The sequence below is a fragment of the Bidens hawaiensis genome, unplaced genomic scaffold (genome assembly GCF_021521415.1).
Source record: "Bidens hawaiensis isolate Kalapana, Puna unplaced genomic scaffold, B.hawaiensis_p1.1 tig00003752_1, whole genome shotgun sequence".
Taxonomy (NCBI): Eukaryota; Viridiplantae; Streptophyta; class Magnoliopsida; order Asterales; family Asteraceae; genus Bidens; species Bidens hawaiensis.
This window is the reverse complement of record NW_027491215.1, coordinates 1,026,577-1,098,665: the sequence shown is the minus strand read 5'-3', so window position 1 is coordinate 1,098,665 and position 72,089 is coordinate 1,026,577. Positions and strand designations below refer to the sequence as shown.

Below are 72,089 nucleotides of genomic sequence, written 5' to 3'. Positions count from 1 at the left end.
CCCGGGTGATGACAACTCATCGATCACCACTTTATTAATATACAAAATGGTTACAAAGTGTTGGAGATAACGATCAGTAGTACAAATGAATGCTAGTGTGTAGTGTTAGAGAGAATTGTAGCTATGCTGTAGTGTGTGATAATACAAGTGATTCCTAAATGATCCGATATCTCGATTATAAAGAAAATAACAAACAATAATATTTCCTAATAATCCGTCACTCGTCCACAACTCCTTCAACATTCTTTGACCACGTGCTGGGAGCTTCCAGTAGCGAACTTTGAGGTAGACTCAGTCATATAGTCGTTATAACTAGCTAACACATCACCATTCAAATACAATCATTAGTAAACAAATAATACCGAGGATCCTCGATCCTTCATAATTTGAGACATATCTCCAGGATAACTTATCCATAAGACAGTCAAGGATAATGGATCCTCAGCATAAAATTCATGCCCTAACAATTGCCTCAAAATGGAGGGTGTTTATGCTTTACAGCTGGCATTTTGAAATTTGAAATCCCTGCAAAAAGATTAAACGATTAGACATATGCCAGGGTTCATTATTATCAAACCCTCAAAATTAATTATAACCGCCTATATACGTGATCCCGATAATCCATATATAATCACATATCCGTCCGTTCAACAGGTATCCTTCTTTTCTGTCTTTACTCTTTTATTATTCTCAACATGTTTGCCGCTTCTTCTTCTTATCCCTCCAAACACTCCAATCAGTCCTTCGATGGTTCTGAACTAACGGAGATGCAAACCCAGTACCTTATTACCAATCCTTCCACTAAGATCTGTAAACTTACTGACCCCGAGGTTGAAGAATTTCGGTCATTATTTCCACCGACGACTATCTTCCGACCGTATGATTCCACTGTCAGATGCGACGTTTATTCCCATATCTGGGCGTGCTTTCCGGCCTGCCCCTTTCTCATAGGTTACACATATCCGTTTCCCCCTTTCACACAGAGCTTCTTTGAATCTACCGGTATGTCGTACATTCAAGCTATGCCTATGATTTTGAGAGTTCTAGGTACCATCGAAAGGATCACCGAGGAAGAAAAGATCGATTTTGGCCTCAAGGAGCTGTCTTATCTCTATACCTTGACAACCCATGGTTCAAATCGCTTTTTGCTGAACTGCAAACCTCGTCAACCCAACCCAATCTCGAAAGTAACCTTAAATGACTCCTTCTTGAGAATTCAATTTTTCTTTGTGGATCGAAATTCCATACCCGGGGGACTGATTTTCCTCTAGTTTGGGTTAAAAATGGTGGGATCTTGGATCCTTAAATAGAGGAACAAACTGTGATAATCAATCTAACTTCCCGTATTTTTTCTTGTTTGCAGTTGGGAATTTTGCTTCTTTAGCCAAGCTACCTGGAACAGAAGAGAGAGCTAAAAGATTCATTGCACTGGATAGCAAAATTCAGACTTTTCAAGCGAGATTCGTTGAAACCTTTTGCGACAGCTCCTCAGACTCAAACATGTCAAGTAAGATTAGCATAATATATAGAAATAATTAAGAATACTTAGAATACTTATATGTTGTTTGACTTGTGCAGGTGCCCAAAAATCTCAGAAGTCTGCTAGCAAATTCTCCTTGGAGGATATTGACATCGTGATTACTCCCCAGAGCACCAAAAAGGAGACTTTGAAAGCAGCAGCCACCTATGAGCCAAAGACCACGACTACTAGAGCTAAGTCAGCCGCTTGCAAAAGAAAGAGGTCCTCCGAGCCCGAAACCCACTTTGACATGATACTTACTGTAAGTATCTTGTATCCTGGTATCTTGTATTTGAGGATCCAATATCCTTCTAACAGTCACTCAATTCTTGGTCACAGGCTGTGAACTCTTGCAAGGACCACTATGACAAGATTGTGAACCAAATGTGTGAGAAGCGGTCCGTGATGGGAAATGTTGCGGTTACCAAGAACAAAGTCATAACCCAGTTCTCAAAAGACAAGAAGCAGTTGGAGGATCAACTATCCTCAGCAGAAGCCCAACACAAGGAAGAGGTGAAACAGGCTACCGAAGAAGCAAAAATGTGGGCTGCCCGGTTGGTACTGCAGGCGAGGATCAAGATGGCAACGGAGGCCAATGATCCTGTTTTTGACAAGGCAGCCTGGGATGTGAAGAAGTGGAAGGCTGCTCTAGCTGCTCTTGGCGGTGAAGAGGATGTGGAAATGGCTGAGGAGAATGAAGCTGAGACTAGTGGGGTCAAGGATGTGGTGGAAGCTGGTGAAGGAGCAGGTGCTGCGGAAGGCAAGGAAGCCGCGTGAATGGGCGATGAAGGATATTGAAGACAAGGCCCGAGCCCATTTTTATATGTTGTATGAACAATGGTTATGGTTTGTAATAGACAATAGTGATTAGGGTTTAAGGATCAATGATCCTCAAGACAATCTTCAAGGGTACCGAAGGTGGATGGATCCTCTGTTTGTGGGGATGAAGCCTTTGGTGCCTTTGACTTTTATTTTCCTGCGCTTTAAGAACAATTAGTAACACCTGCTTAACCCGGGTGGATGATCCATCTTTCGTATGGTGAAATCCGGGTTAAGGATTTTGGATAAGTCCAGGTGACTTATGTTAATAATAATCTAAAACTTTTAACTATTTGCTTGATATTTGTTATATTGAAAATTTGTTTGATATAGCTTTAGCTTTATTGAGTATTTTAAGAAATAATCTTGAATAAAAGTTTTAGGATAGAATATCCTTAAGTAAAATAATTATAAAAATTTTAGGATATAATATCCTTAGAAACAATTCAAAGATTTTAAATCTTAAAAAAAAAAGATTTATAAGGATCCAAGCCAAACCAATATAAATTTTCAAGTAGTAATCATACCATAAGGTCTAACTAGACCTAAGTTACTATAAGTATAGAACCTTTGGTGACCCTTGTAGAAATAAGCTAAGGATTTCGAATCCGCAAGTCTTGATTCTCGTGATTGGACTTAGAACATCTGTTGCAAAGAGCTTATAAAATTAATTGGGGTTAAACCTGTTGAGCTGGGGACAAGCCCAAATAACAAACTGGGGATAAGCCCGTGCAACTGGGGATAAGCCAAAACTGGGGACAAGCCCAAACTGGGGACAAGTCCAAAACTGGGAACAAGCCCAAAACTGGGGACAAGCCCAAACTGGGGACAAGCCCAAACTGGGGACTGGCCCAATATACGGATGTTAACTGGGGACTCACCCAAAACGGGATTTAGCTCAAACATAAGAAAACATGAAAATGTTATAAACCGGTGGTACGCTACGTCTACCATAAATCGTGGGATCCTCCATATAGCCGAATACAACGAAATTGTCAGCCACTAAGTGTGTACTGGTCCCGCTGCCTCGGACTATACGTTGGATAGCGTGCGCTACAAGCGAGAGTGTAGAAACTCTAGTTCGTAAGAAAGGTGAAAACCTTTAAACCTTAGAGGATATGACCATCGGGGGTCATACCCAATCGTGGGCTAGGCCAAGGGAAATAGTTTAATACCTTAAATGTAAAGGAGAGGTGGCCAACCTCTTGATCATTGAATACCTCATTAATATCCTGCATTGTTACTTAAAACTTGCAAAATACAAATGTTAAGAATATGTTATTCTTAAATAAGCATTAATAAAAAATGAATAAGTGATTAGATAGATATTACCGATTTTGGGATCCTTGATCCTTTAAGGATACTTGATCCTCAGAGGATACTTGATCCTGATCAGAAAAAGTATTTCTTGAGGTGGATAGCATTCCATGCTCTTGGTAACCTGTTGCCTTCCATAGTGAGCAAATGATATGCCCCCTTTCCAGCCTCCGATTCAATCAAATATGGACCTTCCCACTTGGGTGCTAGCTTCCCATATGCCGGATTGGTGGTATTCTGGAAGGATTTTCTCAAGACTAGATCTCCTTCTTGAAATCTTCTGATCCTTATACTTTTGTTGTATGCCCCAGCTACCCTTTGTTGATAAGCCGCCATTCTGATCTTGGCTAGGTTTTTGAGTTCTTCAACAATATCCAAGTCTTCAAGAAGGATTCCATCATTGGCTTCAGGATCACGGATGCTTGTTCTGGCTGTAGGAACCACCATCTCTGTAGGGATTACTGCTTCTGACCCAAACACCAATGAGAAGGGTGTTTGGCCTGTTGCATTTATGGGTGTTATCCTGTCAGCCCAAAAAACATAAGGTATCTCTTCAGCCCACTTGCCTTTCTTGGATCCTAGTTTTTTCTTCAAGTTGTTGATGATTATCTTATTACTTGATTCTGCTTGGCCATTAGCTTGAGGATGCACTGGAGTAGATGTAATCATCTTGATGCCCCAACTGTCACAAAAGTTAGTGGTTCTTTTCCCGATAAACTGGGGACCATTGTCGCAAATAATTTCTGAAGGAATGCCAATTCTAGTAATAATATTTCTTTTAATGAAGGATATCACCTCTTTTTCGCGGACTTGAACAAAAGCTTCTGCTTCTATCCACTTTGAAAAGTAATCAGTCATTGCAAGCATGAACACTTTCCCTCCTGGTGCCTAAGGTAGTTTACCCACAATATCCATGCCCACTTCATGAAAGGCCATGATGAGGATATAGGATACATAGGTTCCGCTGGTTTATGTAGGATATTTTTATGCCTTTGACAACCATCACATTTCTTTGAGTATTCCATGGTGTCTCTCTTCATTATTGGCCTGAAGTATCATGTTCTTAGAATTCTAGAAAACAGAGCTCTACCTCCAGTATGATTACCACAATCTCCTTCATGAAAGTCTTTGAGCACCTCTTGAATTTCAGGATCCTCGATACACCTCAAGTATGGACATGCAAGAGATTTCCTGTATAGCATATCATATAATAAAATGTATTGTGATACCTTGAGTTTGAAAGATTTAGGATTCTCCGTAGCGGGAATCTCTCCAGTTTGAATGTATTTTTTGATCGGTAGGATCCAGGATCCTTGACTATTTGAGGATAATAGATCCTAGAGTACAATCTATTTGTCATTTGTTATCTCCCCAACTTCTTGTTCTCCTATTGCTGGCAAGAGTATATGGATGATTGGGATTTTTGTATCTTCTGGAATCTTCAAAGATGAGGCTAAATTTTCCAAGGCATCTGCCCCAACATTCTCTTCCCTTGGCACCTGTACAATGCTAAAAAATTCGAAGGATTTTGCTAATTCCTTCACAACATCTAGATATTTAGTTAGTTTTTCTCCTTTAACCACATTGAGCCATTAAAGTGGTTAGCAATCAACGATGAGTCTATATATACTTGAAGATACCTGATCCTCATGCACTTAGCTAATTTTAAACTTGCGATCAGAACTTCATATTTTGCCTCATTGTTCATCGCTTGGAATTCATAGGCTATAGACTGGGGTAATATGTCCCCCTGTGGCGATTTCAGTAAGATACCTAATCCTGTCCCTCTTACATTGGATGCTCCATCTGTGAAGAGGATCCAAGGATCGTTGGTTTCTTCTAATTGCTGGACCTCTAAATCAGCTTCCTTTTGCATATCACTGCTGAAATCAGCCACAAAGTCTGCTAGTGCTTGCGATTTGATGGCTGTTCTAGGCTCATACTGAATATCTGTTGGTTCAGCCGGGACCGAGACGATCCGAGCGCGTTCGAGACGGAAGGTTTGATAACCAGAGACGGATAGAAACAAACACGAAACAAACGATTTCATTGATAAAAACGAAAGATTACATGCTTGTTAAACACTGAAATCACGATCTATGGCAGGGGGAGGTCGAGCATGGCCTCCCCCCTCATCCGGACAGCACCTGGGCTCCGGGCACGCAAATCCTCAAACTCTTACCTGTTCACGCCTGAAAGCTGGTATTTATACCCGCTGCCATTCGGTCAGGACTCATTCGATCGAATGAGTCCTATTCGATCGAATGGCAGACTCATTCGATCGAATGAGTATCCATTTGAAAATGCTCTTTCAAATGGATCACTTTCAGCGTGAACCACTACCTAGGTGTACAGCATACAACATAAACATTCTAAACTATTCGCCAAGCGACGGCCACACAATGTGCACCAACATATTCCCCCTTGGACGTTGCTTGCGAATTGCTGTAGACACCTCTTGCAATCTTCAGTCAAATTTTCTGCTATATCTTGATAATCACGTTGAAGAATACCATCATTGCAGCAAGATTCCCCCTTAGACTGAACTCTCGGTTAATGATGCAAAGTGTTCTCCATTGCTGACATCTTCAGACAAAACAATCTGTTTAAAAAACAATCAACTATAGAAATTCCCCCTCAGACGTTGGCGTGTATCCCAATATATAGACGTGTAAGCTCATATCGTCTTCCGCTGACTTAATAATGTATTGGGCAATCTTTGATGAGGCTTCCGATCCACAGCTACTCCCCCTAAACAGATTAGTTTGTATGCAGATTCATCATCGGAGACAAAGACACATCATTAACTTCGTGATTGCGAATCACCATTCTTCAACAGGATGCAGAAGTTGCTTTTGACAGTACTTCGTTGACTTCTTCAACAGTAGCAGCTTCTGCAGGAATTGTTGAACTTGGAAATGATTGAGGAACATTTGACTCTTTTGCTTGATCCTCCTTAATCTCCACTGATGATATCTTCAGAATGCGGAAAATAAATTAAACTTGGTTGGCCCATAAATAGTCAGATGCTCCTGACTACCCCACAATAACTCAAACTCAGATTCTCTCCACAAAGCAGAATCTTCAGAATGCGGAAAATAAATTATTTGACGCTGATTGGCCCATAAATAGTCAGATGCTCCTGACTACCCCACAATAACTCATCAGTAATCACTTTTCTCTGTTCTTCTGTGTTCTTATAACAATCACCACTGTAGAAGCTCAATGAACAAGGGGTTATCCATTAAACTTGTAGACGATAATTCCTTCAGGTGATTGTGCTTTGTTCATCGCCCCAATTTGCCGCTTTAACCATTAAACATTTAAACGCTCTGACTTTGCCGGCAAATATCAGTGAAAATTTCACTGTCACCAAACTTTTTCTGGATTGTAATCAACTTGTATAGGATGTCCAGAAAAATCTTCATCACTGACCCGAAAATTAACCGAAAATTTCCCGGAAATTTTGTCGAAAAAATTTTATTTTTGCCAAACTTTTTCAGAAGACTTCCCGACTGATAAAAATGGCTTGGGCAAATTTTCGTGTAAGCGGGCGTTCCAGACTTTTTTTTTTTTTTTTTTTTTTTTTTTGTCTGGAACATGTTCGATCGAATAGGGCTCATTCGGTCGAATGAAGAACAGATTCGATCGGATGAAGAACTGGTTCGATCAGCTATTTGAATTTGACACTTTGAGCGGGAAAACCAGTTCGATCGAATACAATCTGATTCGATCGAATGAAGTCAATCGAATGGGCGGGAAAACTGGCGTTTGAATTTGACACTTTTGAGCGGGAAGACTGATTCGATCGAATCAGTCAATCGAATAGGCCTATTCGATCGAATGGGGAACTCGTTCGATCGAATGGACTGATTCGACTCCTTCAACGCCAGCCCAGAAAACGCGAAGAACAAGAAGAACACACCAACTTTTTAACGTCCAGAACGCATAAAATCAAGAGCTCGGCTTGCTAGATCGGTTGTTAGACCTTTCTAGCGGTAACCGTGGCTCTGATACCAATTGTTGGTTCAGCCGGGACCGAGACGATCCGAGCGCGTTCGAGACGGAAGGTTTGATAACCAGAGACGGATAGAAACAAACACGAAACAAACGATTTCATTGATAAAAACGAAAGATTACATGCTTGTTAAACACTGAAATCACGATCTATGGCAGGGGGAGGTCGAGCATGGCCTCCCCCCTCATCCGGACAGCACCTGGGCTCCGGGCACGCAAATCCTCAAACTCTTACCTGTTCACGCCTGAAAGCTGGTATTTATACCCGCTGCCATTCGGTCAGGACTCATTCGATCGAATGAGTCCTATTCGATCGAATGGCAGACTCATTCGATCGAATGAGTATCCATTTGAAAATGCTCTTTCAAATGGATCACTTTCAGCGTGAACCACTACCTAGGTGTACAACATACAACATAAACATTCTAAACTATTCGCCAAGCGACGGCCACACAATGTGCACCAACAATATCATATGCACTCAGCTTCACAGCCCACTTGGCCATTCTTCCTAACAATTCTGGTTTTCTAAGCACATTCTTAATAGGATAATTAGTTCTCAAAATAATAGTATGTGTTTCAAAGTAATGTCTCAATTTAGTAGAAGCCATAATAAGTGCAAGAATTAATTTTTCTAAATGAGAATACCTGGCTTATGCATCTAGAAGACTTTTACTTACATAATAAATGAGATGTTGTTCACCTTCATGATCCTTCACAAGGACAACACTTATTACAACATTTCCTGAGACAGCTAGGTATAGTTATAAGGATTCTCCATCCACAGGCTTCATCAGAGCTAATGTTAAGGATAAGTAATCCTTTAAGGCTTTAAGTTCAGCCTCATGCTTCTCTGTCCATTCAAACTTCTTGTTTTTCCTAAGAACGTCAAAGAAATCTTTTCACTTCTCGGAGGATCTGGAAATGAATCTGTTGAGAGCAGCTATTCTTCCCGTCAATATCTGGAAATACTTAGCATTCACAGGGGATTTCAAGTTGATGATGGCTTCGATTTGCTCGAGGCTTGCTTCTATTCCTCTTTTAGTCACCATGTATCCTAGAAACTTTCCAGCCTTAACACCAAAATGGCATTTTGACGGATTCAGTTTCATGTTATACTGGTCGAGAATATTAAATGCTTCTTTAAGATCTATGAGGTGATCCTCAACCCTCTTTGACTTCACCACCATGTCGTCTATGTAGACCTCCATAATCTTGCCTAACTGATCCTTGAATATCATGTTGACTAATCTTTGATATGTTGCCCCTGCATTTATTAGTTTGAATGGCATAGCAATATAACAATATATGCCGGTGGGAGTCATGAATGCTGTATCCTCTTGATCAGATGGTTCCATCTGAATTTGTTGAAATCCAGAGGAAGCATCCATAAAGGTGAGCATCTCATGTCCTGCCGTTGCATCCACCATGGAATCTTTATGTTGTAACGGGAAAGGATCCTTGGGGAATGCCTTGTTTAAATCAGTGAAATCGACACACACCCTCCACTTTGCATTCTTTTTAGAAACAACAACCACATTAGCTAACCATCGAGGATACTTAACATCTCTGATCATACCGGCCTTAAGAAGTTTTAGGCAGGCCTTGAAGGGTAAGAATTTAACCCTTCGATGTATATTAGGAGTTTGATGTCCCCCAATGTTTTCTTGGGTCTCTCCACTGAAGCCGACTAACACCGACGTCCTCGGGATGATTTCTGATTCTGGGATGTTCATCTTCTGAAGGACATCGTGTTGGATGATGTTGACCGAGCTTCCACATCGACAAGGATCCTGCGTACATAGTGGTTAGCAATAAACAAAGTAACAATCAAACCGTCATGATGAGGATCCTGGATTCTTGATTTATCTTCCTCGTCAAAGAAGATCCTTTTGTCTGTTGTCAAGGTGGTGGATATAACCGGTCATTCCCCGTTATCCAACTTGGTCTCTTTGGCCAGCCTCTTAGCTGCGGAGAAAGAAGTTCCATATATGTTTGAGCCACCGGAAATGAAGTTGATCACTTGAGCATTTGGTGGGGGCGGAGTTTCTTTTTGGGGAGCCTCTTCAGGATCCTGGACTTCTTTCTTCCCAACAGCTCGTTAAAGTGGCCCTTGCTTAGGAGGTATCCGATTTCCCTCCTCAAACCGATGCAATCGTCCGTCATGTGGCCAAAATCCTCATGGAAGGCATACCATTTGGACTTGTCTCTGAAGGTGGTTGACTTCTCGTTCTTTTGGGGCCACCTTGCATTCTCCCCTAGATCCTTCATGGCACAAATCAAGCCATGGGTGTCTACGGAGAAGCAATATTCTGAAATGATTGGGTAATCCTCATCATCATCATCATCATCATCATCATCAACATCATCATCATTATCATCATCATCATCATCATCATCATCTTCTTCTTCAACAGCTCGAACGTTTTAATTGTTGAATTTGGAGTATAGCTTCGAATTGTTGTTTATGTTTGAGGATCCTTTATTCTTGTCAGGGGATTCTTGCTTCATTTGATCCCCTAACCGTTCCTGGATCTTTTTGTCATCTTCCAACCGTATGAACCTCAATGCTCTGTTCCTTACTTCATCTAAAGTCCTGCAAGGAGTCATTACAAGATCATCATAAAAGGGGGAGCTCTTCTGAATTCCCATTTTGAATGCTTCAACAACAGTAGCCATGTCAATATTAGGGATTCTAGAGCTTCCCTGCCGAACCTGTAGCAAAATCCCTAAGGGATTCATCACTAGGTTGGATAACGCGGTATAAATCACTAGTTAACTTCTCAAATTTCCTACTACAGGAAAATTGACTGTTGAACAAGTTAACTAAGTGTGAGAAAGAAGTAACAGAAAAGGGAGGAAGACTTAGCAGCCATTTCAAAGCAGATCCTGATAGTGTGGCTCCAAAACCTTTGCATAGACAAGCCTCCATGAGCCTCTCAGGAATTGGATTAATTTCTATCCTTTCCCTGTATTGGGCTACATGTTCTTCAGGATCAGTGGTCCCGTCATACACTTTCATGTTGAGGGTTTGAAACCGTTTAGGGATCTCCGCGTCACAGATTGGTGGAGCAAAATTGGATAATTTGTGGCTTAGCTCCGGTATCTCAGGAATTGGACGGATCACCCCTGGTACACTGGATATCATATCCTTAAGTTTCTACAGTTCCTTAGCCATAGCTTGGTTGATACCTGCATCCTGCATGGAACCACGATTAGCATTTAAGGATATATGATCATACGAGTTACCTCTTAGTTGCGTAAAGGTTGGCATTCCAGAAGAGTGGCTGAGATTAGAAGCGTGTGCTACAAGATTTGGTCCACCAGAAGCTATGGTCTGCATGGGGATGATACCTCCTTCATGGACCTCAGAGTACCGTTGACATTGAATCCCAAAGGATCCTTGATCCTGGAAGAAGGATCCTTTATTGTGGACAAAGGATGCAAGTGGTTGAGAGTTGAAGGATCCTTGAAGATATGATCCGTAGGATCCTGGTTGAAGGATCAATGGTCCTTGCTGAAAGGTTGAGGATCCTTGATCTATATGACCCATGGACCCCGGTTGAAGGATGGATGATCCTTGTTGAAAAGTTGAGGATCCTTGAGCTAGCTGACCCATGGACTCCGGTTGAAGGATGAATGATCCTTGCTGGAAAGTTAAGGATCCATGAGCTAGCTGACTAGTGGATCCCGGTTGAAGGATGGATGATCCTTGCTAGAAAGTTGAGGATCCTTGAGCTAGCTGACCCGTGGACCCCGGTTGAAGGATAGATGACCCTTGCATATGTTAAGCCATGGATCTTGGAGTAGTAAAATCCAACATCCTAGGCACTAGAGGAGTCTGATCTCCTTCCGGCCTCTTATTCCTCTTGAGATCTTCTATCTCCCAAAGGATCCTCTGGTTAGTCTTGTTCTACTACTCCATGTAAGCTTTAACCTACGAAAACATAGATGAAAAATCATTGTTAGTATTAACCACCGGCGCAGCAGCATCGGTTTTCGAGCTATGGAAGACTGGTAATTGCGTCTTGCTTCCAGCAGCAGCAGCCCTTGGTGCTCCCGTGATAGGAACCGAAGCAAAGTTCTTGATGAGAGAGGAACCGAAGACGACATGGTTGATGAAGCAGAGGTTGATTGAGAGGCCATTGATAGTGATATGGGTATGAAAGGTTGAAAATTGATAGGAAATAATCTGGATTATAGCACCAATTCCCCCACGGTGGACGCCAAATTGTTTTGGATAAAAATCAGCTAAGGATAATGTATCCAAATCTGTTATGTGAGGTTTAGTGCTAAATTGATAACAATGAATATATGAACAAAATAGGGAGGAACACCGTGATTCGTTGCAAGGAAAAAACCCTTTAATCTTGATCATATTAAAGGAAAAAAACCCCGGGTGATGTCAACTCGTCGATCACCACTTTATTAATATAAAAAATGGTTACAAAGTGTTGGAGATAACGATTAGTAGTACAAATGAATGCTAGTGTATAGTGTTAGAGATAATTGTAGCTCTGCTCTAGTGTGTGATAATACAAGTGATTCCTAACTGATCCGATATCTCAATTATAAAGAAAATAACAAATAACAATATTTCCTAATAATCCGCCACTCGTCCACCAACTCCTTCAACGTTCTTTGACCACGTGCTGGGAGCTTCCAGTAGCGAACTTTGAGGTAGACTCAGTCATATATTCGTTATAACTAGCTAACACATCATCATTCAAATACAATCATTAGTGAACAAATAATACCGAGGATCCTCAATCCTTCGTAATTTGAGACATATCTCCAGGATAACTTATCCATAAGCCAGTCAAGGATAATGGATCCTCAGCATAAAATTCATGCCCTAACAAGCTTGTGGATATGGGATTTGATAGGGTTTGGTTTGGTAAGGATGATCCTGATTGAAGGGAGGAGCTTGAAGGATATGGGGTTGATAGGTTTGAACTTGGTGAGCATGGGTAGTGTAGTTGGGTGCAGGTATGGCTTGGTTTGCATGGACAAGCTGAGGGCACATGTTACAGAGATGGTTAGGGTCTCCACAATGGTAGCAAGCACAAATGTAAGGTGTACTGGATTGAGCATATGGGGTAGTAGCGGGTCTAGGGAGAAGGCGACATAGACCATTGTGGAACGGCTTGTGCATCAGGTGTTGAACGGAAAACGTTAGCAAGGTGAAAGTAAAGATTGCATTGGGTGTAAAGACGGCATTGGGATTGAGCAGGATGATGAAGGTTACACTTAGCACATAACGAGTGAGGTCAGGAGTAAGGTTTCTTGTTTGGGACGATTGAATCTGGTTGTGTTTGGTTGATAGCATAGTTTTGGTGATTGGGTTTATGCTTATTGTTGTGAGGGGAAGTGTTGTTGTTGTTGCGGGAATAGGTAATGTTGTTTTTAGTGGGTTTGTGTTTGGATTTAGGGCTAGTTGAGGATACGGTATTAGAATTGTCAGTGGGTGAGTCTGGTATCCTTTCGGGACAAGGTTCTGTGCCTAACATGATCATCGGTAAGGGAATCTGCAAGGTTCATTGCCTCACCGATGGACAGAGGGTCACGACTAACCACCACATCACCGAAGATCGTTGGCAAGCCGCAAATATATTTCCAAATGCCACAGGACAAGGGGGTTACGAGGTGAGGTACTATCTGACTAAGTTCGCGGAAACGATTAGAGTATGTAGAGTTTTCACCACCAATTAGCTTAAGTTCCCAAAATTCAGTCTCCAGTCTTTACAACTCATGTTCATTGCAAAATTCCTTCTTCATAGCTTTTTTGAGTTCATCCCAAGGCATGGCCACAACCAACTCGATTCCTTGGTTAGCTTTGAAAGTGTACCACCAAGTGAGAGGTCGATCATCGAAGACACTCGGGGCGAACTTAGTCCGTCTGGCATACGGACATTCGCAATGGATGAATACGTTCTCCATTTTCTCGAACCATTGGAGGAGTTTAGTGGCATTCTTCTCACCATAGAACCGGGTAGGTTTAGCACTCACGAAGTTCTTGAAGTAAATGTTGTTTGGAGCAGCAGATGTAGCAGAACCATTTGAGTTGAGGCTCTGGATCTGAGTTACGATAGTAGGCATAGTGGCAGCAAATTCTTTGGTAATCTTATCAGCCGTATGGAGGTCATGAGAACCAGATGAACGACGTTGGTTACAACAATGGTTTTATGGAGAAGATATTCTAAGAGGACCAAAAATAAAGATTTATAAAATGAAGGGTAAGTTGAGGAAAATGAAAAGTATCACAAGATTAAATAAAACATGAAGTACTAAAAAGTTAAAAAATAAAATTTGAGTATGAAAATTTTAAATGTGTTTGATAGTTTGAAAATATGATAAATTGAATATGAGAAAACCATTTGAATAATAAAATGTTAGCTGTTTATATAACTTGTGATAACCCTGTCTTTATAAATGAAGGCTTTGTGAAGGATCATGAGAATCAAAATATTTTGAAGTAAGTGAATAATAATATCATAAAAATTTGTTTTTAACTGAAATCGAGTAAATGAATAAACAAATTTTCTTTGGTGAGTTAGGCTTCCCATGAGCCTTCCATGGCATTTTATTTTCCAAACTTGTTAGCATAATAAAATTACTTTGTGAGTTGGGCTTCCCATGAGTTTTCCATGACATTTTATTGACCCAGCTAAATAACTACTAAAATAACTATTTAATTATTTTTATATAATAAAAACATCATTCAAGTACATCAATTTCAAAGAATAGAATTCAACCCAAATATCTCAACAATCAAAATTTGTAGTCTTTATTGAATTTTAAATCTTAAGGTATCTCTAAGTGTCCTTCACCTCATTTGCAAACCATCTGATAACCTGCATATGCTTAGAAAATAACATAGTTTTGTCAACACATGGTTGAGTGGGGAAAACACCAGATTTTTTACAATAGTAAATATAATAAAATGCAAAAATGTTATTGTGAATGTAAAACAATCAAACCATGAACAAATAAAAGCGTCAGTTGACCAAGTCTCACAAACTATGGCTACTATGACAGCCGTATGATCATATTATAATGTGATTATGTTGAACCCCTACGAATTGCTAGAATCAAGTAATCAAGTAACAGTATGTCATTTAATTTAATACACACACAATACATGACAGTTTTCTAGTGTGTATTGTTGGGTTTTAAACAAGATTATCAAAGTTCAAGTTAACCATATTTAACATGAAAACGCAACGGAAGCTTAGATTTTAAAACTTGTTGTGAACATACCATTATGTTAAAACTAAAACCCAAAGAACAAGGATCAATATTACAAGAACAAAATGCTCACAAATGTAAATTGTACCTTCTTCTACCTTTAGAAGAACAAGTGATTTGTTGAAGGAGATGGTGGATGAATGACAAGCCTCCAAAGAAGAAGACCTCAAGAGTGTGATACCCCAAGCTATTTGTGACAACACCAAGTGATTGCTAGGATTTATGAACACTATATGAGCTCCCAAAGACTCCCAATTTCTGCCCAAAATGGGCCGTGAGGTTTGAGAGGGAGTGAGAGAGAGTGAACTTGATTCAACACTTGAAAAAAATTCAAAATGAAAGATCACTTTTGCATGTCTTGGATGTGGAGATATATTAAATGGTCATCACATGGAGACAAGGCCATTTGATTGGGTAAAACCACCACCCCACATGGGTGGCCGGTTTTTGATTGTTATTTTTTTTTTTTTTTTTTTTGTTTTGTTTTAACAATTAAAACATCTCCATCTCCATCTTATACTTTATAAAACTAATTTTATAAATCATGCATGCTATCTTAATTATTTAACCAATTAAATAATTAATTTATATAAATAAATTATCCAGATAATTTATTTAAATTATCAAGTGTGTTTGTTTAGAAAACCAATTTTCTAAACACATAGTGTTCGGTATTCGTTTAAATGATCAAATCATTAAAAGAATACAATTGGTGTCGTCTAGCTTGTTATTGGGTATGACCCGACTTGGATCAAACACAGTTAGCCACATTAATATAAGTATGTGTCTCGGGCATACGTAATTCCAACAATCTCCCACTTGCACGAGATACATAGAAAATTAATGCAAGTGGTGAATACCGCCTAACAACAGTTCATCACCCCTAACGTGTTTGACGAAGTGCCATTCAATAACATCATCCCTTCAAGTCCCTTACTTGATATGATTTAGGTGAATCTATCATTATATCTCTTTGTTACTAGATGTCATGTTGGATCTAAGAGACATAGGTGATCATTCTCTTTACAATTCAACTTTATCAGGCCTTAGACATCTAAACTCTCAACACATAAGAGGAACAAATTCCATCTTGACTGTATACGCCTCTCACTATCACTTTATACTCCACCCGAGCTCATCCTTATGTACCATCTTTTACGAATAGCGAAGGGGAGAGTCAAAGTGTAATACTCGGTGAAAATCAAGGCCCAGTATACATCTCAGGTCTAAGGATAATATGAAATTCTCCTTTACTCAAAATTACTAATGATCAGGTCCATCGACTCCATGTAGTAATATTGAGAGCGGGTCATTCCAATATTTGTATCCCACAAATATCTATGAACCTTGGCAGCAAACCTATGCTCCATATTCATTCCTTATGAATATCCACCAATCCTAGTTCATAATAGTCTTGCTTCATATTTGTTCCCACAAATGTGATCGACTACGGACTTTTAGAATAAGATAACTTATTCATGGATTAAACATGCAAAATTAGAATTTAACTCAAGATTCCATAATCATATAAAAGAGTTAAATTACAAAAGTCTTTTAAACGTAAATACAAAATAGATCAAATCCAATTACTAGAATATCGAAGTCCTAAGCCACTCGCATGACGCTCATGTTTCGGTCTTTCTAGGAGCTTCGTGAATGGATCCGCAAGATTTTGATCAGTTCCAACTTTGCGAATACATATCTTTCCCTTTTCAACTTCATCCCTTATGTAGTTGAATCTCCGCTCTATGTGTCTAGTCTTTTGGTGCGAACGAGGTTCCTTGATTTGTGCAATCGCACCCTCGTTGTCACAAAAGATTTCTAGAGGGTCTTGAATGGAAGAGACCACCCCTAGATCAGTAATGAATTTCTTCAACCATGCAGCTTCCTGAGCTGCCAATGAAGCGGCGATGTATTCTGATTCTGTAGTGGACAATGCTACCACTTCCTGTTTTGAGCTCTTCCAAGAGACAGCTCCTCCATTAAGTGTGAACACATACCCAGATTGTGATCGAGAATCATCTCGATCAGTTTGGAAGCTCGCATCCGTGTAACCTTTTATAGCGAGTTCCTCCTCACCAGATCCATATATCAGAAACATATCCTTAGTTCTCCTAAGGTATTTCAATATGTTCTTAACAGCCATCCAATGACTGTTTCCTGGATTCTGTTGGTATCTGCTTGTCATGCTCAAAGCGCATGACACATCCGGTCTAGTACATATCATCGCATACATGATGGATCCTATAGCAGAAGCATATGGGATTTGTTTCATCATCTCTTGCTCATCCTTTGAGCTTGCACATTGAGCTGAACTCAATATAGTCCCTCTTTGAATAGGTACAAAACCTTTCTTGGAGTTTTCCATCTTGAACCTTTTCAAGATCTTATCAATGTATGTACTTTGGTTCAAACCTATCAAGCGCCTTGACCTATCCCTATAGATCTTTATTCCCAAAATATAGGCAGCTTCACCAAGATCCTTGATGGAAAATCTACCTCCAAGCCAAGCCTTAACGCTTTCCATGGTTGGAATGTCATTTCCAAATAGTAGAATGTCATCGACATACAATACTAAGAAGGTAATTATACTCCCACTAGCTTTCTTATACACACAAGCCTCATCAGCGTTCTTGATGAATCCAAAACTTTTGATTTCTTCATCAAAACGATGATTCCAAGTTCTAGATGCTTGTTTCAATCCATAGATTGATTTCTTTAACTTGCATACTTTATTAGGATGTTTTGGATCGACAAAACCTTCAGGCTGAACCATATAGACATCTTCCTCAAGATATCCATTTAGGAAAGCGGTCTTGACATCCATTTGCCAAATTTCATAATCATAATGTGCAGCTATGGCAAATAATATCCTAATAGACTTAAGCATTGCCACAGGCGAAAAAGTTTCATCATAATCAACCCCTTGAGTTTGAGTGAAACCCTTAGCTACAAGTCTTGCTTTATAAGTATCCAAGTTTCCATGCATATCAGTTTTCCTTTTGAAAACCCACTTACTTCCAACAGCTTTGGAGTTGAGTGGTGGTTCAACCAATTCCCAAACTTGGTTGTCATACATGGATTGCATCTCAACGTTCATGGCTTCAAGCCATTTGTCACAATCATTCTTGGACATTGCATCACGGTATGTGGTCGGTTCATCCGAATCTACCACGTAGCAACCTTCTACAAAAAATCCATATTTTTCAGGTGGATTGCTAATTCTACCAGATCTGCGAACGTTTTGTGTGTTTTGATCAACCACTTGATCACTTTCAACAACCTCTTGTTGAGTGCTAGTATCAACCAATTGTGTATCATCTTGTGATTCTTGATCCTCATCAAATTTCACTGTTCTACTATTAGTTCCTTCCTCAAGGAACTTAGTTTCCAAGAACTTACCCTTTCGAGCAATAATAACATTTTGCTCACTAGGATCGTAAAAGTAATATCCTAAATCATCTTTAGGATAACCTATAAAGATACACTTAGTGGATCGGACTTCTAATTTGTTTGGGGTGTATTGCTTTACATAAGCTTCACAACCCCAAACTCTTAAGAATGATAGCGATGGAGCCTTTCCATGCCATACTTCAAAAGGTGTCTTCTCCACTTTCTTGGTTGGAGCCATATTCAATATGCGAACAGCGGAAAGTAAAGCATAGCCCCAAAATGATAGAGGTAAAGTGCTTCTAGCCATCATCGATCGAACCATATCTAATAGGGTACGATTTCTCCTTTCAGACACACCATTATGTTGTGGTGTTCCAGGTGGAGTAAGTTGTGAAATAATTCCACAACTCTTAAGATGATCTTGAAAAACACCACTTAGGTATTCACCTCCTCTATCACTACGAAGTATTTTGATTGTGGTCTTGAGTTGTCTTTCTACTTCAGTTTTGAAGTCTTTGAACATTTCAAAAGCTTCATCTTTGTGTTTCATTAAGTACACATAACCATATCGACTATAATCGTCAATAAAGGTAATGAAGTATCTTTCACCATTCCTAGTCATTGGTCTAAAAGGACCACATACATCCGAATGTATGATACCCAATAATTCTTTTGACCTTTCAAAAGTTTTATTAAAGGGTTGCTTTGTCATTTTGCCTTGTAAACAAGATTCACATACATCAAATGAATCATACTCATTTGTTTCTAGAATACCACTCTTGCGAAGAGTTTGCATGCGATTCTTACTTATATGTCCAAGGCGACAATGCCAAAGATAGGAATCACCCAAGTCCTTCTTGAGTTTCTTGGTGTTGACATTGTACATTGAACTACTATGTGACATACCACTTTGATCTATTTCATATATACCATTCATGGGTATAGCTTTAAAATAAAACATGCCATTCATCAAAACATGAATATCACAATTTATAAATTTAAGATCAAAGCCACATTGTTTTAAAAGGGACACGGAAATAATGTTTCTCCTTAACTTAGGAGCATACAAAACATTCTTCAAAATTACTTCCAAACCACTTGGAAGCTTTAACAAGTAGTCTCCTTGGGCTTGGACTTCAACTCTTGCTCCATTGCCCATAAAGAGACTAATGTCCCCTTTGTTGAGTTGTTTACTTCTTTTGAACCCCTGCAACAAATTGCAAATGTGAGTTCCACATCCGGTATCAAGTACCCATGTATTTGAAGAAATAACATTTAGTTCAATATGTATAGTAAAGATAATACCTGAGGTATGCCCCGCATCCCTCTTATCTTTTAACGCATTGAGATAGGTCGGACAATTCCTTTTCCAATGACCTATCTCTCCACACTCAAAGCATGGATCTTGCGCCGCAACCTTTTGCTTCTTTTCCTTCGGTTTGGTGGGCGTGATGGCTTTCCTCTTTCCCTTTCCTTGGACGTGGCCCTTGCCCTTAGCAACACTTGCTTTGGGGTTGGAGTTATGTCCCCTTTTTCCTTCATTGATTGTTAGAACGGGTAAAACCCTTTTACCCATTCCCGCTTCGGCCGTTCTTAGCATTGCGTGAAGCTCACCAATGCTTTTGTCCCATCCATTCATGTTATAATTCATGACAAAGGTTTCAAACCTTTTGGTCAAAGAGTTGAGGATCAAATCCGTAGCCAACTCATTAGATACGGGACAATTCAACCTACGAAGCTTTTCAATGTAGCTTTTCATTTTTAGGACATAAGATGAGACGCTTTGGGTTTCCTCCATACGACATGCATGAAACGCTCGAACCGTTTCGAAACGTTCCGCTCTAGCTTGTTGAAGGAACATTTCCTTCAATTGAGTTATCATGTCGTATGCCCCATGATGCTCGAAATCCTTTTGGATTTCGGGAATCATAGTCCCTAACATGAGGCAAGAGGCTTGCACCGAATCTTTGGTGTACTTGACCCAATCGTTATACGCCTCCTCATCTTCCACGTTAGGCTCGTCGGGAATGGGATCGTCTAAGACATATGATATCTCTTCTTGTTTGAGAACTATTCTCAAGTTGCGATACCAATCCATAAAGTTATTATGGTTTAGACGATCCTTTTCAAGGATGGTTCTTAAGGATAGGTTACGGGTGTTATGGGTAGAGGTGTTTGCATTGTTAGCGGCCATCTACAAAATTTAACAAAGTTTTATTTTAGTATTACAAACAATTTAATTATTAATACCCTTTTATTCCAAATTTTAAAATAATAATTAAATTCTAGAATCCAACGATAAATCAAATTTCGGTTAGGTGACCTTTATCCCGTTATTTGATTTAACAAGGTAGTCAATCTTGACAATTGCAACCCTTTGCAACTTCTAGAGGTATGGGACCATTCGAAATCCTTATTTCGTGTTGGCATGTTTATCCCATCAACACCATTGGATCCCCATGCTTAGGTGACCTTTATCACATGGTTTCCAATTCAAGTCGTCCTACTTGTATAAACACGTAAGATTAACATACAAGTGGTTAGGTGACCTTTATCCCACAAATATGTTAATATTACCCTAAGTATATTAGTTTGCTCAAAATGGTTAGGTGACCTTTATCCCATTTAAAGTTCCCTAATACGTTAAGTGTCATACAAAAGGATGGTGTAAGACTTGTTTCCTTGGTAATTATGAAAAAGGGATTTTAAGTTTTCCAATATTCTAGTTTGAAAAACATTATGCCATATCCTAACATGCATTTAGTAATATGGCGATTTTGAAAACCAATTTTCAAGGTTCAAGTTATAATAAAACCAATTTTATTATATGTGAGTAATCGCTTAGTTTTAATAAACCCATTTAATTAAACTAATTGACGCGATATTACCAAATATATATTAGAACCCGTTTTATGCTTGTTGTCGTTCCTATGTGACGGTTTGGATATCCTAATATCTATCAACCACACATTACAATAAGTAAAACAAACAACCAAGCAAACACATGCAAAATATAGTCATAACCGAGAACCGCTAAGTTTGACCATACTTGTTAGCCGAAACAAGTATAGGTCATAAGTCACACCTAAGGGACAAAACATGACACAAGGATGGAATGTTGACTCCCACTTGACCTTGCATCCAAATGCTTCAAGTATCCTTTCCAAGTTGTTGTGTTCTTGTTGGGCTTGTTAATGGGCTCCAAACTTCCAAAAGTCTTCTTGGGCCCAAGAGTGAAATTTATGGGCCTAATGGGCTTGAATCCCATGATGGGCCTGTGAGGCCCAACAAGCCCAAAATTTCGGTCCAAGGCCCAAATCCACCAATTCTTGCATCTTCAATTTTTACAAAATGTATCCTAATACATATTTTTCTAAAAAAAAAGAAAATGCAACTAATCTATTTATTACAAACCAACTTATGAATAAATAAATTACACAAGCCTAAGATTATGAATTATTACAACCATATTGAATAATAAACATAATCAACATACACAAACAACAATCAACACATCCAAGGTCTAGGTTTCGGTTATGACACATCCAAACATACCAAATGTTCTAAGCATGCAACCTAAGCAACCAATGCCCAAAATCACCAAATAAAATCGGCCCCCCCCCCCCCCAAGAGGCTACGGCCCAAATTATTATTATTATTTTTTTTTATTTTCAACATCCAAATGTTATTAATGGTTTCCTAAGATCTTTCATGCATGTCAAGATCTTACAAATCCATGAGGGGTAAAATCCACCCAAATTTCGGACCCCTTTTTCACCCATGAAAAACCCGAAATCTATGAACATGTAAGAAGCATAAGTCCTTGTAACCGGCTCTTGATGCCATTGTTGGGTTTTAAACAAGATTATCAAAGTTCAAGTTAACCATATTTAACATGAAAACGCAACGGAAGCTTAGATTTTAAAACTTGTTGTGAACATACCATTATGTTAAAACTAAAACCCAAAGAACAAGGATCAATATTACAAGAACAAAATGCTCACAAATGTAAATTGTACCTTCTTCTACCTTTAGAAGAACAAGTGATTTGTTGAAGGAGATGGTGGATGAATGACAAGCCTCCAAAGAAGAAGACCTCAAGAGTGTGATACCCCAAGCTATTTGTGACAACACCAAGTGATTGCTAGGATTTATGAACACTATATGAGCTCCCAAAGACTCCCAATTTCTGCCCAAAATGGGCCGTGAGGTTTGAGAGGGAGTGAGAGAGAGTGAACTTGATTCAACACTTGAAAAAAATTCAAAATGAAAGATCACTTTTGCATGTCTTGGATGTGGAGATATATTAAATGGTCATCACATGGAGACAAGGCCATTTGATTGGGTAAAACCACCACCCCACATGGGTGGCCGGTTTTTGATTGTTATTTTTTTTTTTTTTTTTGTTTTGTTTTAACAATTAAAACATCTCCATCTCCATCTTATACTTTATAAAACTAATTTTATAAATCATGCATGCTATCTTAATTATTTAACCAATTAAATAATTAATTTATATAAATAAATTATCCAGATAATTTATTTAAATTATCAAGTGTGTTTGTTTAGAAAACCAATTTTCTAAACACATAGTGTTCGGTATTCGTTTAAATGATCAAATCATTAAAAGAATACAATTGGTGTCGTCTAGCTTGTTATTGGGTATGACCCGACTTGGATCAAACACAGTTAGCCACATTAATATAAGTATGTGTCTCGGGCATACGTAATTCCAACATGTATAATATAATACATAAATATTTTAAGTACGCATATGTCCCCAATATATGTTTGAAAACAGTAATTATAAAATGGGAGTGATTTCTCATCTTATCACTTAAACGAGATTAGAAAGTAACAAGAATAACGAAGAACCGAACTTTAACGTGCTGACTGAGATAATACAAACAATACTAAAACTTAGGATAATAAACTAGATCTAAAACCATGAACATAGCCACTGGAATCAATCCAAACGAATGTATAGAACTCCGGTTATGAGATTTTCAGTAAATAAGCGAGCTAATACTGATCAGAATCTGAACAGCGAGTCAGGAGTCAGGTTTTAGTCAGTACACTCAAAATTTTATTTTGAACAAAAAATTCTTCTGGACCAAAAGCTTGTTCCGACCAGAAGATAGAGATTATAACAAGTGAGATTATAACAAGTCAATTAAGTTTGACTAAAACACCCTTAACAGGCCGGGTTCAAATTGACCACCGAAACTCCATTAATCAGTGAAATTGATTGAAGGCTTTTGTTTATTGAATGAAATACTAAACAATTACAACAGAAAACTTACCCAAACGAGAAGAGGAACTATGAGGAAAAACGTGGTTACTGATGTCTTGAACTTCAAAGTCAACAAACCTTGACCAAACTTGTTAAATTAATGAATATTTGGATGGTTGAAGGAGGGAATTCTAGGGCATGTTCGAAAAGACACATTTATTATTATACTAATATACTTAAACCAATTCCATTATTTGCCTGGTTGTGATATTGCTCGATTAGTTGTTTGACTGCTATATGAATTATGTGTTTATAGCTTTTATGGTTGGTTGGTATTTCATCCTCATCCTCATAGTACGATCATACGTTGTCCAAGTAGACGTGTCCGAATCGAGTGGCATGTTCGGAAAGACGCATTTATTTACTTTTACTTTATGTTGTTTATTGGTTGCGAATTTGTCGAGTAGACATGCTCGTAATCTAGTGGCATGATTAAAAAAGACACTTATACTTGTTTATATTAATTGATGCTTTTCACATACTCAAGGAATTGTTTATTTCTCAATATTGTTGTTATATTTACACAAAACTGTAAATTACTTGCTCAACATGTGTTGTTGACAAATTATTTTTATGCCTATTGTAGTTTGTTATTTCCGAAGATTTGAAGTGGAGAACTTAGATCATACCTTAATCTAAATTTAATAAAAGTTTAAATGTTGTTGTAATTTCTTATGTTTTAAATACATTGTGTACTTTAATATGAATAAAATAAATTAGATATTGACACTTATAATTGTTTTAGTGTCTTTGAGAATACAAATATTGTCGCGCACCGGCATGTTTCGTCGTAGGTTGGGGTGTGACAACCACTTTGGTGCTCATCCCGTGATGCGAACCCAACATGCGTCCTTTTCATCGGAGTTCGGAAAACTACGCAACCCATCGAACAACCTGGTCTCAAGTTCCTCATCCATGTACAACCCGAGTCGACTGGCAAGGGTGGTATGGGACCATGTGTGCCACTTTCCACCCAAATGGAAATGCAGTATTCCGTTCTTATCATACACATCAATAATAAGGGACATACGCTGAATAGAAGAAAGTAACTCAAGGGTCAACTCAACAAACACGGGTTGCCGGATGTTGAACAGTCTCTTCCAAGGCTCAGTGAGCATATCTTCAAACCGGGCGCACTGGTTAATTTGTGAGTCCCAACAAATGAACTGACCCATGCTAATGCTGTCACTCTGATCCGATAACTCGACCAATTTTATATATGCGGCTTTACTTTTGGCGCTCTCACCATTGAATTGTAGGAACGAGTGGTCAAGCAATGATATCTGAACAAAATATGGAGGAATTAGCACAATAAACATGAAAAACAGGCTTTCTGACCATAGTGCACGGTCGTGCATGGCCAGCATGCCGGTGGATATGATCATGCAGCGATGGTCGCCGTGGAATTAGTCAGGTTTTCGGTCATGCATGTCAAGGGCACGACTGTGCAGTTTGCACAGTGGTCAGAAAAATGGCCCTAGTTGGCCGAAATTCAAGCCAAACAACCAAAACGACCAAATCAAGCACAATTGAACCAAATAAGAACCAATACAACCTTATACCTAACCCCTAACGCGAGAAAATACAACAAATTGAACCATTAATTGGTTGGATCTAAGAAGCCCCAAAATAAACAAGAAGAAACCCTAGAACTAAGAAAGATAAAGAATTGGAAGATGAAAAGAGGAGGAAAACAAACCTTGGTTGTTAGAAACAGGGAGAAATTGCAAGATCTTGAAGGATAGAGGGTTAACCCGGGTGTTGGGAGGATGAAAACGAGGAATTATTAAGTTAGGTGGTTGTGAAGGATGGTTAAAACCTGGCGCATGGTCTTCGAGAAATGCGCACGAGCAGGCAGGTCAAATGCACGACCATGAGGTCAAAAGAGTACCACCGTGTAGTTTTAGTGCACCACCATGCCATTCTGGCAGTTTCCAAATGTTTTATTTCAAACACCATTTTGACTCCCATATTTCGACCATTATGAGCTCTAACCAAAAGATCAAGCTAGAAATTTAACGCACAAACCCCGCCAAACAACGAAGGCACAGAATCCAACTCCTCGATTCCGAGTATTAATGAGAAACGAACAAAAAACCATAAATCTACAAATTTCCTAAACATGCTAAATTTTGAAGGAGTCGATAGCTAGACTCACACTCCCCACACTTATATCATAGGGTGGAGGAAAAAAAACCCCAATGTAACCTTGATTGGTTCACCCAAATATTGTTTCAAACGGTGAATGTTCACCTTGAAGAAGTGTCCATCCTCATGGCCGATCTCAACGGTACCATAGTCAAATACTTGCCTCACACTAAAGTGGTCGGACCATCGGGATTTCAATTTCCCGGGGAATAAACGAAGGAGAAAATTGTAAGAAACACATAATCGCCCACTTGGAATTATTTGTGGTCCTTCAAGCAGGCGTCGTGGAGCTTTTTTAGTTCTCCCCTTGTAAATTCTTGAGTTCTCATAAGCTTGGCCTCCTAATTCCTCATGCTCATGAATATGACCAAACCTGTTTTTTCTCGCACATGCAAGATCAAGATTAACACTTTTTAAAACCCAATAAGTTTTATGCTCAATCTCAACAGGGATATGACATGCTTTCCCGTACACCAATTTAAACGATTTCATACTAATCAGTGTTTTGTAGGTGGTATGGAAAGCCCACAATGCGTCATCCAACTTCTCGGACCAATCCTTACGGTTCTTACTAACGGTCTTTTCAAGGATTCTCTTGATGCCCCGATTGATGACCTAGACCTGGCCACTCGTCTGTGGGTGATATGGTGAAGAGAAGCGATGATGAACACCATATCCAGATAATGCCTTGTCCAACTGGACATTATTGAAATGAGTCCCACAGTCAATGACAAATGCTTTGGGGGCACCAAAGCAAGAAAACAACTTCTTCAAGAATTTCACCATCGACCTATCGTCATTTGTGGGCAAGGATTGCACCTCGGCTCACTTTGAAACATAGTCAATGGCTATTAGGATGTAACGGTGGCTGAAAGAAGTCGGGAAAGATCCAATGAAATCGATGCCCCACACAAAAAAAACCTCACAAACCTGAATCAGTCGCTGGGGCATCTCATCCTGTGATGAGATGTTGGTCGCTCTCTAGCAAGCATCGCAAGATTGCACCATGTCATGAACATCACAGAAGATGGTTGGCCAAAAGAAACCGACGTTAAAGACCTTCACGGTTGATGTAGCTCCATGGTGTCCTCTAGTCGGGCCCTCGTGGCAGTGACTCTGGATTTTGCGTGCTCCGTCACCATACACGCACCTACCCACGATTTGGGCCCCGACACGAAACAAATAGGGATCCTCCTGAAAATAATGCTTAATATTAGAAAAGAATATCTTCTTTTGCTGGTGAGTAAGGGCCTTCATAACGTTCCCACTCACAAGAAAATTCGCGATGTCCGCAAACCAAGGATGATCATCATCCCAAGTCTTGATATACATGAGGAAATCGTGGGGGAAATTGTTATTTATGTGAACCCCCACTTGTTCCGATGAAGCTGAGCACTCAAGGCGAGAAAGGTGATCGGCCGCAACATTTTCCCCACACTTTTTGTCACGAATCTTTATATCAAACTCCTACAGAAATAGAATCCAACGAATAAGTCTCGGCTTCGCATCTTGTTTACAGAAAAGATAACGAATGGCTGCATGATTCGTGTACACGATGGTCTTAGAGAGGACAAGATACAACTGAAATTTATCGAATGCAAAGACGATCACAAGGAGCTATTTCTCCGTAGTCGTGTAATGCTTCTACGCATCATTCAGAGCCCTGATCCGATAGTAAATCTGGTGAAAGTGCTTATCTCTCCTTTGATCTGAAACTGCATCGTATGCAAAATCGCTAGCATCACACATTAACTCAAAAGGTATAGTCAAATCCGGGGCTACCATGATAGAGACATTCACTAATGTCTCCTTCAACAACTTAAATTTACGAATTCTCTCTGAGGAGAAAACAAACGGGGCATCCTTCTCGGGGAGCTTAGTCATCGAGCGGGCGTTTGGGAAAAGTCCTTTATGAATCACCGACAAAAACCCATGTGATCTAGAAAACTCTTAATAGAATTCACTGAATTCAGTGGTTGATGCTTAGAAATGATATCAATTTTGGCTCGATTGTCCTCAAGCCCCGCCTGTGAAATCTTATGCCCTAACACCATGCCTTCCTTCACCACGAAGTGGCATTTCTCCTGATTAAGAACAAGGTTGAATTCTACTCACCTAGCAAACCTTTTCTCAAAAATTCTCAAAGAATGATCACAAGAATTCTCAAACACAAAAAAGTCATCCATGAAAACCGCCATGGAGGCCTCGATCATATCATGAAAAACAGCCACCATATATCTCTGAAACGTGGTTGGGGCATTACACAACCCATAGGGCATCCTCCGATAGGAGAATGTGCCATAGGGACATGTGAAAGTCGTCTTCTCCTGATCCTCAACAGAAATGGGGATATGATAATATCCCGAGAAGCCATCGGAAAAGCAATAGAACATATTTCCTGATAGTCTTTCTAACATATGATCAATAAAGGGGAGGGGGGTGATCTTTTCTCGTGGCATTGTTAAGTTTGCGGTAACCAATGCAAACTCTCAGTCTTGTGACTGTACGAGTAGGAATTAACGCGGTTTTCTTATTCATCACAACCGCCATATCGCTCTTTTTTGGGACAACGTACATAGGGCTCACCCATAGGGAATCTGATATCGGATAAATCTATCTAGCATGGAGTAGCTTGATGACCTATTTCTTCACAACGTGTTGCATATTAGGGTTGAGTTTCCTTTGATGCTACACCATAGGTTTGTACTCCTCCTCCATCAAGATCTTAAGGGTATAAAATCCATAATCTTCAAAGCGATCACATGCTTGTGCCTTTTGAGAACCGTGAGAAATTTAACCTTCTCCTCACTAAACAAACTCGAAGAAATGATAACAGGCAAGCGGCACACATCCTCCAAAGGCATACTACAAATGGGACGAGAGCTCCTTAAGATTAATGGATGGTGGTTGCTCAACAAAAGTTTTTGCCTTAGGATTGGAAATGCGATCGATGACCTTAATTTTCTCCAAACATTCAGGAGGCTCGTGGTCTACACCATAGACCAACTCCTCAAGTAGAGGCTCAATGACAAGGTAAGAACCCTCTCTACTAATCAATTGAGTATCCTAAGAACTCTCGTCACACGTGTCGTAAAGGTGTTCACACACATAAGAATCAATGGTATCAATGTAGAGCATGTCATCATGATCCTGTAGGTTTCCCATAGATCTCCCAATATCAAAGGTCACCTCCTCATCTTCAACTCTAACAGTGAGTCTGTCGGTGCATACATCAATGAGAGCTCTAGCAGTGGCTAGGAAGGGACGACCTAGGATAAGTGGTACATTTTTATTCTCATCCATGTCTAAGAGAACAAAATCAACAGGAAACACAAATTTGTCGATTTTCACCAGCATATTCTCAACTATAACACGAGGATATTTCATAGAATGGTCGATAAGTTGCATGCTCATGTGAGTAGGCTTAGGCTCACCTAGGTTTAGTAATATATAAAGATAGAATAGGGCATCAAGTTTATGCTAGCACCTTGGTCGGCTAAAGCATTACTAACCAGCAAACTACCTATCAAACAAGGAAAGGTGAAACTTTCCGGATCAGTCATATGTTTGGGCAGTTTATTCTGAAGGATCACGGAACACTCCTCATTCAAAGTGACAAAAACTCTCCTCCAACTTCCTATTATTCGAGAGGGCCGCTTTCAAGAAGTTAGCATACCTTGGTATTTCTTTCAAAGCATCAAGAAATGGAAAATTATTGGAACTACTTAAAAAGCTCTAAGAATTTCCCGTACTGCTCTTTCATCTTCTGTTTCTTCAAACGGCCTGGGTATGGAATGGGAGGAAAATGAGTCCTGACTGGCTCATTGGGTTGTGCGGTACTTGCTGGGGCTAGCCTCGAGTGCACCTCACCAGGAGTCTCAGTCCCGATCTCATAAGCAACCAGTTTTGGTGTGGAAACCGATGCATCAACATGAATGATAGTCCTACCACTCCTTAGGACAATAGCCTTAGCTTTATCATTTGGATTCCTATCGGTGTTACTAGGAAGGCTACCCTGCAGTCTCTCAGAGAGGAGTTGAGAAATAGGTCCAACTTTATTTTCGATAGTCTGCATGGACGCTATCTGATTCCTCAACTCAAGATCGTGCATCTGGAGAGTCTCACCAATTTTCAGGTCCTTGTTCGGCCAATTTGTTTGAGGTCTCAATTTTATCTAAAATCTGAGATAAAATGTTGGGATCAAGATTCGACAAAAGGAAGATTGAAATCTTCTCAACTTCCTCAGAAATGGTTAAGTATGGAAAACGAGCACTTAGCCTTCAAGCAAGCCTAGACTTAATTCAAGCAATATATTTTACTGATGTGCGAAAATATATAAATATAAATAAAACACGAATCGCAACTAAGCTTTAAAAACCAAACAATCTATCCTAGTTCACACAAACGGCAAGTGTACCGGTCGCGTATAGCAAAGATCAGGAAAGTCCAGATATCAAACTCGAAGACACGTGAGAACGTCTCATATTATATACCCTAATCCAAGTCCTACCTTAAAATATTTAATTGATTTTTTTATTATTTTTTTATTATTTTAATTAACTTAAAACTAACTTAACTTAACTTAACGAAACTAACAAGAAACTTAACGGACTTAACGGCACTAACGGAGCTCTTAGCGAATATGGTGAAACGACTACCTGGCAAGAATCCTACTGACAGTTCAATGGTTAACGGAATTTACTAATCACACGACACCGGGATCTTAAATAATCAACTAAAGCTCATTAAAGTTCGCTAGATCACCTCTCGGTCTCACCAAATAACCCTAAAAATATCTAAGAAGATTGAATAAATGCACCGGGAAAAAAAAGATTATTAAGGTACCCTAATGACGCATCTCCTCTCAGACTCAACGAAACAAAACCCGCTTAAAATTGGTACTAGCAATGATAGGGATCAAGGGGTAACAATATTTAACTAAATCTAATACACATATTTGCACGCAAAACTAAACCGGATAAGACCAAAACTCGCTCTCGCGTAATTCTAACCTAACCGAATAAAGACGCGAGACAAACCGACTCCCTATTACCTCTCGGTCGCAAGGAAGGTGAAACTATTGAATTTTAATCATTAATCACACTCAAGATTCCTATGGTCTCGCTAACCACAAACAGATCAAAAACACCAAGTCTAAGCCCTAAACGCAGAACCCTAACCGAATGACACGCAATTAATAAATCAAAGTCCTACGCGGAATCAATAAGAAATAATTATATAAAAACAATATTTAACACATCAAAGATTAAATTATATAAAGCTTTCAATAATAATACGTCATGTAATTAATTAAAACCAAATAAACCGCTAAACAATGTCAATAATCATCAAAACCTAGGTAGTACAAAGAAGATTAGCTACTCATGATTTTTGGACAGCCAGTATAACTTAATGTAAACACCATAAAACTCAACATAAACATAATTAAAATCATTCAAGAATCAATCTCAATCAAGCACAAGTCAATCTTCAAGTTACTTGAAAAACAATTCAAAGTAAAAGATCAAATAAACAAGTTATGGTTCTTGAACAAAAACACAAAGTTTATGGAGGTATTACTCAATAATATGACTGAGATTATGAATGTGAAACGACCCCGAGCTGTTGTACCGAAACTCCCATTGCTGTTCTTCTTCCTCTTGGCCATACAAGTGCAAAAAACGAATTTTTAATTTTGAATGGAGGCTGCCGATCGCTAACTGTTGTATAGAGGATGTTGGCTTGAGATTTTATATTAAAATTATTGTTGTTACTTTGATCTTGAGCTGCTGCCGTCAATTAAATTCCAGCCACACAATCCTAATTTAACGCTTTGTCTCCTAAAACCAAACACCAACAGTGCTGACCACCAAATCAAACACAACTTTATTTCTATTCTTTTGCTCCTAAATTGTGATCGGCAATTGCAGAGCTGCCAAGGTGCTTGCTTTCTTAGGTTTTTTATCTTGTTAAAATTAATATAATATGCATGTAAGGCTTTGAACTTGTGGGCTTGGGTCGGGCTTTGAGTTGTAGTCTTTAAACTTGATTGATGTGCGAAAATATATATATAAATAAAACACAAGTCGCAACTAAGCTTTAAAAACCAAACAATCTATCCTAGTTCACACAAACGGCAAGTGTACCGATCGCGTATAGCACAGATAAGGAAAGTCCGGATATCGAACTCGAAGACACGTGAAAAACGTTTATAATTACGAAACTCCAACCAAGACTCACCAAAATATTTAATTGATTTATTTTAGACTTTAATTTAACTACTTAACTTAACTAAATGAAAACTTTTGACAAAACACTTTTAGAAAACTTTGGTTTAAATTCAATGAATAAAGACGTCTACCTAGGAATGAATCATGTTGATAGAAATAACAAGACAACGGATTGAAAATATTCACGACACCGATTATAAAAGATGACACAACTAAAACTTGTTTAAGTCAAATTACCTCTCAGTCTTTCTAACAAACTCTAACTTATTTTAGTTGATTTTAAGAACAAACCGGGAAAACAAATTATTAACGTGTTCTAATGCCGACTCACCTATCGGTCTCACCGACACACTAGCCTAATGGAAACGAATACTACGCCACCAAGGATAGAGGAACAATTTAACTTAACCCAAATTAAACCAACTAATTGCACATAAATACTCAAACTTGACAAGACAAAAACCCGCTCTCGCGCGGTCTTAATTCTAACAATTAAAAGCAACGAGACAATATTACTTCTTATCACCTCTCGGTCTCAAAGAATGTGTATTTTAACTGATTTTAGATGATTATATTACCCACTTATCCCTACGGTTGTACACCCCGCAAATAAACCCTAAACACCAAGTCAAGAGTCTAACAAGCAATCAATTAATCAAAACTAATTCAATTAACTAATGCAAGAGGATTATAAGTAATAACACATAAAACACAGCCATCACACACAATCTAATTTATGGTTTAGTTAAACTTTACATCAATAATTTAAGTCTTGAACATTAACAATCCATTAAACAAGTCTAAACTACTCAACAATCATCTATCCTAGGTAGAACAAGCAAGTTTAGCCTAACATTGATTTTGGACAGCCACATATACTCAAGAAAAACATCACAAACATCAACTTAAACATGATTAAATTCATTCAAGATCCAAACAATATCAATCACAAGACAAACTATCAATCAATTGCAAAACAATTCAAAGCAAAAGATTAAATCAACAAAGTTAGGGTTCTTGAACAGTAAGTAAAGTTTATGAATGTATTACTTAAGTTATATGGCTGAAACAAACGATGTAAAAGATCCCTAGCAGCTGCACAAGATCACCCCGAGCCTCTTTCTTCTTCTCCAGCAGTCACAGCCTCCTCAGCCGCCGGTTTTTTTTCTTTTACTGCCGCTGCTACAGTATCCCCGATCGGGCAGGCTGTTAGGGTTTAGGGTTCTTTGAATTTCGGGTTTTCTTGATGAATAATGGCTGGAAACTCTTGTTATTAACTTAATATAATATTATAAAAGGCTTTTAAGATGTGGGCTTGGGTCGGGCCTTGACTTATAAGTTTGAAAGTTGAACAATTAAGCCCCTAAACTCTTCAATTTTAACTCTTTTTTCCACCAAACCTCATAACCTACAAGTAAACAATTATCTTTGTAACATTAAGCATAAACAAACCATAAAACTTAATAATTATACTAAAAAGCAATTAAAACATGATAAAAATGATACGGAAAGTAAATGTGTTTTACAACACATCATTGATCAAATAAGCCCCTAGTGTCTTCAAACTTTATTCTTTTCTCTAACAAAACTCATAACCTACAATTAAAATTCAATCTTTATAAAATCAAGTAAAAACCATCCATAACTCTTATTAATTAAACTATTAAGCATATAAAACATGATAAAACGATATAGAAAGTAAGTGTGTTTTACAACACATCAAACATCCCCACACTTAAGACTTTTTCGTCCCTGAAAAAGTAATCTACACAGGATCATAACCAAGTGAAAAACAACAAACTCTCATATTATTAATCATTATCAAAGCACAAGAAACAGCTCGACATACTGACCGCGATTGTCGATATTGTTGTCCACTTAAACCCAGCCACCAGCCAATCAAGCCCCCCTTTTTGCATTAAACGTTTAAATTCCAAAATTCAAGGCTACACCTACCACATCTCAGACAAAGAGAGCTAGTAAAAAAACTAGAGTCGAAGCAAACTGGTTTGAAAAATCACCATAAGCCAAGGACTCGTTGATAGTACTAATTAGATGCAATCGGTGAAATTTTGATGGATGTATGGTCATGTGGAGGTCGTACGAGCTATTCCTAAATATTATTGGACTTTGTCCTATAAATTCCTAATTTGATATTTATTGACTAACAACCTTCGAGCCCCAATAGTGTATCCTCATAGTCACTATCTCCAAGGTAACATGTAAACTCTAAGTCCCGTCTAGTATGTGCATCTTTGGCCTCTTTTACTAACTTTAAAGAATGCTTCTTTGGCATTTTCTAATACATAACTTTCTTCACAAGCATTTGCTTTTCTTGAACAACTTTGGATAATACAATACATAACAAACTTTCAAAACATACTTTTTTTTCTTCTTTTTTTTTCATTTTTTTTCAATCTTTTATATAACCCTAAAACATATAACTATTTCTAAGCTCGTAAACAGATGGACATGTGGTGTGTGCTGGTTTGAGTGCATTTAATCCTTACCATCTCAAAGTTTCAGATTATGGTAATCCTCTCTAAGCATCGAAATTCGGTTTCACCGATTTCAAATTATTATATATATAAAAAAAATGCTAAAGAGGACTATCAAAGCTAGTTGGGCTTACCGACACATCCCAAATCAGATATGCAAACCATCCCTTTTATTATTATTATTATTATTTATTTCAAAAGTATCCGAGAGTTCGTTAGCACATTGGTAATAATATCATCTCCTGCTTAACGTAGAAGAAAAACCATTTTCAAGGGACATTTTTCTTTAAAACTTTTGTTTTATTTCTTTATTGAAAACATTTTTTTTTTCAAGTTCAGTCGCCCCAGCCACTTTCAGTTTACGGGTGAATGGCTATCCCGTACATCTATGGGTAGAAAACGAGACCAAACATATACATGTATATGTCCCTCGAACTTGAGTAACCGACATAATTTTCAGCGAAAGAACAAAACATTTTTTTTTTATTTTTTTTTATAATTTTTTTTCTTCAACTAAGTAAAATAAATTCCCATCCCACACTTAGAACGAAATCGTCCTCGATGAGAACAAGGAAAAGAAATAAATATAAAATTAAAAATAAAACTTGAAATTTTCAAAAGTAAAACAAAGAACGGGTTACTCCCCTAGTTTATATGCAGAATCTTCACCAGCTTGTGTATCAATCGAGCGACCGTATAGCAGTTCATCGCGGCGGCAACCTCGGGAGAACTAGTTCCAAAACGCCATCAGAGCTACCTTGCGCATAATAATACCTGCAATAACTCAAACTCGCTCGCATGTAGCGGCGTATAAACAGAAAGCAAAAACATAAGAAATAAACATATTTTTGTGTTTTTGTATTTTTTTAATTTTTTTATAATTTTATAAATAACAAAAATAAAACAAATAAAACAGATAATAAAGAAAATCGTAATACAAACTCTACAACTCGGGCAGTCTCCCGAGTGATGCATCCATCACGTCTACGCCTTGGTGAATGAGTCAAGGTAGAACACCTCGACAGTCTGATCAACTACCGGCTCACCTATGTAGTGCTTCATCCTCTGACCGTTCACCTTAAACTTCCCGCTTTTGTCTTCAATCTCAATTGTGCCATACGGGAATACCTCAGTAACGGTGAACGGGCCTGACCATCGGGAATTCAGCTTTCCAGGAAATAATCTTAATCGGGAATTATATAGCAAAACCTGATCCCCACACTTGAACTGTTTATCACCTCTCAACTTTCTATCATGTAGCTCTTTAGTCTTCAGCTTTTAATTGTACGAGTGTGCATATGCATGATCGCGAAGTTCCTCTAACTCATGAATCTGATGGAAACGGTTCTCGCCCGCGGATGAAAGATCAAGGTTAACTGTTTGAAGCGCCCAAGAAGCACGATGCTCCAACTCAACAGGCAGATGGCAGGCTTTCCCATAAATCATCCGAAACGGTGTGGAACCGGTCGGAGTTTTGTACGCTGTACGGAAAGCATCATCTAATTTGTCGGACCAATCCTTTCGGTTTATCCCAACCGTCTTCTCAAGAATGCGTTTATTGCCCCGATTACTCACCTCTACCTGTCCACTAGTCTGTGGGTGGTAGGCAGTCGCAAGCCGATGGGTGACCCCATAGCGTTGCAAAGCTTTCTCCATCTGCGTGTTGCAGAAGTGAGTACCTCGATCGCTGATCAAGGCTTTCGGTACACCAAAACGAGAGAAAAGATTTTTCAGAAATCTCACTACAACTCGGGCGTCGTTAGTGGGCAAGGCTTTGGCCTCGACCCACTTGGAGACGTAATCAACTGCCACAAGTATGTACTTGTTCCCTCTAGACGACGGGAACGGGCCCATAAAATCAATACCCCAAATGTCAAAAACCTCGCACACCTAAATAGCATTTTGGGGCATCTCATTTGGGGATGAGATGTTACCGACTCGCTGACACCGGTCACAGCTTTTTACGAACGCATGAGCATCTTTGAAAATAGAAGGCCAATAGAATCCTGAATCGAATACCTTCTTAGCAGTAAGAACAGCACCATGGTGACCTCCTGTCGGTCCCTCATGACAGTGGCTCAAAATCCGCCACCCTTCTTCAACATCCACGCATCTCCTCACCAGCTGATCAGCACCTATACGAAAAAGAAACGGGTCGTCCCAGATGTAGAACTTTACGTCAGCAAAGAATTTCTTCTTTTGCTGGTGAGACATCCTCCTAGGGAGGGAACCATCGACAATGAAGTTCGCCATCCTGGGCTTTGACAAACATGAGATTCTCTATCGGGAAATGGTCATTGATGATGACCCCAGCATCTCCAATCTCGGCTCTCTCAAGACGTGACAAATGATCGGCCGCTACATTCTCAGCCCCCTTTTATCACGGATTTAGATATCAAACTCTTGAAGCAGCAGGATCCATCGGATAAGACGAGGCTTAGCGTCCTGCTTGTTGAAAAGATAATGAATGGCAGAATGATCAGTGTAGACTACTGTTTTGGACAGAACAAGATATGACCAAAACTTATCAAATGCAAACACCACAGCTAATAACTCTTTCTTGGTGGTGGTGTAATTCTCCTGAGCACTATTTAGGGTTCGACTAGCATAGTAGATCGGGTGGAAGTGCTTCTCCTTTCGCTGTCCAAGCACGGCTCCAACGGCATAGTCACTCGCGTCGCACATCAATTCGAATGGCAAAGACCAGTCGGGAGAAATCATGATCAGGGCATTAACTAGTTTTTCCTTTAGAAGATCAAACGCCTCGATACACTGTTCAGAGAAGACAAATGGAGCGTCTTTCTCTAGTAGCTTGGTCATCGGTCTCGCGATTTTTGAGAAATCTTTAATGAATCGGCGATAGAAACAAGCATGACCTAAGAAGCTACGGATGGATCTTACAGACGTGGGCAGGGGAAGATTAGAAATTGTTTCAATCTTAGCTCGATCGACCTCGATCCCCGAACTCGAGATCCTATGTCCTAGAACAATGCCCTCGCGTACCATGAAGTGACACTTCTCCCAGTTGAGGACTAGGTTGGTGTCGACGCAATGAGCCATCATCCTATCGAGGTTGGAGAGACGCTGAATGAAAGAATTCCCGAAGACAAAAAAATCGTCCATGAAAACCTCCATGGAATCCTCGATCATGTCATGAAAGATCGCCACCATACATCGCTGGAAAGTAGCTGGAGCGTTACAAAGTCCAAAGGGCATGCGTTTATAGGCAAACGTGCCGTAGGGGCAGGTGAATGTGGTTTTCTCCTGATCATCGGGAGAGATCGGGATTTGGAAATACCCGGAGAAACCATCCAGAAAACAGTAGTACTGCTGACCCGCCAAACGCTTAAGAATATGATCAATGAAGGGTAGAGGAAAGTGATCTTTCCTAGTGGCATCATTCAGTCTGCGGTAGTCGGTGCAGACCCTCCAACCGGTTATGGTCCTAGTGGGAATAAGCTCGTTCCGTTCATTGGTGACGACAGTCATGCCACCATTTTTTGGAACCACTTGGATCGGACTCACCCAGGCGCTATCAGAGATGGGAAAAATGATTCCCGCATCAAGGAGTTTGATGATTTCTTTCTTAACGACCTCTAGCATTTTCGGATTAAGCCTCCGTTGAGGCTGAACGACGGGTTTGAAATTATCCTCCATGAGGATCTTATGAGTGCAGAATGAGGGATTAATCCCTTTGATGTCAATAATCTTCCATGCTATCGCCTTCTTATGCGCTTTCAGCACCTTCAACAACTTCAATTTCTCGACCTCCGTCAAGGCAGTCGCGATGATGATGGGTAGCTTCCTCTCCTCGTCCAAGAATGCATACTCCAAATGATCGGGTAGATCCTTAAGTTCTAAGGAAGGAGGAGGGCTCTCAACAGAAGGTCGGTCTTTCGGATTGTCTCGCACGATCTCGAAAGCTGACTCTGAATCTAGGGGTGGTGACACGGTGTCATCCATCAATGGTTGAGTGGTCATTGCAACCATCTCGACCTCTGAAATCTCCCTATCTTGAATCTGTGGGTCCAAGGTAGGTCCTCCACAAATGTCAGTGAAAAACTCCCGCACATGCGATACGATGGTGTTAACGAAATACAGGGAGTCGTCCGCCGACTTGGGATGCTTGAGTGACTGTTTCAAGTCAAAGGTGACGTTATCATCCCCAACTCTCATAATCAGTTTTCCTTCACGGACGTCGATCAACGCCTGTGCGGTGGCAAGGAATGGTTGGCCTAAAATGAGAGGAATACTATCATCCTCATTCATATCCAGAATGACAAAGTCCACTGGGGAAATGAACTTGTCGATACGAACAAGCATGTTCTCGACCACCCCTCGCGGGTATTTCACGGAACAATCAGCAAGTTGGATACTCATTCGGGTTGGCCTTGGTTCGCCAAGACCCAACTTACTGAACACACAATACGGCATGAGATTGATGCTAGCCCCAAGGTCGGCCAAAGCATGTCGAACCGTATCGTCACCTAAGATGCAGGGAATCATGAAACTCCTAGGATTGGCCATCTTTTCTGGCAACTTGCTCTGCAACACTGCAGAGCACCCAGCACTCAACGGAATAGAAGAGACCTCAGCTAGCTTCTCTTTATTAAAAAGAATGTCCTTGAGGAATATAGCATATTTGGGCATCTGAGTGAGCGCCTCAAGGAAATGAATGTTTAGGTGAAGCTGTTTGAGAAGTTCAAGGAACTTGGAGTTTTGCTCCTCGTCTCTATCCGATCGGAGTCTCTCCGGATAAGGTAATTTGGGTTTGTAGACTCTCAAAGGTGGGTTTGATGATGATGAAGGTATATCGGCCGACTTTGTACTCGCTGGAATAGTCTGCTGGTGTGCCTCGGCCGGAGGAGGCTCCATCTGGATCTCCTCGTCCACCTGCTCTTCTTCATCAACCGCAGGTGTGACAACTCTCGAAGGTCCAGCCTCTTTTTCTCTTTTAGCACCGCTCCTAGTAGTCACCGCTTTGGCGAACCCTCTCGGATTTTTCTCGGTATTACTCGGTAGTGAACTTGGTGCTCTCTCGGATAACTGGCTGGCAATCTCTCCGACGTGACGCTCAAGATTAGCTAGAGACGTGGCTTGGTTCTTCAACATAGCATCGTGTTCCGCAAATTTCGCCTCATTCGTCACTCGGTTCCTCTTATCTCGCTTCAGCAGCTCAGCCATCATCTCCTCCAGTGAGGCTTTCTTCTCCTCTCTCCCCGCTTGTTCCGAACTCTCCTGACCTGAACTCCCCTGCCCGAATAGATTCTCTCGACGCTGGTTTTGGTATTGGGCTTGGTAGCCACTGGCTTGTCCCCCTCGATAGTTATTCTGATTTCTCCAGCCAGTGTTCCCGCCAAAGGCGGGGTTTTGATATCTCAAGGGGTTGTTGATGAAGTCAACCTCCTCCTGATTGCTACCCGGGTTAACAGGACAGTCAATGGTGTCGTGACCCCCTCGACAAACCTCACACTTCGCGACGCTCTTAACGGTAAGATCTCTAACGAGTTTGTTCAAACCATCAATCTGCACCTGCATGCTAGTGTTCGAATCGACTTGAAGTACTCCTCTCGATGACATGGAAGAATTTCTGCCCCCATGCCCCTCGTAGCTCGCTGCTAGATCATCAAAAAGGACAACGCACTCATCGGGATCTTTATTCTTAAGGAGGTTCCTGTTAGCAGTTTGGTTCAACATCTCTCTCACATGCTGAGTGGCTCCATTGTAGAATTTCTCGATGAGCATCCACTTATCTAAACCGTGGTGAGGACAACTAAGAAGAAGGTCTTTGAATCTTTCCCAAACTTCCCCGAAAGACTCGTCGGACCTCATGCGGAAAGAACAAATCTCCTTACGGAGTCGAGCGGATTTAGATGGCGGAAAGAATTTGGTCATGAATTTCTCTTGAAGGCCCGCCCAAGTGGTAATGGATCCAGCAGGTAGAGACTTCAGCCATTTGTAGGCTTTTTCGGTGAGTGAGAAGGGGAAAAGACGGAGATAGATGGCTTCATTGTTCATGTTGCCGATATTGAAAGTTTCGCAGATTTGAACAAACATGTCGATGTGCTTTGAAGGGTCTTCACTCTCTAGCCCTTCGAATTGCAGTGCGGTCTTGATGAGTTGCATGACGTGGGCAGGAATGGACCAGTTGCCAGCGGCGGCACCGTTCGGTAAGGTAATGCTTGAATGAGGATTCATTGTCGGCCTACCATAGTCAGCTACTACTCTCCTAGGCGGTTGGTCACCCATATTCCTATCCCTAGAAGATGCGGAAGAAATAGAAGTAGAAGAAGAATCAGAACCTGTTGGTGAAACAGAACGCTCTCTCTCGGGCTGGACTTTCTCGGTGTCGTCAGACGTTTAAAACTTCGGCGGTCCTTGTAAGCGGGTATGACGCATACGAATATAAAGAAAACTAAAATTAACTAAGCTAAAATTAAACTAAAAACAAATAAAATCAAATAAGCAAGTAAAACGAAAACAGGTAAGTCCCCAAACTCGGGTCGTTCTCTAATCGCCTCAAACCGTGTCCCCGACAACGGCGCCAAAAACTAAATGTGCGAAAATATATATATAAATAAAATGCGAATCACAACTAAGCTTTAAAAACCAAACAATCTATCCTAGTTCACACAAACGGCAAGTGTACCGGTCGCGTATAACAAATATCAGGAAAGTCCAGATATCGAACTCGAAGACACGTGAGAACGTCTCAGATTATAAACCCTAATACAAGTCCTACCTTAAAATATTTAATTGATTTTATTATTATTTTTTTATTATTTTAATTAACTTAAAACTAACTTAACTTAACTTAACGAAACTAACAAGAAACTTAACGGACTTAACGGCACTAACGGAGCTCTTAGCGAATATGGTGAAACGACTACCTAGGCAAGAATCCTACTGACAGTTCAACGGTTAACGAAATTTACTAATCACACGACACCGGGATCTTAATATAATCAACTAAAGCTCATTAAAGTTCGCTAGATCACCTCTCGGTCTCACCAAATAACCCTAAAAATACCTAAGAAGATTGAATAAATGCACCGGGAAAAAAAAAGATTATTAAGGTACCCTAATGACGCATCTTCTCTCGGACTCAAAGAAACAAAACCCGCTTAAAATTGGTACTAGCAATGATAGGGATAAAGGGGTAACAATATTTAACTAAATCTAAGACACATATTTGCACGCAAAACTAAACCGGATAAGACCAAAACTCGCTGTCGCACAATTCTGACTTAACCGAATAAAGACGCGAGACAAACCGACTCCCTATTACCTCTCGGTCGCAAGGAAGGTGAAACTATTGAATTTTAATCATTAATCACACTCAAGATTCCTATGGTCGCGCTAACCACAAACAGATCAAAAACACCAAGTTTAAGCATTAAACGTAGAACCCTAACCGAACGACACGCAATCAATAAATCAAAGTCCTACGCGGAATCAATAAGAAATAATTATATAAAAACAATATTTAACACATCAAAGATTAAATTATATAAAGCTTTCAATAATAATACGTCATGTAATTAGTTAAAACCAAATAAACCGCTAAACAATGTCAATAATCATCAAAACCTAGGTAGTACAAAGAAAATTAGCTACTCATGATTTTTGGACAGCCGGTATAACTTAATGTAAACACCATAAAACTCAACATAAACATAATTAAAATCATTCAAGAATCAATCTCAATCAAGCACAAGTCAATCTTCAATTTACTTGAAAAACAATTCAAAGTAGAAGATCAAATAAACAAGTTATGGTTCTTGAACAAAAACACAAAGTTTATGGAGGTATTATTCAATAATATGGCTGAGATTATGAATGAGAAACAACCTCGAGCTGCTGTACCGAAACTCCCTTTGCTGTTCTTCTTCCTCTTGGCCTTACAAGTGCAAAAAACGAATTTTTATTTTTGAATGGAGGCTGCCGACCGCTAACTGTTGTATAGAGGATGTTGGCTTGAGTTTTTATATTAAAATTTTTGTTGTTACTTTGTTCTTGAGCTGCTGCCGTCAATTAAATCCCAGCCACACAATCCTAATTTAAAGCTTTGTCTCTGAAAACCAAAACCCAACAGTGCCGACCACCAAATCAAACAACTTTATTTCTTTTCTTTTGCTCCTAAATTGCGATCGGCAATTTTAGAGCTGCCAAGGTGCTTGCTTTCTTAGGTTTTTTTTCTTTTTATAATTAATATAATATGCATGTAAGGCTTTGAACTTGTGGGCTTGGGTCGGGCCTTGAGTTGTAGTCTTTAAACTTGATCAAATAAGCCCCTAGTGTCTTCAAACTTTGCTTTTTTCTCTAACAAAACTCATAACCTACAATTAAAATTCAATCTTTATAAAATCAAGTAAAAACCATCCATAACTCTTATTAATTAAACTATTAAGCATATAAAACATGATAAAACGATATAGAAAGTAAGTGTGTTTTACAACACATCATTTACTCAACGAGCAAAGTTATATTCTAGAAGTCTTCTAAGTATTAGTTCAAGAAAGCTACACTTCATCAAGCAAGGTTGTTCTTCAAGTCGAGCAAGGTTTGTTTTAGAGAAAACCCTTGAGTAAACAAAGTTAAAACAAAGTATTTTGGTGGAACGAGCAAGGTTTATTAATAAACAGTGGTCCAAGCACACTTGAAGGTAGTTATTGAAGAATTTTTCCTAAGGACTTCCATAAAGCAAGGTTCAGTCTCGAGCAAGCTATAGTGTCACCAACACCCTTAACTTGTTCAAATAAGTTAAGTAACAAAAGGTTGAAGGGATCCAAGAAGAACAAGTTTGCTCGTAGGATATATATCGAGCAAAGTTTGATATTATCATTAAGATTGAAGTCTGCTTAAATGATATTTTCTAAGTAAAATATCCTAAGTAAAGCTTACTCAGAGAACTATTCCAAGCATACTTAATAGTTACCATGTCTGCTCGACATGAATAAAAGCTTACAAGCTTACTCGATGACCTGTTTACACTTGTAATATTTTATAATATGGTTGAATATGTTAAGTATCAATCATTAGGGTTTCCAGAAGGCGTCAGGATATGCCTATTTAAAGAAAATTTAGGGCACGTTTATGAAAATGGACACAGAGCGAATATTGTGATTTGACGGCTGTCTCTTTCCTGAAAAGAATATCTTTGTACGGAAAAGCTGCCACAAATGCAAACATTCCACCTAGAAACCCTAATCGATTCTCATTGTATCCATCAAAATATAATTGGAAATCTTTTGAATTACTTTGTGTGTTTGTTAATTTTTGTCTGTTTAGCAACAATTTGAGTATTATTGATTCCACCTTTAATATTCATTGGATCTTCACAAAAGCAGAACTCGTAACCGTCTTGTCAACACACTGTTGTTGGTTACCAACACCCTTAACTTGTTCAAATAAGTTAAGTAACAAAAGGTTGAAGGGATCCAAGAAGAACAAGTTTGCTCGTAGGATATATATCGAGCAAAGTTTGATATTATCATTAAGATTGAAGTCTGCTTAAATGATATTTTCTAAGTAAAATATCCTAAGTAAAGCTTACTCAGAGAACTATTCCAAGCATACTTAATAGTTACCATGTCTGCTCGACATGAATAAAAGCTTACAAGCTTACTCGATGACCTGTTTACACTTGTAATATTTTATAATATGGTTGAATATGTTAAGTATCAATCATTAGGGTTTCCAGAAGGCGTCAGGATATGCCTATTTAAAGAAAATTTAGGGCACGTTTATGAAAATGGACACAGAGCGAATATTGTGATTTGACGGCTGTCTCTTTCCTGAAAAGAATATCTTTGTACGGAAAAGCTGCCACAAATGCAAACATTCCACCTAGAAACCCTAATCGATTCTCATTGTATCCATCAAAATATAATTGGAAATCTTTTGAATTACTTTGTGTGTTTGTTAATTTTTGTCTGTTTAGCAACAATTTGAGTATTATTGATTCCACCTTTAATATTCATTGGATCTTCACAAAAGCAGAACTCGTAACCGTCTTGTCAACACACTGTTGTTGGTTACGAGACCGATTATTGTGTCGATTGATCAGTCCTGAAAGGTGGTATCAAATCTTAGTCTATGCATTTGTGAAGATTTGTTGCTGATTGTGAATTTTACTGAATACTCTGCTGATTTTGAAGATGAAGAATGACGTCAGCTGACCACTGTTCCATTGATTTATGACGTCAGCTGCTCTGTTTTTCATTTCCTCAGATCTACTATTTTATTGAGGTTTAAAAGTGCTCTTTACTCAGATTTACATTGATTTATTCTCTTTTGAGTCTAGATCTTGATATTATCCATCTAGAGTCATCAGATCTGAGGATTTAATCCACATATCTGGTCGTTTTTCAAAAGTTTGTCAAGTTTTAAGTAACTTTTCATTTATGAAACCTTTTAAAAATACAAAAAAAATGTCTGGAGTAATGGATGATCAAGAAGTGTCAACTAACAAAATTCTGAGATTGTTAGGATAGGAAAATTACATTAAGTGGAAGGTTCTGTTTGAAGTTGTTGTGTGCTATAACGATCTTGACATGCGGAACTCAGTTAAGAATGGCCCATATGTTCCTGATGCCACAACAAGCAATCTAACCGTGGAAAGACAAATGAAAAAGAAAGATGATAGGGCAGTGTCTATGCTGAAATTGGTATGTCTTGGGAGATTTTGACTATGTGGCTCATCACACTATTTCAAAAGCTATGTTTGATGCCATAGTGGAGATGTTTGAAGGAAATACTGAGCTTAAAGACATCAAAGAAAGGCAGATTGAAGCAACAGCCGGATAGATTCAATTTCAAGGAAGGAGTGAGGTTGAAATCTTTTGATAATACCTTAGATCTATTCAATATCTATTAGTACGTATTAGATCTAATACCTTAAAGGATCTAGTTTATGATATGCTATAGATGATTGTATGTGTTTATATATATATATGTATTAGTGTTTATATATGTGTATTAGTAATAGATTAGTTGAAGAATTGATTGAGAGAGAAATTGGGTAGAGGTTCAATATGTTAAATCAAAACTTAAATTATCAAGGGTATGAACACCATATATATAGATGATGGATACCAATTCGTTACATATCTCGTAACGAATTGGATCCAGTTCGCTAATTTACATGACACAAAAGGAAAGCATAACGAATCTTTGATTCGTCATGCCCCCATTCTTCAACATTCCATGACGAATGGGAACATACATAACGAACTAACAGTCCATTCGTTAAACATACTTAATGAGTGGGCTTTACATTAAACGAATTGGCTAATTCGTTAAACATCTGTAAGCTTACATACATTGTGTCTCCTGGGGTCCGTTTCTTATTGGTATTGAGATGCACACAAGGGAGAAACAATGTATGACTAACAACGGATTTTGATGAAGTCAGTAATTCAAATTTTACAATGTACAGCAGCGAACAAGTTTAATGAATTTGGGTTTGCTCTAAAAGCGTTTGAAATATTCATGCATATGAATATCTAGATGATTAAGCCGCATAAAGACTCACAGTGTCCAGAATCCTAAAGATTTTTATTCAAACTTATTTTGTTTTTGGTGATCAAACATGCATAAGGCTTGAGTATGACAGGCTATTACATTTCTGCCATCATTACCGAGAATTTTGGTAGAGACTAACACCTCTTTCAATTAGGTGTTTCTTTATGTCTATATCACATACTTTACTCTAACGGCTTCTTTATGACCTATCAATGCACCAATGCAATTAAGCACTCAGTATTTTAAGCTTATTTCTTTCTGGATATGGGACAGATGATCAATGTACTATCATTTTCTCTTTTTTGCTTTAAAACTCAAATATTTTGAGGAGCATAAAAATAAATTCAATCACCCCAGTTACTTTTAGTCTATAGATTAATGGCTATCCTATCAATCCACAAGTAGATAACAGGACCAAAACATGCAAGCATGTTCCACAAACTTAAATAACCGACATAATTTTCAGCGAAAGAATTAAATAAAACGCACAACAATCGCCCCAACTACTTTCTATTATTAGGTAAATGGCTATCATGAATATTTACATGTAAATATCAGGACCAAACATATACAAGTATATGTCCTTCAAATATGAGTATGTGGTATAATTTTAAGCGACAGTATGCAAAAATCTTTTTGGTTTTTCTCTGGAGATACTTCAAAACACAATCTTTTTGTCTTTTCGGATTTTCTTTATGAGTATGTGGTGAATTTTCAAATGTTCAATGTTTTTGAATTTTTCAAAATATTTTAAACTCAAATCACAATATTTTTGTATTTTCCAAATTTTTAATGTTTTTGGATTTTCTCTATACAAACAAAAAGCACAATATTTTTGTATTTTCTTTTTCACCCCTAAAACCCAAAACATAAAAATAAATAAAAGAAAATAAAAAAAAGAAAATAAAGATAATTATCCTTGTTTCAGGATATCAGCAAGAGATTTTAACCCATTTAGACCAAGCAGAAAGTTAAAACATGTTTTATAAAATGCCTTGGTAAACAGATCGGCTTTTTGAAAATCAGTGTGCACTTTCTCAATATCAGTTAATTTCTTTTCGAAGCAATCCCGTATAAATTGATATCGAATTTCGATATGTTTAGTTTTTGAGTGTTGCACGGGATTCTTGGTGATACTTATATCAGCAAAGTTATCAATAAAGATGGGAGTAGTAACTAGTAAAAAACTTCAAACCGTAATCCCGCAAGTGTTACTGGATCCATAAAACCATGTGAACAGCAACTCGATGCTGCCACATATTCTGCTTCTGCGGTTGAAGTGGAGACCGTTGTCTGCTTCTTAAACTACCAGGAAACAAGCCGGCTTCCTAGGAATTGACAACCCGCTGTGGCCGATTTAAAGTTGATCTTGCATCCTCCATAATTCGAATCGGAAAACACAGTGAAATCGAAGCTATCGTCCTTGGGATACCATAACTCGGTGTTAGAATTGCCTGATGTATATAAAATTATACATCTTTTTAGCAACAAATAATCTCTAAAAACTGCAATTTCTATCAAATAACACAGGACATAAGGCTACTTATCATAATAAAGTGTAATTTCAGGTGAAACCAAGCCCCAAACGAAGAAACAAGCGAAAAGATGAAGAAAAACGGAAGAAAACACAAGAAAAACAAGAAACACGCCCCCATGCCTCAAGAAACACGCCCCATGCTCCTGAACACCAGAAAAGACAAAAATCTACAAGAAAAGACAAAACCTGGGAACAAAAGCACAGGGCTGTGCCCCTTGCAAACAGGGCCGTGGTAATACATAAGAAACGATAAAACAAATCTGGCACATGTCATAATAAAACACGGGGGCGTGCCTACGTAAGCACGGGGCCGTGCTTCTCACTCCAGATTGCCTATAAATAGTGACTCATGTTGCACTCATTTGGTGTGCCTTGAAGAGAGTTGTATGCGGTTTTCATTTATAAAACACCCACTAACACTCATATTGAAGATCTAGTGAAGAGTTTGAAGCCTTGGAGGTCATCACCATCAATCATCGTCATCAACCATCATCATCATCAATAAGAAGGAAGATTCATCCACATTTGGTTAGATTGTTCTAAGTTTAATCATGTGTTTGTTATCATCATCCATTCTAATGTTCATATTTATGCTCATTATGAGCTAAACCCCATTTACCATCTAAAATCTGTGAAGAAGCTTTGTTTTACTTAATAATTATATAAAACATGTGGTTTAGTCTAGTAAAGTACATGGTTATCTAGCAATTATCTTTTGATGAGAAATGTTTCACCATCTTAAATCAACAATTCAAAGTTGGTGATTGTCAATTCTATTGGCAATCATTCATGATCAATTCATGTTCTTGAAAGATAGAAATACTTTGATAAATTATCGAAACATGGATCCTTATATTGTATTTAGAAATGTTGAGATATAAGTTATGATCTATTTCTCTAAGTTTTGGTAATCCGAAAATGGCATTGCCTAAGATATCATGCTAGTTAAAGAAAACATATGTTAATGAAATGTGTAATTATAACCTACTTAAATCAACCCAGGGGAGGTTGTGTGACTAAACTACAACCACCCGAAGTTGTTAGAATTGGTATTTGAGAACTCGAAGTCAATCCTAATCTTTCTACTTTACGAAACTACTTGCCAACTTAAATTGACATTCTCGAGGTAGCATGACATTAGGAAAGGGTCAACTTTAAAATGAGCATGCTACTCCTTTTTTGTCATAGATGCTCGCTTAGAAATGAGGAGCTATCTATCATATATTATTACGGCAAGTTTTACCACATGTTTACATATCAATTATCAATGATAAAATGGAGTGGATTTTTGATCTTAGGTAGTAACCTTCATATATTTGAACTACTCGTTAGAATCTCTCGTCTTGGTCACCTATATATTATATATAAGTATTTATATTTTATAAAATGTTCAAAAATCAACCCCAAATATGATTAAAACCTCCGATTAAAGTAAAACGACGATTCATCATTAGAAACATTTGTATCCATGGATCAATACTTGGTTCTTACCAATACTATTCTACATATTCGATAGGTACACTTGCGTATTTTGTTTGCGTTTAGTCTTTGTAAAAATCAATTTTATAAATTAAAAACATGATCTTGTGCAAAAACTAAATATCCAATCTATCATATTTTACAAGCCACACTCGCACACGCATCAAGTTTTTGGCGCCACTGCCGGGGACACGGTACGTTTCTAAGAACGATCCAAGTTTTAATTTAATCATTGTTTATAATTGTACCAATTTTTAACTTTCATTTTATTTTATTTTTACTAATTACTAACTATATAATTTTACGGCTAGCCTAATTTTAACATTTATTCACCTAACCTCTAATTTAACTTAATTAATTTTGACCTTAGTTTAGTTTAAAATAGCTTAGCCTAACTCATAGTTTAACTTCCACCAACCATTAGTCTAACTTTAACTAACTTTTAATTTAGTTTTAATTTTGATTTAGTCCTATGTATGTCCTCTACTTTTGAGCCCGAGCTTGTTTCTCCAATTTCTGATCCGGAATGACTATTTCGTCGGTGAGCACGTAAGCGAACTGTAGAAACCACCGAAACAATCAAAGACGAGTCAGTAGACGCCACCACATCAGGAGAAAATCAAACCAAAGAAATGATGGCGGCCTAGAACAATGAGCCGAACATGAGCCAGTATGCCAAGCCAACTGTCGAAGGCTACGGTAATGGAGTGGCTCCACCCGAAATCACCGAAAATTTCGAAATCAAATCAAGCACCATTCATGTTGTTAGTACACAGTTTTGCGTCTCGAGTCTTTGTATTTATCATTAACGTATTTGTCGTTTGGTTTATGTAATAAACAATTATTTTATTTTGTAGTTCGTTAATGTAATGTCTAGTTCGCTAAGGATGTTTAGCGAACAAGATCTAAGTTATTATCCCTCCTGATTCGTTAAGGATGTTTAACGAATCAGGGGGTGATTCGCTAAGGTTATTTAATTTTATTTATGTAACGAAGTAGACTCTAGTTCGTTGTGGAATGTCAACGAACTAGGTCTATCTTCTATATATAGTGAACACTGTTCACTGTTAATTCAAGTTTTTGAGTTTTAATTATCGAACCTCTGCCCAACTCACTCTTAAGCTTTATACTAATATTATACACATACATACAACTGATAATATATACACATAACATATAATCAAATGTAATAACAAACTAGTTCCGTATTTAGGTTAATCGTGTTCATACAAGTATCAGATCTGAGATCTGGTTACTGTTTGAGGATTGGCCGTGTTCGAACAAGTGGTATCAGAGCTTTCGGTGCTCAATTACGCTTGATTTGACTGTTATTGGATATTAATTGATTGCAAATTGATTAAGTTTTTGTTCGGTTTGATTTTGAATCAAACTGAAGTTGAATTAGATTGATTATGGAATGTTTGGACTAGATTTGTTTTTGGTAAGGTATTTGTGAGGTTTGGAAGATTGGAATTGGTTGTTAATTTATGTTTGGATTGATTATGGTTGGATTTGGATTTAGCCGAGAACAGAGGTGTATTTTTTGGTTAAATTGGTATCTAATTAAGGTCAATTGTGTCATGAGATTGATACGAATGGATTCGTTTGTTGTTTATGAGTAATTTGATAGTTTACTTGTGCGATTTGGTTGAGAATTGAGTTAGTATTACAAATTTTGTTTCTGGGTTTGTATTCTTCAAATTCTAGAAATCTAGAAATCTTCGTTTGAAGATTTGAAGATTCAAGTCTGATTCGTTAATTTCAGCTTGATTCGTTAACTCATTTAACTCAATTCGTTAACATATTTAGCTAATTTGCTATGAATTTTGGTTGATTCGTTTACCAGTTCTCTATACTTTCTGATTCGTGTCAACTAACTTGTGTGACACGTGTCTTACCTCGGAATTTGAGTTATAACAACCTTTGCCACGTGGCATTCGTTGTCAGAGGTTTGTTACAAACCGTTGTAACAACCTCATTCGCTATAAGTTGATTCGTTATCAACTGTAGCAATTCGTTATCTAATTCGCTAAGCTTTTCTTAGTGATTCGTTAAAGACAATCACCTGATTCGTTGACCCAGTTCGTCATCAAGTTCGTCATAAAATCTTTCTAATTCACCAAATTTTTAATTCATTAAAATCATATCTGAGTCGTTAAATTGTGATTCGCTAAAAACTGTTCATAGTTCGCTACACCTGTTCACAGTTCGTTAACCTTACTGTTCATCATTCGTTAATTTTAATTTTCAATTCTAATCCTTAGAGTTTGAAAATTTTCATTTATCAAACATGGCTGGTATGTATGCACTAGCTTCACAGAACATGTTAATGCAACAAATGTTGCAACTTGATACCGAAATAGGCTCACATTCGAAATATCCACGGTTGATGAAATTTAGCGACTTTGCTAAATGGGAACCCCGTTTTCGTGCTCACTTGGGTTCTGTTCATCCTGACTGTTCATATTGTCTAAATGAGGTATATGTTGTTCCAGTGATTGGTGATGACACCATTTGTTACACTCCTAAAGCTATTATTCACAAGAAGAGAAGAAAGCATTAGAGATCGAGACGAAGGCTTATTCTACTCTTACTATGGCTTTACCCGAAAACATATTTCATAAAGTGGGAAGTATAAAGATTTGTTCTTCCTTATTTCAACATATTCGTATGAGAAGTATGGGGAACACAACTGAGAGTAAGAAGGTAATGCTTAAGTTTCAATTTCGAAACTTTAACTTAATGAAAGGAGAAACAGTTGAGGAGATGACTACTAGATTTAATCATTTGATTGCTGAGATGGACAAGATGAGATTGGAAACTTCTGAGGTTGACAAAATTGACATGATTAAGAGTGCACTACCAAGTTCTTATTCGACATTTCTAATGGTTTTAAAAGAGAATAACTATTTTGCGAGTGAAGACTTGACTGCCACTGATTCTTGCAAAAGATTGAAGCAAGAGAATATGATCTTAAGTGTCAGAAATCCTCCAAAGATAATCAAGATCTTGCTTTCTATGGTGGTAGTATGCCTCTAAGTTCTACCATTTCTCCTATCACTGCTTTTCTCACACAACATGCAGGTGAAAATGAAACAACAGTTTATAATGATCCAAGGGCATGTTTATACATTGCTGGTAATTCTGGATCACCTGGTGTTTCTGTTGGATCTGGAAATTCATCTACTACAAATCCATTTGCTCCACCACCTAGTGTCAACATGAAGGAAGCTGAACAAAATTTGCTTTCTTGACAGCTTTCATGTCTTCATATGAAAACTTGGTGAGTAGTAAGATAGCCACAAGTGATCTAAGTAACGTGTGTTGAATGTGAATCTAACAAACCTAAGTTAGAATCTCTAAAAAAATCATAATGATAATTTAGTTAGAGAAATTGCTTCACTAAAGGATACTTATCGACAATCTCTTGAATCTCAAATGAGATCTCGAGATAAGATTGAAGCATTGTTGACAAGTAACCACGATCTCAAGGCTGAGTTATTTGTGAAAATGACGATTAATGACCAAAAGTTTCAAGAAATTTTGAAACATAGATCAAAGATAACTAAACTTGAGAATGAGGTTCTCTAGTTGAAGAACAAATTGGGTAAATTTCGAAACTCTTCTTTTCTGTTGAATGAAATTATTAAAGTGTCTGGAAAACAAAAGGACTCAAAGAAAGGTATCGGTTTTGTTGAAATTCCGCCACCTTTTCACAATGACTATAAAATTAATCCTTTTGCTAAACGAGAAGAAGAGGTAATTGTGAAAGAACCTGTGATTTCAGAAAATGCAAAACCTGTTAAAACTGAAACTGTAAAAACCCAATTTGCTCCTCAAAAACCTCATGTTGAAAGCAACAAAGTCTTTGTTGAGAATGTTGACAAAGTAATTATTGAGGATATGTTTGAACCCGAGGTTATACACAAGAACAAGAACATTCCTAGTTCTAATCATATTCTTTGCGAGCCTCATAAATTTGAGGAAGCTGTGTATGGTTCACACAAGCCTCTTGTGACAAAAGCAAAACAAGTGAAAGTTAAACCTGTGACGGCAAAGAAGCCAGAAAAACCGAAACTTTTTGATGAGGACTTGATGCGTTTCATTAATCCTCCTAGTTCTAAGTCATCATCTGCTAGAGTTTTTAAGTTGAAGGGTATGTACACGATGTTCACTGAAAAATATATCCCGATTAGTATCATTAAACCAGAACTAATTGAGAGCGTCTTTTACAATGAAACTGACAAGTTGAAAGAGTTGGAACGTCAATATGTTTGTGCCAAACATCGAACTCATCAGACCCGGTAATGAAAGCAAAACAATTGTTAAAACAAGCTAAAAAGGTTCAATTTGTTAAATCAACTATAACAGATACATTGAAAAGTTTTTCAAATTGTTCTAACCTTGACTTTTATATGAAAAATAAGTCTGTAACTTTTGATGATTTGGCCAAACAATTCATTAAAAATGTAAGTTATCAACCTTCGGTTGCATATGTTTCTTCCAGACCTCAACATGGTCATGTTGACATGCGAAGTTGCTTTTTGTGTGGTCAACAAGGTCATGTGGTGAGAAACTGTGGTCAACAGAAGACTCAAAATCTCCATCCTTTTGTCAAGGACCATTCAAAACAGGTTCTTGTGATAAAGGAGATCTTGAAACGTCCTGTGCCACGTGAGGATGATACACATATCATGTTTTCAAATGTGCATCCTCGTAAAGTAATTCATGTGAATGAAACTCATGGTCATGTGAAACCAATATTAGTTCCAACTAAGCCCATATGTAGGAACACAAATTCAAACATTGTTCAAGCTTCTTATCTAAGACGAAAGTCTAGGAAGCCGGCAACATATTCTCAAGTTGCTGAACAACAGTTGAAATCTGTTCAAGTTAATGATCAAAGGGAAAACCAAAATGTGCCCAAGACTGAGGCCTGGGCTGCCTTTTTGAACTAATCACTTTTACTTTGTGTGTAAGGTACATCCAAGACTGTGTCTGGTGAAAACTGGATAATGGATAGTGGATGTTCTCGTCATGTCACTGGAAATCTCAACCTATTAACCAATGTAAGGAATATTCAAGGGGGTTATGTAGCGTTTGCTGGAAATTCTGGGGGCATGATCACACAAGAGGGTGAAGTTTCAAGTGGTCACATTACTTTTGAAAAGGTCAATTACTGTGACAAGGTGGACCATAATTTATTGAGTGTGTCGCAAATCTGCGATAAGAAGTATACCACGGTATTTACTGATAAAGTGTGTCTTATCTTAAAACCTGGATACGTGATTCCTGATGACATGGTTGTCATGCGATCACCTCGATCAAATGATATTTATGTCTTAAATATGACTTCTAAAGTATCAACATCTATTGAAACATGTTTTGTCTCCAAAGCAACCGAGAAGGACTCTATTTTATGGCATCGTAGAATGGGTCACATTCATGTTCGTAAAATGAATTATTTAATGCCTAATGACTTAGTTGAGGGTGTCTCGTTGAAGAACTTTAAGTTATCTGATCACTGCATTGCATGCAAGAAGGGCAAGCAAAAGAAGAAGTCACATCCTTCTAAGTTATTGAATTCCATTGATACTCCTCTTGAGCGACTTCATATGGATTTGTTTAGTCCTGTGAATCATGCGAGTATCTCTGGGGATTGGTATTGTCTTGTTGTCACTCATGATTATTCAAGATACTCATGGGTGTTATTTATGAGTTCGAAAGATCAAACGCCTGTTTTGGTACAAAACCTTATCACTAAGATCGAATCACTATACAAATACAAGGTGAGGAGAATTCGAAGTGATAATGGTACTGAATTTAAGAACACTGTATTGGATTTCTTTTGCATTCAAAAAGGAATTCATCGAGAATACAGTGCACCCTATGTACCACAACAAAACGGTGTTGCTTAATGAAATAATAGAACTTTGATTGAAGCTGCAAGAAGTATGCTTGATGATTCTAAGCTTCCCGTCCAATTCAAGAATGAGGCGGTGAATACAGCTTACTATAGGCTTAATCGGGTTTTAACTGTTAAACGACTCAAGAAAACAAGTTACCAGCTTTTAAACAATCGAAAGCCTAACTTAAAGTATTTGGAACCTTTTGGGTGTCCTTGTACAATGTTTATTGGGATATTCATCTCCAAAGAAACGAGTATTTAATTTCACTTCTGGTTGTGTTGAGGAATGGTATCATGTGGACTGTCAAATGTACACCACTCCTCCTCAAGGGAAAGGTCACGACCGGATGTTTGACTATGATGGCTTATTTAATTCATTTACTCCTTCAGCTGAGCACATCAATGAAGATATGGTTCGAGCATACTTTGAAGATCATTTGGCCATTCCAAGATTTTCAAGTTCTAATGATGTTGAAGCTTAACCTGATGCTCCAATTGATGAACCATGTGATGTTTATCCAGCTAATTTTGTTAATGTATCTACTTCTTCTGATGACAATCAAGCTGAAGATCCAGTTATTGAACTGGGCAGTGATAATGTTTCATCACCTGAACTTGGTGAACATTACACTAACTTATTTGATAATGTTGTTGTTCCTGAGAATCCTACTCTACAGGTTCATGGTTATCATACACAGGAAAACATCATTGGAGAACTTGATGTGGGCGTACGAGTGAGAATAATGTATTGTGTGCATACGCTGATTTACATTCATCGGGAATTGTAAATCTTGTAAAATTCACTTGCTTTCTATCTCAATTAGAACTGACAACAGCTCGTAAGGCACTTGAAGATCCATCTTGGGTAGAGGCTATGCAAGAAGAATTACAACAATTTGCACGTTTGGGTGTTTGGGAGTTAATCGACAAACCTGCTAGAGTCAAGAAAGCTATTCCGACTAAGTGGGTATTTAAGTGTAAGAAAGACGAACGTGGAGTGATCGTAAGAAACAAGGTACGTTTAGTTGTGCAAGGTTTTCATAAGCAGTAGGGTATTGATTATACGGAAGTGTGTGCACCAGTTGCAAGATTGGAGTCGATTCGAATCTTTCTGGCGTATGCAGCTTATAAGAATATCAAGGTCTATCCAATGGATGTTAAAAGTGCTTTTCTCAATGGTGAACTACACGAGGAAGTGTTTGTTTTACAGCCTCCTGGTTTGGAAGATCCTAATTATCCGGACCGAGTTTACCGATTAAACAAGGCCCTGTATGGTTTACATCAAGCCCCGAGAGCTTGGTATGGCACTCTCGCCGACCATCTAACTGATAACGGCTTCAAACGAGGGACTGTCGACTGCACTTTATTTCATAAAACTGTTGGTTATGATCTTCTCCTAGTTCAGATTTATGTCGACGACATTATCTTTGGGTTTACAAACGACACGTTGTGTAAGGAGTTCGAGATGTCCATGCAAACGAAGGTTGAAATGAGCTCGATGGGAGAAATGAATTTCTTTTTAGGGTTGCAAGTTCACTAGTCTGCAAACAGAATCTTTATTCACCAGACCAAGTACGTGAACGATGTCTTGAGCCGATTCAAGATATCTGCCGGAAAAATCCCTTCTACTCCTCTCCTCGTGGGTCACAATTTATCACCGTATGAATTGGAGGATACCGTTGATCCTACCCTCTATCGTGCCATGATTGGTTCTTTAATGTATCTAACATCTTCTTGCCCCAAAAATATGTTTGTTGTTTATCTTTGTGCTAGGTTTCAAGCAAGTCCACGAGTGACTCACCTAGCTGCGGTTAAGCGAATACTTCAGTATCTGAGGGGAAATCCAGACATCGGGTTATGCTACCCCAAGGACGATAACTTTGAGCTTACTGCCTTCTTAGACTCGGACTACGGATGTTGCAAGATCAACTTTAAATCAACGACGGCAGGATGTAAATTTTTGGGAAACCGGCTTGTTTCCTGGCAGTGTAAGAAGCAGAAAACGGTCTCTACTTCAACCGGCGAAGCTGAATATGTTGCATCCTCGAGTTGCTGTTCCCAAGTTCTGTGGATACAACAACATCTTCGCAACTATGGTTTGAAGTTTCTTACTACTCCTATATTAATTGATAATTCTGCTGCTATATCTATCACAAAGAATCCCGTACAACATTCAAAATCAAAACATATCGAAATTTGATATCATTTTATACGGGATTGCTTTGAGAAGAAATTAAACGACCTTGAGAAAGTACATACTGACTTTCAGAAAGCCGATCTATTTACCAAAGCCTTTGATAAAACGTGTTTTCAATTTTTGCTTGGTTTAAATGGATTGAAGACCCTCGCTGATATCCTGAAACAGGGATAACTATCTTTCTTTTTTGTTTCTTTTATTTTAAAATTTATTTTGATTTTATATTTTAAGGGGTGAAAAATTTAGAAAATACAAAAATATTGTGCCTTTTATTTGTATAGATAAAATCCAAAAACATTAAAAATTTTAAATTCCAAAAACATTAGAAAATCCTGAAAAGTCAAAAATATTGTGATTTCTTTTCTTTACTGTTTTTCTTAAAATATTTTGAAAAACCAAAAACATTTTAAAAAGACTGTGGTTTCAGTTTGTATAGAAAAATCCGAAAATTCAAAAAGATTGTGAAGTTTGTTTTGTTTATAAGAAAAGTGAAAAAGACAAAAAGATTGTGCTTTTAAGTATGTATAGAGAAAAACCAAAAAGATTTTTGCATGCGTTCGTTGAAAAGTATGTTAATTATCAACATTTGAAGGACATGTACTTGTATATGTTTGGTCCTGACATTTATTTGTAAATGATCAGGTTAGCCATTCACCTGATAATGGAAAGTTGTTGGGGCATTTGTTATGCGTTTTAGATTATTTTCTCGCTGAAAAATATGTCGGTTATTTAAGTTTGTGAAGCATGCTTGCATGTTTTGGTCCTAATATTCACCTGTTGAATTAATAGGTTAGCCATTTATTTATAGACTTAAGTTAACTGGGGAGATTAAATTTATCATTATTTTGTTTTATGCTCCTCAAATTTTTGTGTTTTTGAAGAAAAAAGAGAAAATGATAGTACATTGACTATCTTGACCCCAAATCCAGCAAGAATAAGCTTAAAAGACTATGTGCTTATTTGCATTCGTGCATTGGTCGGTTTTAAAACAAACAAGTAGAGTAAAGTATGTGATATAAACATAAAGAAATACCAAATTGAAAGTGGTGTTAGTCTCTAGCAAAAGTATCGGTGAGGATGGTTGAAATGTAATAACCTGTCATACTCAAGCCTTATAATTGTCTGATCACCAAAAATAAAATAAAGCAAATAACAAGCTTTGAGGTTCTGGACATTGTGAGTCTTTATGCGGCTTAATCATCTGGGTATTCATATGCATGAATATTTTATTCGCTTTTTGAGCAAACCCAAAGTCATTAAACTTGATCACTGTTGTACGTCGTACAAATCCAAATTACTGACTTGATCAAAATCCGTTGTTAGGCATACATTGTTCCTCCATTGCGTGCGTCTTAATACCATTAAGTAACAGACCCCAGGGGATACATTGTATGTAAACCGACAGATGGGCTCGTGCATATTAACTCACAGTAAAAGAAACTCAATGCATTGCTAAGAAATATCTATAAAATTAAAATTTTGGTCAACACTATAATTTTTTAAGTCAAGTTGGGGTGATATGGTAAAAATCAAATTATGCTTGAACAGGGATTAGAGGCTGATAGTTTCTGATATTCTGTGTTTTAATTGAACCGTTAATCATATCACAAAAACGCTTGAAAGTTTTTTATTATATTTAAGTGGACAACAATACCAATGATTGACTTAACATCAGTCACAATATCGCTGAAATATAAAGTTGTGATGGAAGGGCAATTTGGTCAATATGATTCTCTGATCAAACTCGTCAAAAATCCAAAAATATGTACTGCTTTTGTAAAATCATTCAAAACCACAAAAAGATTTTCTTGTTTACATTTTACTTTTCAGATAATTTTCTGGTAAATATTTCGTTTTATGTCGAAAATTTCAAAATACAAAAAGAGTTTACATTTTTCTTTTTACATATTATTTAAATACCTTATTATTGATGCATCGAGAGCAGCTCCTGCCTTGATACAAGTGAAATTATTTATATTCTTTTAAGTTATCGGTTTTCAAAACGTAAAACGGGTTGAAGGTATTCAATTATTGAGGTGTGGGATCTCAGTAATTACTTTAAGTTAAATGAGTGATTTAATAAATTCTTTTATTTATTAATTTTATTGATTAACTAAGTCTTATTAATTAATTAATTTATTTATTTAAAATTAAATAATGGTTTAATTCGTTAATTATGTATAACGAATTAAGGAGTTTTCAACGAACTATATCCTAGTTCGTTCTCTAATTCGCTTCCGCACTCTGTAACGAACCACATTTAATTCGTTATGCTTATTTAACTAAAAAGACACGAATTAAAACCTAATTTCCTATGCCACGTGTTCAGTCCAGATAACTAATCATCTGATTCGTTACTTCAAAATTCAAACGAATCATCTGATTCATTACCTTGGAAAGCGTGTCATATAGGGAAGGTGAAGGTGGTTCGTCACATTATTCATCTTCTTCTTCTTCTTCATTTTATAAAGTTACTCAGCCAAAATATTTCCAGAATTATCAATCTTTGATTTTCATTGTTTTGATTATACCAGTGTGTTTATAAGGTATAGACGATCATTTCTTTGTACTTTTCGTTAAATATCATATAGGTTAAATAGGATAATTAAATTAATATGGTTACCGTTGTTTGAGGTTTCTTTGAACCTTGATGCATATACTGTAATAGACAATGAATCGGTTATCATGATCATCGGAATGGGTTTCCGAGTTCAATGGTACCCTTTGATTATCGGGGTGGATTATGGGTGGATTATAAGTATTCAATATTAGGGTTTTATATTCCTGTTTAAACCCTAGCTTAAGTATCTTGTTCATGCTTTGGATTATCAAATCGTTACCATTTGAATCGCTATGAGTTTTCGAGACCTTTATGGTCGCTTGTTCGGCTACTCATCGATAATTATGGTGTAATCGATTTAGGATTTTCCGGTTTGACTTCTGGTGTTCTTGGTGAATTTTGACCTTGACCACAAAAGTCAAAGATTAAGCCATTTTTTGGCCATTCGTTATACTTACTGAATTGGAACTTATTTGTGTCCAATTCGTTAAGAAAAGCACACGAACTAGTTTAGTGAATCATGTACTTAACGAATCAGATGTGTATTTGTTAATTCATACTGAACTAATGATTAGTTCGTTATTTTTAATAGTAATTCGCTAGTTCTTCTTCGTTAAATTATTTACTTGATAGCGAATCGGTTGATTCGTTACAGTCTCATAATGAATCAGACTGTGTGCTTAACGAATGACATTTCAAATTTAATTATTTTAATTATGTAAATTATGATAAAAATATTTCAAGGATCTAACCGCGTCGATACATCGATTACACACACGAAATCTAAAATTAAATATAAAGTTTGTTGATAAATTCATAAGTATTCAAATTGTATAAAACAAATAGTGTTTATAAATTTTCAATTTACTAATAATCGACATTATTTATTCAATATTATGGCTGATCATATGGCTCAAGATCCACCTGTTGCTCAACAAGAATAGCAACAACAACAAGAACAAGACGAAGTGCCCCTGCTGCCTTTTGACAAGAAACACAACATTTGTGCTTATGTTGATCCAAATGTTGCTGACGAAGCGTTATTTGGGAATATGCTCGCATTCTTATGACGTTCGGTGATACATTTTGCTATAACTGCTCGGCCCAAAGTCTATCTGAGAATTATTAGACAATTCTGGAATACGGCTAAGTACGTTGAAGTAGAAAATCACATTCGAGCCTAAATCAACCAAACTCCTATCATAGTAGATACTGAAGTGATTAGATGTGTACTTCGTTTTGGAGACAATGATGATAATCCATGTGAGTTCGACAAGAAATTGATCAAGGGTTTGTTCCGTTGTGTATTTTATGGTGGTGACATCGGTGACTCACAGTACAACAAGAATGGTTTGTGCCCGACCTACATGTATCTCCTACACGTTTTAATTCATTGTTTGGCTGGTCGTCGAGGTGGATTTGATGAATGCCGAATCATGCTGTAATCGGCTTTTGTGGCACTTGTTCTCAAAAAACCATTTAACTTCTCAGAAATGATCTTCTATCATCTAAAGGAGCTAGTTCAACAAACGGCCCAAAAGAAGAAGTTCCTGATGTATCCACGTTTTCTAATGCTAATTATTCAAGATCTGATTCCAAATTTGGTCATCGATCAAAATTTGGTAGATGATGTGTTGGACTTAGAGCACATGAAGGCCGACACTGTACGCCGAATGACGATCTATCGTAAGGAGCGACCAAGGACCAAGTGCTTGATTGGTCATATTGTGGATCCTGATTAAGTATGTCCTCCCGAGGATCGCTGGACAAATGATGACTTGAATTCCGAGCGTGAGGGAGGAGAAGGTGGGAACGATGGTGGTGATGATGGAGGTGATGGTGGTAATGGTGGTTATGTTGGTCATGGTGATGCAGCTCTTCGAGAACAACAAGCTGCAGTTGAAGCTGCGTTAGCTGCTACTATTGCAGCTCAACAATAACGTAAACGAAAGGGTAAAGAGCTGGCAACTGAAAGTTCTTCAAAGCGTCGAGTGTCGGCTGGAGCTGGCATCTCGTTTGGAGTTCAACCTCCAAGGTCATCCACTCCTGAACGCCCGGCGGTGCCACTTACCACTAGCACCCCGGAGCTTACTTTGACGACTACGCTTACGTCGGATCCACAGCTTGGTATGATTCCTCACTCTGTTTTATCTCCTATATCAAGGCCGACGACTGCTACTTTGGTGATTCCTCCTACACCAACGATGATGCCTTCACCAGATATTTCATTTTTGAGGCTCAGTCGACCAATTGGTCCGGTTCAGCCAGTTCCTCCTTCTGTTGCTGCTTCACCGCACGATCAGCAGATGAGTATGGTATTGAGTCTCTTAAATTTGTATGAAAATCAAATGTCTGCTGATCGTATGAATCAAGAACGTATGATGGAGAACCAGAAGAAACTGCTCAGCTATGTTTATTTCTGTCAAAAGGAAACAAAGGCCCTTCGTGAGATTGTTGAGTCTCAGGGGGTGAAAATTGAAGAACAAGAGGAGCTTATTTTGCAACTGACATGCAAAGATGTTGCGCTGAAAAAGCTCAAGAACGATGATGAGGATCAAGATGAGTCTAGTGCTGGTGGTGAGACTAGACAAACTCAAGACCCAGCATCTGGTGTGGGTACGAGTTCTATTGATGATTCAGGAAAACAGATCATTATTTATCATGATCATTCGGCTGCCAAACCGATTGAGATGATCGAGGCCAATACAGTTATTTTGTTGATGAAAAGGGGATGGTTAGGAGTATTGTGAATGCTGACGAGATAGCCGTAGGGCAGTTTGTTGAGAAGTTGCTGACACGGGAGCAGATTGCTAACTTGCTTGGTCTAAATTAAGACGAATTGACCGTGTTAAAGGGCGAGGAGGATGTTGAGGTAATTAATGATGATGAGATCTTAAATGATCCTACTGTTGAGATGAGTACGGGTTTAATATATGAGAATGAGGAGGTTGTGGTTGAGGACGTGACTGCTGAGGAATACCCTGATCTGTTTCAACACACCAATGTTGATCAGGGTGCACCTGTATTTAATGAAGAAACTGTCAAAGAAGCAGAAGATCATCTTGAAAGGACGTCCAAAGGAAATAAGGTCGTTGATACAAGATTTGATTCGCTTGAGAACCCAACCGATGATGACATTCTTAAATGGTTCAGACACAAGAAAGTCGGTAAGATCATCGAGGCATTTCGGTATGTGGATAAAGAACTGAAAGAAGAAGCTGTTGCACGTGCCAAAGCCAACCAGAAGACTACATTCAAGGCCTTGTCGAAAATGCAAGGTGATATCATTTCTTGGCTTTTTGATTCTGAACTTAAGGTATGTATTGTTAAATGGGCGAAGGGCGTCCAGTACTACGAAAGGATGTCTGATCTTCTTTCATTACCGAGATGGGATGTGCGCACTTTGGCGTATCGTCCATTTATTAATCGAGGTGAGGACTATCATGCAAAACGTTTTCACCAACACTTGGTGTTTGAGGTGAACCATGGTTTTAAGTATTTTAAACCACTAATACCTATTCGCAAGCGTATCGATGAGATCGATCCAAAAACAGGATGGAAGAAGTTGGTACTTAATGTAAAGTCGCCGAAGACGATGAAGCGTGTACCGGTGAAGACGATGAACCAACATATGTATTTATCCTTCAACCGCTGGTACTACAACAATCGTACTAGCGAGGCCGTCATTGTCCTGGAAAAGGGTTGAAGACCGAGCTGATCAAGATCATCGATCCGAAGTGGCTGGTTAACTTAACTGAGACTGACAACGACGTGCCACACAAGAATAAAATATTGATCGAGCTCAATGATGACTATGATCTGGCTATGCAGTTCCAACGCGTTGTGCGTGTATGTTATGAGAACGGAATTCATAGTTGCAAAGACTGGCGGTCCAAGCATTTCAAGTAAAGTAAACACAAAGAGCTCAAGAGGAGGGGGTGTCTTTTAGTACACGGTTTTGCATCTCGAGTCTCTATGTAATAAACAATTATTTTATCTTGTAGTCCGTTAATGTAATGTCTAGTTCGCTGAGGATGTTTAGCGAACTAGATCTAAGTTATTATCCCTCCTGATTCGTTAAGGATGTTTAACGAATCAAGGGGTGATTCGTTAAGGTTATTTCATTTAATGTATGTAACGAAGTAGACTCTAGTTCGTTGTGGAATGTCAACGAACTAGGTCTATCTTCTATATATAGTGAACACTATTCACTGTTAATTCAAGTTTTTGAGTTTTAATTATCGAACCTCTGCCCAACTCACTCTTAAGCTTTATACTAATATTATACACATACATACAACTGATAATATATACATATAACATATAATCAAACTTAATAACGAACTAGATCCGTATTTAGGTTAATCGTGTTCACACATGTATCAGATATGAGATCTGGTTACTATTTGAGGATTGGCCGTGTTCGAACACATATGGTGGAAAATTCAGTTCAATTTCATGGTCTCCTCGACGAAGAACCTCTTCTCATATATCTCGATTCTTACGAATCTACGGAACCTTCAAAATTCAAAACTGTTCAGACGATCAAATCAAACTCAAACTCTTTCCTTTCTCTTTAAGGGGTCAAGCCCTGAAATGAATAAAATCTCTTTCCTCTGGTTCAATAACCACTTGGGACCAGATGGTTGAACAGTTTCTCCTCAAATACTTCCCGCCTGATAAAACTGCCAAATACCGAGCCAACATTACCGGATTCCGGACCAATGATGATGAATCATTACACGCAGCATGTGAGAGATACAAAAGTTTTCTGAGAAGATTCCCACATCATGGACTGAGCATATTGTCACAAGTATAAAATTTCTTTGACGCACAATCCAGTCAAAATAAACAGGCTATCGACCAAATCGCCGGTGGAGACCTGGGATCCAAATCACCTAAAGAAGCATTTGAAGTCCTGGAGAAAGCTGCAAAGAAGATTTTCACCTATAACGAACCAAGATCTACACCAGCCCATAAAGGAATACACCACGTTGATTACAACACTCTTGTCACAGCACAGCTTGAAGCCCTTTCTAAAAAATTCGAACAATTTCAAGCTGAGCTATCAAAATCCAGACTCACTTGTGACACTTGTGGACGAATTCATAAAGCAAGTGACTGTAAACAAGTCATTATGGCCACAGAAGAAGTCGATTTCATCGCTCGACAAAACAACACTTTCAACAATAACTACAATCCAGGATGGAGAAACCACACGAATTTCAGTTGGAAAGACGGAGGTAACACTCAACACCTACCAGGATTCAAGAAAAGACCGATGAATCAATCCTTCCAGCCTAAACCTCAATTCCAAGATCAAAGTTCCAGTAGCCATCAAAACCCAAGATACTCAAAAATCAAAGAAATGTTAATCCAAATTATTACCAAGACAAATGAAGCAGAAAAAAAGGCCGACTCAAGAGCTGTTGATATCAACGGAATATTATTAAAACATGAAGCCAACCTCAAAAGTCAACAAAGCATCATTACAGAATTAGAAACTAAAATCGGACAAATTGCCCGGCAACTATCCGAAAGACCAACCGACGCTCTTCCAAGCAACACAATCACCAACTCGAATGCGACAGCTAACGCTGTTACACTGAGAAGCGGTACAACCACTGTTGCCTCACCCACTTCAGAACCAGTTACGGAAAAGGAATCCCATGATAAAACGTAGGAAAGACTGATCCCAACAGGCACCGTACAACCCAAGTAGCCAGTCCGAACTTATATTCCACCTATTCCATACCCTAGACGGCTAAAACAGGAGAGATTGGAAGCTCAGTATGGGAAATTTTTAGAACTCTTCAAACAACTCCATATCAACATCCCTTTAATCGAAGCCATCGCTCAAATGCCAAAATATGCCAAGTTTCTCAAAGAAGTACTGACAAACAAGAGTAAGCTGGAGGAACTCTCGCATGTCACTCTGAGTGAAGAATGTTCAGCAGTCCTCCAAAGCAAGGTGCCAACAAAAATGACTGATCCAGGGAGTTTTACTATCCCTTGTCTTATAGGAAATTTATCTGTTAGCAATGCCCTAGCTGACGTAAGAGCTAGTATTAATTAAATTTCTTATGCGGTCTTTGCAAAACCAGGGATATGAGAACCAAAGCCCACCTGCATGAGCATTCAGTTAGCTGACCGATCTGTTAAATATCCTCGGGGTATTGTTGAAAACATGCTCGTCAAAATCGACAAGTTTGTTTTCCTTGTTGATTTTGTAATTCTAGACATGGAGTACCTCTGATTTTAGGAAGACCCTTCTTAGCCACTTCAAAGGCTAATATTGATGTTTGCACCGCCAAACTCACTCTCATGGTCAATGACGAGGCAATCACTTTTGACATAGGAAAATCTATTCAATATCCACCACATCATGATGACACATTATATTGTGTCGACATCATAGATTCCATCGTGAGTTGCTATATGCAAGATTCCTTCATCGATATACCGCTAGAAACACAAGTCTTAGACAAAACTCTCAACATACCAATTTTAGAAAACGAAAATATCAATGATGACTATCAGGAAGCATCAGAAGTGATATATGAAATCACTAAATGCAATGAAAAATCAAAACCATCAATCGAAGAACCACCAGCCTTAGTGTTAAAATAACTTCCAAGCCATCTCGAACACGCCCTTCTAGAAAAAGACTCTCAACTCCTAGTAATTATTTCATCTCACCTTTTGAAAGAAGAGAAAGACGAACTTCTTAAGGTTCTTAAGAACCATAAGAAGGCCATCGCATGGAAGATCATGGATATCAAGGGCATAAGTCCTTCATTTTGTAGTCACAAAATTCTCATGGAAGAAGAATACGAACCTGTGGTCCAACATCAAAGACGTCTCAATCCCAACATGCAAGATGTGGTGAAGAAATAATTAATCAAACTCCTTGATGCCGGATTAATCTACCCAATCTCAGGTTCACCTTGGGTTAGTCCCGTTCAACTAGTACCCAAGAAGGGAGGAATGACGGTCGTAATGAACGAAAAGGATGAGCTAATACCAATGAGAACCATCACAGGCTGGCGAGTTTGCATTGACTACCGGAAACTTAATGACGCCACAAGAAAAGATCATTTTCCACTCCCTTTCATCGATCAAATGCTTGAACGATTATCTGGAAAAATGTTCTATTGTTTTCTTGACGGATTTTCTGAATATTTCCAAATTCCCATTTCTCCTGAAGATCTGGAGAAAACCACTTTTACATGTCCGTACAGAACCTTCGCCTACCGAACAATGCCATTTGGACTATGTAATGCTCCAACCACCTTCCAGCGATGCATGGTGGCCATCTTTCACAAAATGATCGAACATTCTATGGAAGTATTCATGGACGACTTCTCAGTTTTTGGTGACTCTTTCGATCACTGTTTGAAAAACCTCGACAAAATGTTAGCCAGGTGTGAGGAAGTAAATCTAGTGCTCAACTGGGAGAAATGTCACTTTATGGTTAAAGAAGGCATCGTTCTCGGCCACAATATTTCTCAAAAGGGATTAGAGGTCGATAAAGAAAAAATAGTAACTATCTCTAAAGTTCAGCACCCAACCTCAATAAAAGCTATTAGAAGTTTTCTAGGTCACTCAGGATTCTACCGACGTTTCATAAAAGACTTTTCCAAAATAGCTAGACCTATGACCAAAATTCTGGAGAAAGATGCATCCTTCGTCTTCTCTGAAGAATGTGTTGAATCATTCAACATACTGAAAGACAAACTTGTCAACGCACCAATCAGGACTACACTCGATTGGACCCTTCCATTCGAGATCATGTGCGATGCAAGTGACTTTGCAGTTGGAGACGTACTCGGACAACGCAAAGAAAAACATTTTCACCCAATTTACTATGCTAGTAAAACTCTTAACAATGCACAAGAAAGTTACACCACAACAGACAAAGAGTTACTAGCAGTAGTCTTTGCCTTTGAAAAATTAAGATCATACCTCGTTCTTTCTAAAACCATAGTGTACACCGACCATTCCGCCATACGTTACCTCTTCAACAAGCAAGATGCCAAACCACAACTTATTCGATGGATTCTATTACTCCAAGAATTTGACATTGAAGTCAATGACACGAGAGGAGCAGAGAATGCAGCCGCAGACCATCTCTCATGCTTAGAATGCCCAGCTTCAAAGGGACATCATGAGGAAATCATCAATGATAATTTTCCACATGAAGTTCTCATGCATATCCAAGCAGTCATACAAGAGAAAGACGAAAGTCCTTGGTTTGTCGACTTCGCAAACTATCTAGCTTGTAGAATCCTAAGAAAAGGACTTACTCATCAACAAAAGAAGTAATTCTTTTCCGACCTTAAGTTCTACTTCTGGGAAGATCCATACTTGTTTAGGATAGGTGTCGATCAGGTTGTTCGTAGATGTGTAGACTATTGGGCAAGTAGAGGTCTCGAACCTTGGAATTAAAAGGATTTTAGAAAGAACTATAGGAAAGAATCGCAAAAATTGGACAGAAAAGTTAGATGATGCTTTGTGCGCCCCGAGGATGGCTTACAAAACCCCCATAGGAATAACACCATTCAAAATTGTTTATGGGAAGGCATGTCATCTACCCGTAGAACTAAAACATAAAGCGTATTGGGCTCTAAGAGCAGTGAATTTTGATATAGTGTCCGCCAGTAAAAACTGAGAAGATCAAATTCACGAGCTCGAAGAACTAAGAGCACTGGCATATGAAAATTCCTGATCTTACAAAGAAAAGTCTAAACGTTTACACGACGCCCATTTAGAAGGAAACAAAAATATTCAAGTTGGCGATCGTGTACTGTTATATGATACACGTTTACGTCTTTTCCCAGAAAAATTGAAATCTCGTTGGACAGGTCCACACATAGTTGAATCAGTTTTTGACTATGGGACAGTCGAGATCTCAAATTCTGAAAGCCAGAAGTTCAAAGTTAATGGACATCGATTAAAACCATACATCGATGGACCATTCGAGACCGTCTCGGAGGTACTAATCCTCCACCCAGATCACTGAACATGTTGGAAGTAGGGTTTGGCCAAGACCCTGATTAAACTAGGCATTGAAAATATGATATATATATATATATATTATAAAATAATAATAATAATTTTTAGTATTATTATGCTTTGGATGTTTGTTGGTTGTGTGCAGCTTCTTATAATTTAGGTACATTACCGGAGAACGGACGAAAAACAGGGGACACTCTGTCGAAATTTCGTTAGCCCGTAGGGAAGTTCCTTTCAATTTTACCCACCATACTTCACATGAATAAATCTTTTTACGAATCTTTTCACATTAAGGACAATGTGAGATTCAAGTGTGGGGAGGGGAATTACTTGACCAATTGCTTGCGCAACTAATTATAAGATTCTCTAATAACAAAATTTTTGTAGCAGGTAAAGAGTATTTCTATAACAAAACCAAAAGAAAATCCAAGAATATTTTTGCAAATAACCAACTAGAAATCTATTATAACAAAAAAGTGAAAAAGTAAAAAGAAGTTTTGTATAACTGAGAATAAATTTATGCAAAATATGGCGTTTATACCAAATTCCTCCGTTACTATGAGATAAACCTCATGCCACATAAATACTTTTTTGGAAGATTTGAGTGAGTCATATGTTTCAAGTGATTTAGAACTTGTCGCAGATTTTCATTTCAAGACCGCATGAAGCATTGTATAAGGAAGAAGGTAATATTATCACAATTCACCCAAACCATCCCCCAAAATCCTTAACCAAAACCTTACCACTTTATCCATCTCACCGGTAAAATATAACACTGGTCTTTTACCGGCAGACCCTAAAGAACTGGAAATGCATTCTTTCGATTTCAATTTCCTTTGCTGCATACATTTCGCAAAACCTAGGTTGCCTCCAAAACGTAGGGAGAGAATCTTTCTCTTTAGCAATGAGGTGAGGAAAAAGTGGCGTCAAAACGAACAAAGGCCACCATTTTGTGGAGTTTCCAAAAACGCAATGAAGAGAAGAGCAACAAGATACGAGCGACATTTAGGTTGCGGAAATTGGTCCCACGAAGGAAGATGTAGAAAAAGTCAAACTCAGTCTCAGCATGAATATACAGAAGTAATGAGGGTGGGGGCTATTAGGCTCAAAGCCGAACGATCCAATAGAGTTGGAAGTTATGTTCAGAACAGAATTGAGGAAGAATTAATCCACATCCTCGACAAAACTAGTCTTGACGATCTGACCTTAAAAGAGTCACTAGGTTAGTCTAAAAAAAATAAATTCTGGGAGAAAGAGCTAACCGTTGAAGGCATCTTAAAGACTCCCGACAATCAACAAAAAGTTGTATTTACCATCCTCACCATCATTAACCTTAACCTTTGCACCACCACAAAATATCAAAATCTCTTCAACCTAAAACCAACCATTATTACCTTCTGATTTATGCAACCCTTCAAAAAGGTGGAGATTTGAACTTGTTACAAGCTTATTTAACAAAGGATACATATTGACTAAGAGTGTTCACATACATACATCACAAGTATGATCAGATATAAAACCGAGTGTGAGTGAACATTGTGAGAACGTGACGTTTTGCATAAACAGAAGCTCATAAAAACAAAATTTCCTTTTTATTTATCACTACATATATTCCTATAAATTAAGGTTGGTTATTTTGTTTCCATTTTTCTTGGAACTATTTAGGGGATGTTTAGGCTATAATCCAAGATTGCTATTTTTAAAGATTATTTATAAATATATTGCTAGAGGACAAGCAATGTTCAAGTGTGGGGATGTTTGATGCACATAAAATTATACATCTTTTTAGCATCAAATAATCTCTAAAAATTGCAATTTCTATCAAATAACACAGCACATAAGGCTACTTATCATAATAAAATGTAATTTCAGGTGAAACCAAACGAAGAAACAAGCGAAAAGATGAAGAAAACACAATAAAAACAAGAAACACGCCCCCACGCATCAAGAAACACGCCCCCATGCTTCTGAACACCAGGAAAGACAAAAATCTACAAGAAAAGACAAAACATGGGAACAAAAGCATGGGGTCGTGCCCCTTGCCCACGGGGCTGTGGTCATACATAAGAAACGACAAAACAAATCTGGCACATGTCATAATAAAACACGGGAGCGTGCCTATATAAGCACGGGGCCGTGCTTCATACTCCAGATTGCCTATACATAGTGGCTCATGTTGCACTCATTTGGTGTGCCTTGAAGAGATTTCTATCCGGTTTTCACTTATAAAAACGCTCACTAACACTCATATTGAAGATCTAGTGAAGAGTTTGAAGGCTTGGAGGTCATCACCATCATTCATCATCATCAAACATCATCATCGTCATTAAGAAGGAAGATTCATCTACATTTGGTTAGATTGTTCTAAGTTTAATCATGTGTTTGTTATCATCATCCATTCTAATGTTCATTATTATGCTCATTATGAGCTAAACTCCATTTACCATCTAAAATCTATGAAGAAGCTTTGTTTTATTTAATAATTATATAAAACATGTGGTTTAGTCTAGTAAAGTACATGGTTATCAAGCAATTATCTTTTGATGAAAAATGTTTCACCATCTTAAATCAACAATTCAAAGTTGGTGATTGTCAATTCTATTGGCAATCATTCATGATCAATTAATGTTCTTGAAAGATAGAAATACATTGATAAATTATGGAAACATAGATCTTTATATTGTATTTAGAAATGATGAGATATAAGTTATGATCTATTTATCTAAGTTTTGGTAATCCGAAAATGGCATTGCTTAAGATATCATGCTAGTTAAAGAAATCATATGTTAACGGAATGTGTAATTATAACCTACTTAAATCAACCAAGGGGAGGTTGTGTGACTAAACTACAACCACCCGATGTTGTTAGAATTGGTATTTGAGAAATCGAAGTCAATCCTAATCTTTCTACTTTACGAAACTACTTGCCAACTTAAATTGACATTCTCGAGGTAGCATGATATTAGAAAGGGTCTTCTTTAAACTGAGCATGCTACTCCTTTTTTGTCATAGATTCTCGCTTAGAAATGAGAAGCTATCTATCATATATTATTACGGCAAGTTTTACCACATGTTTACATATTAATTATCAATGATAAAATGGAGTGGATTCTTGATCTTAGATGGTAACCTTCATATAATTGAACTACTCGTTAGAATCTCTCGTCTTGGTCACCTATATATTATATATAAGTATTTATATTTTATAAAAAGTTCAAAAATCAACCCCAAATATGATTAAAACCTCCGATTAAAGTAAAACGACGATTCATCATTAGAAACATTTGTGTCCACGGATCGATACTTGGTTCTTACCAATACTATTTTACATATACGATAGGTACACTTGCCTATTTTGTGTGTGTTTAGTCTTTGTAAAAATCAC

General features: G+C 38.1%; 2 protein-coding genes across 2 annotated transcripts; both read right to left on the bottom strand.

The window, feature by feature from the left end:
• Window positions 1–28,820: 28,820 nt before the first annotated feature.
• LOC143624261 (uncharacterized) lies at window positions 28,821–29,168 on the bottom strand. Its single transcript, XM_077094974.1, has one exon. The coding sequence runs from the start codon at window positions 29,166–29,168 to the stop codon at window positions 28,821–28,823; it is 348 nt and encodes a 115-aa protein (XP_076951089.1).
• A 307-nt stretch (window positions 29,169–29,475) lies between these two features.
• LOC143624260 (uncharacterized) lies at window positions 29,476–40,731 on the bottom strand. Its single transcript, XM_077094973.1, has 3 exons — window positions 40,015–40,731; window positions 38,227–39,966; window positions 29,476–29,928 (listed from the first exon to the last, which is right to left on the bottom strand). The coding sequence occupies exons 1-3, from the start codon at window positions 40,729–40,731 to the stop codon at window positions 29,476–29,478; spliced, it is 2,910 nt and encodes a 969-aa protein (XP_076951088.1).
• Between the last annotated feature and the right edge of the window lie 31,358 nt (window positions 40,732–72,089).

What these genes read in the sequence shown, in the direction of transcription:
- LOC143624261 (XM_077094974.1), bottom strand. Translation starts at nt 29,168, where the DNA reads ATGAGCATGCAACTTATCGACCATTCTATGAAATATCCTCGTGTTATA.
- LOC143624260 (XM_077094973.1), bottom strand. Translation starts at nt 40,731, where the DNA reads ATGGGTGACCAACCGCCTAGGAGAGTAGTAGCTGACTATGGTAGGCCG. An exon ending in ATTCGAACACTAGCATGCAG is followed by an intron (nt 39,967 to 40,014) that starts GTGCAGATTGAT and finishes CTTACCGTTAAG; the next exon opens with AGCGTCGCGAAGTGTGAGGT. An exon ending in AGAAATTGAAGTTGTTGAAG is followed by an intron (nt 29,929 to 38,226) that starts GTGCTGAAAGCG and finishes CTCAGATTTTAG; the next exon opens with ATAAAATTGAGACCTCAAAC.